A 71,030-nucleotide genomic window follows, 5' to 3' on the forward strand; every position below is an offset into this window, starting at 1 on the left:
AATCGCAGGACCCTGAGCAGAGTCAGCACTTCTGTTTAACTTTGCCCTTGCCCTCTTTGTTAATTCAGCTTGAACTCATTCTGTTCCTGGAATTTCATTTCTTCTTTCATAATAAAAAGTAAAAACAACTTGGGAAGAGTAAACCCTTGTGACTGCTCTGTGACTGTTCCTACACTTTAAGAAAAGTCATGAAATCTTAGGGCTCACCAACACTGAAAGTTCCTAAAAGAATGAAAGTTTTAATGTTCAAGATTCACTAGTGTGATGAATTTTCCAGTGGCGTCTGTACCTAAGTGGTGTCTGTACCTAAAATTGGTTAATCTGACATTTTGGGCATTGTTAGCAGTTGGCATACGTTTTTTAGGATGGCAAGTGTTTGTGTTCAGGGCTGGGGTTGTGGCTCAGCACCATATAAAAATAAATAAAACAAAGGTATTTTAAAAAAAAGAGTTTGTGTTCAGGACTGGTCCTCAGTTTGCTCTGGGTGATGACACTTTGGGGACTTTTTTAGTTATTAAGATGTAATAAACAAATAAAACCAAACCCTATCCATTTTCTTGGAGAAATCCCAAGGCAGTAAATAATGAACCACAGACAGTTTGGATTGGGATGTGATGCCCTATGTTTGAAGGTCAACTGGGACATCTCTAGGGCAGACTTCATGCTTTGAATACAAACCTTGCTGCTCTGTCATTGAGGCTTATTTTAAAACGGACTCCACCCCGTCCCCTTCCTCTTCTCCCTCTACCCCGGGGAAGCAAGAATGACCTTCTTCGGATCCTAGGCTGCATTATCTGTCCTTTAGTTCACAGACCAGAGGAATGGAGGACCCCAGACTTGGAGGCTGATACCTGTGGATCTAGAAACAGATGAAGTCTGACTCCTGTCATGGCATAGCTGGAGTGCAGCCTTGAGTCCCCTGTTCAAAAGCCCCCCTGTTTCCCCTGGCAGAATTAGCTTCTGGGGCAGGAGTCCATTGTGTATTCTCCTTTATTAATAAGGCAGTAAAACTTCCCTCTCTTTCTCAAAACCTTGTCTTGTTATTGGGCCGGCATTTGGGAGAAGGACCCTGCTTTTGCGGTCAGCAGGATGGCTGTCTTAGATGTTTGGGTCGCTACAACAAAACACCATGGCCTGTGTCTTAACAAAGTTTCCCACAGCTGGAAGTCTGAGAGGTCAGGGTACCTGCAAGAGCGGGTTCTTGGCATGTGCCTTCTGGATTAATGATGAAGCAGCATATTCTCCTGCCCCTTCTCTCCTTTTTGTTTTTTTAATATTTATTTATTTATTTAGGTTTTTGGCGGACACAACATCTCTGTTGGTATGTGGTGTTGAGGATCGAACCCAGGCCGCACGCATGCCAGGCGAGCGCGCTACCGCTTGAGCCACATCCCCAGCCCCTTTTTGTTTGTTTTTGTGGTGCTGGAAATTGTACCCAGGGCCTTGTGTGTGCTAGGCAAGCTGGTTCTCTTCTTATTAATCCTGTTCACCGAGCCTCTACCCTCCTGACCTCAGCATCTCGCAAAGGCTCCATCTTCTAATATGGTCACATTGGGACTTAGGATTTCAACATATGAATTTCGGGAGAACACAAACATTCAGACCATACCAAGACATTTGCAGTGAGAAGGACAGGAAGTATGTTCATCATGATATGAGGCTTGATAATGTCTGTCCCCTGCACCAATCCAGGTGGAGCTAAATTTCCCAGAATCCCCCTTTCTGGTGTGTTTCCAGTTTGTGTGAACTATGACAGAGCCAGGAATTGAACCCAGGGCCTGGTGTGCAATAGGCAAGTGCTGTATCACTGAGCCACCTCTCAGCCCTGGAGAGGTGTTCCTGGGAGAGGTGGAAGGGAGCTAGAAGCCACTCTGGCTGTGTGGTTCCTGATCTGCTGACTCACCCAGAAGTTAGCTGGGCCAGCAATTGCTTTACTTGCCCCTGGTGCTTCCTTCCGCTTCTCTGACTCCTGGGCCAGGTGTGGGAGTTTGGCTCCGTGAGGGAGAGCTTTGGAATTTTGCAGGACACTCTCATTGTCAAGATCAGAGGCCATAGGGATAGACACAGATGGATCTGTTTCTGGAAATTTCCAGGGCTTGCTCATGAGGTTCCAGCTGGCTCACGATCTTTCCTGATTTTTCACCTACCTGGGAACTTTGACCTTCAACACTGGATACAGAGGCTTAGGGAGACTGTCTAACCAGCCTCTAAGTTATGTAAACGGATTCCCTGTAGTAAACAGTCTGTGTGTGTATGCATACACCTATACACACACACATGTGGACAGATCTCCTAGGGGTTCAGTTTCCCAGGTCCCTGGGCTTCCTGAATGAGAGTCTCTGTGGTCAGGTTCAGCACCCTGGGGTTTAACAAACCCTACAGGGATTCTGATGCATGCTCAAGCCTAATCCAGTAATTGCCTCATTTTTAAGGAAATAGGCTAAAGAGAAGCTACATGTCTTTGGCGGTAATGAAAAGAATGGAAATAGGAGGCATCTACTCATGAAGACAAATACTAAACAGCCCCTGTTTTGAGAAACCTCAGGCTATTATATAACTTGTGAAAACCAGACTTTCATCAACCAGATTCAGTGGCTCAGTTATAGGTGACAGTTTCTCCTCTGGTCACACCCTACTCAGCCGGGATCTCCTTCTCAAGCAGTCCTGACCTTTTAAAAAAGTACATGCATAAATTTAATACTAGGTTAGCAAACTGCAGCAAGGCAGAGCCTGGTGAATATAAACTCCCTTCTATTAATAACAGTGTTATTAAATAAGAAGTTAGTAATGATGCTTAGGGAGCTAAATTTAGCAAATACAGAAAAATGATATGTAACTAGTCATATCTATTCTTTCCACATAAATGGAGCTTTAAAGATGCTGAAAGATCACTGGGCACTATGATACTCTCCTGTAATCCCAGGGGTTAGTGGGGCTGAGGCAGAAGGATTGCAAGTTCAAGGCCAGCCTCAGCAATTTAGCAAGGAACTCAGTGAAACCCTGTCTCAAAAATAAAAAGGGCTGGGGATATGGCTCTGTGATAAACTGTCCCTGGTTTAATCCCCAGTACCAAAACAACAATAACAACAGCAACAACAAAAGATGTTTAAAAACAGTCATAGAAATAGTTTGGTTTTAGTAGAAAACTGTGCTTGCCTAGAACAACACCTGCTGTGCTGTTCTCTTCCAAGGATTGTACAACTTTGCAGCTTGCACTTAATCAACAGAGAAGCAATTCCGCCCTTCCAGGAGGTACACAGGATATGATAAGGGTCATGATTCCAGCTTTCTGTGAAAAGTACCCTATGGAAATGTGATTAAGTATCACACACCTTACCCCTGGTCTCTGCTGTTATTAACCTGCTTGCCACCCTTCTCAGGACAAGAGTCCCCAGGGAAAGGTCTCAGCCTGGATCCACAGCTCTTCCTCTTAAGCATAGCTAAGTTAATATGGCTTCACCACCTAGGACCACAAGATTTTGGGTGAAATTCTTGTGGCATCGGGAAGTTGCTCCTCATTTTTTTTGCACTGTTAATTTACTTTTCTTCTTTCTCTTTTCTTTTTCTTTCTTTTTAAAAAATCTTTTATTGGTTTTATTATTTTTTAAATACACGATAGCTGTGGAATGCATTACAATTCTTATTACACATATAGAGCACAATTTTTCGTATCTCTGTATATAAAGTATGTTCATGCCAATTTATGCCTTTTTACATGTTCTTTTTTTGTGCATTACAATTCTTAATACACATATATACCACAATTTTTCATATCTTTGTTTGTATATGAATTATGTTGACACCCAAGTATGTGCCAGGGATTGAACACAGGGACACAGGGGCACATTTCCAGCTCTTTTTTATCTATCTATCTATCTACCTACCTATTTATTTATTTTTAAAGACAGGGTTCCGCTAACTTGGTTAGGGCCTCGCTAAATCGCTGAGGCTGGCTTTAAACTTGCAATCCTCCTGCCTCAGCCTCCGGAGCAGCTGGGATTACAGGAGTGCACCACTGCGCCAGGCTCCTGTTAATTTTTTCAAATAGCCTAATTTTGAGTTACAACTGAGAAGTTACAGGTCTCAGGAGCTGGGCACTACCTAAACGTCCCTGGCTGTCAGTCTCCCTCCTCCGGGCCTCCCGACCTCCTCCCTCCCACCTGCTCTGGGGACACACTTCCCAACTCCCGGGCCTCCCCGCCTCCCGCCCTGGGGACACCTCGTCGCCCCCCCCACGCCCCGTGTCGCTGCCCGCGCCCCTCCCCCTGCCTGCACCACGCTCTTCCCCCGACTCCCCCCACCCGCTCGGGTGCCCCCGGCCTCCTGCCTGTCCCCTCCCTCGGCTCGGGCTGTCCCTGGAGCCCACGAATCCGGGTCGAGTCTCGGCCCCGCCGGGAGGCCGGCGCCCTCCGTCACCGCGTCGGCCTCCCGCGGGGCCGAGGCTCCTCCCCGTCCCGGCGCTGGCTCTCCCGGCCTCGGCTCCCTGGGCTCCGGCTCCTGCTGCGGTCTCCCGGGTGCAGGGCCGTTCTCAGGCCGCGCCGCCAGGTAGGTGCCGTCGCTGGGGACAGAATCCCCGGGGACAGAATCCGCTGGACTCGCGGTGGGTTTGCATTGTGGCAGAGGGCTTCGCGTAGCGCAGGTGGGGACCTTATCAAAGTGCATTTCATAAGCGGGTTCTCCTTAAAGTGGCACGTTGTCCCTCCAAAGAAGCAGCGCCCTAAACCCGCCGTCACCGGCGACACATTTCCCATAGGTGGCTGGCCCTGCACCTAAACGCAGGGAAATCACACTGTTTACCAACTCGTGTTGGTTATTGCCATTGAAGACAGCGTCAGTAGTTGCTCCTCTGTGCCGCTGAATGCTGTTTTTGCAGCTATTTCCCTGAGGTTGGACATTTTGGTCGTATGGTTTTTATGAATATAAAACTGGAGAAACAGCGTATTTGCATGGACTCACTATCCATGTTTCCTTAACGTGCGCACAAAGGAGGAGGCGCGGTCACATTAAGAGGAAGACATCCTGGATACTGGATAGGTCTGGACAGAAAAGATAGTACAGTGCACACCCTGGGTGAGACCCAGGCCGTGCCAACATTGGGTACTGCCCTCTATGTCCACTTGCTGATGGAAACGGCCACCTGTTGTTTTCAGAGCCCATGCAAAATAAGGTGGTCAGAAATGAGCCCTGCACATAACTGAGGAAGCCTGTCTAGGCCTGGGAACAGCGAGAGAAAAGGCAGGTCTGAGGCCCGTGTGTTCTCAGCCCCTGTAGCTTTCTAATCCATGCTATGGAAATCACATACCCTAAGCAAAATACAAGAGCGATTACTGAAAAAGTCAATACCTGGAGGAGTTGACTTTCATACAGTCACCTAAGGATAAGTATTGGCCCTGCCCTGCCCTGCCCCTGAAAGATTGGAAATCAGTTGCCCTGCAAGTTCCTACAATGTTCAACTAGTAAGACACCAGCCCTTCCCTGTTGGACTCTGCCTTTCTGTATTATCTTCCCATGTCCTTGTGAATCCTGCTTCCCTATTGCAGCACACTTGGCTTCTGTTTCTCAATTTCTAAAACGCCCAGCACTTTATTTCTTGAGTTCTTTGCTTGTTACAGTCTCATTTTTGTTGGTAAAAATATCCGTTTTCTAGCCAGGCCCCGTGGCACATGCCTGTAATCCCAGTGGCTCAGGGGGCTGACACAGGAGGATTGTGAGTTCAAAGCCAGCCTCAGAAAAAGCAAGGTGCTAAGCAACTCGGTGAAACCTTGTCTCTAAATAAAATACAAAATAGGGTTGGGAATATGGCTCAGTGGTCAAGAGCCTCTGAATTCAATCCCCAGTAACGACCACCCCACCCAAAAAAATCGTTCGTTCTCTATTTCTGTTGTTCATTATGTGAGGAAGTTTGACTTCTGAGTGACTTAAATCCTTGGGGTACCATGGCAGGAAAAGCACATGCTGACCATTCTTTACTACCCGTTTCTGATTTCCACTGGTGTTTGGTTACACTGTTGAAAGATAATTTTCAGCAAAAGATAAAATCTATGACTCTTCCATACAGCTATAAAAGGCAGCACAGGTGAAGACTGTATTTTATTCATTATTCACTAAAGAGGGAAACAGGTAGATGTCTTAACTTGTTCAAGAAAGAAGTCAAGAAGTGCAAATGTATGTGGATCAGGGATGCCCCAGGGAGGTACAGGAGGAGGGGGGAGGAGGAGGAGGAGGAGGAGGAGGAGGAGGAGGAGGAGGAGGAGGAGGAGGAGGAGGAGGGGGGAGAACCTGGAGCCCAGGCGATTGCAGATCACACCCTCAACAGAGATCCCCGTGGATTTTGACTTGTACTTTTGAGGAGGGAACTGTGTGAGGCAGAGATGAAGGGGCCACAGGAACCACTCTGTGGGTGAGTGGGCCTGTGATCATTCATATCTATGCGGCATCTTGCATGAATGTTTATGGGAAAATCATGTGTTTTCTGCAGCCAGCCATGGGGACCTTGCCAAAGAATGTGCAATAAGGTGTCCTCTGTAGGGGCATGTCCTAGCCATCCCTGGTGCTACCAAGAGTGCCCTGACTCCTGTAGGCTTTGCCAGTGGAGACCACAGAGCTGATATCAGGGTGGTTAGGGTGTGGCCCTAAACACACCTGCATGCAGTAGAGACGTCTTCCTTGTCGTACATGAGGACTGTCATACTGAGGGTCCCACTGTGCATGTCAGGGCTACAGTCCTGGCCCTGTACTGGCCATATTGCTCCTATGGAGACCCTGTAACATCTAGGAGAAACTGCTTCAGTGGAAAAGTATCACCAGTATACCCTCCTGGGCTGTCTGATTCTAGACCTGCTCATTGTACTCAGATCATTTCACAACTCTTTCTAGGTCATGTGTAACTGATAGACTGATAGATTTTGTAAAATCTGTCTTGACTTGTAGAGAATTGATTGACTTCCTCCTCTGGAAGACTGTTTTGTCTCTATTTGCATATAAATTTGTAATCTTGATTTTTTTTTTTTTTGCATTAGAGATTGAACCCAGTAGTGCTCAACCACTGAGCCACATCCCCAGTCCTCTTTTTTTTTTTTGTATTTTATTTAGAGACAGAGTTTCTCTGAGTTGCTGAGGGCCTCATTAAGTAGCTGAGGCTGGCTTTGAACTCATGATCCTTCTGCCTCAGCCTCCCAAGCTACTGGGATTACAGGTATCCACTATCGCACCCAGCTTGACCATCTGTATGAGAGTGACGGTTTCACATTTTTTCTGGAAATTATCTTTTCAGAAATTAATCATGGGGGGGAGGCAAAAATCCTGGAAGGCATATACAGAAAAATGTACTTATCATACAATTATCGGAGAGTCAAAGGCATGTTCCCTGGGACTTGCTGGGACTCCAGGCAGCCCAGTCCACAGCAACTCTGCTACAGGACTTGGCCCCAACACATGGGCTCGGGCTAGCAGCTGTGAAAGGTCTGGGCCAGAGTCCAGCCTGCCACAGTTGGCACACCTAGCCCTCTCCCGGTTGCTGCCCCTTCTGAGAAATAGTCAACTTGAAGTACCCATCTAGAAGGCCACTCTTTGGCTATAAAAATTTCTTCTGGAACGTGGACAACAACTGAAGATCAGCAAACGATTCATATCAGAGGCTGCTTTAGAACAGCCGGTGTTTCCCGTCGTCCCAGGTCCTCACAGGATAGCTCAGGTGAGAACTCAGCCCATGTGCACCGGGCTGCTGCTCAACTGTTGAGACATCTCTTCCTAATAATAGTTCCATAGGAGCTTGTGAAAAACAAAACCGAGAAAACAAGAGGCAATTTTTCCTTGGTTGAATAACTGCTTATTAATTTATTTTCTTGTAAAATCTAGTTACCACAGCCGGAGGTGCACACCTCGAATCCCAGCAGCTTGAGAGGCTGAGGTAGGAGGATCGCAAGTTCAAAGGCAGCCTCAGCAACTCAGGAAGGCCCAGAATGACTTTGTGAAATCTCATTTCAAAGTAAAAAAATAAAATGGACTGGGAATGTGGCTCAGTGGTTAAGTGCCCCTTTAATTCCTGGTACCAAAAAAAAAAAAAAAAAAGTATCCCATTTGTAATTATGAAACACTGAGAATGTTCAGGAAAATGAATGCAGGGAATAATAAAACAGCCACCCATTTTCATTTCACCCAGATTTAAAAGATACCATCTTGTCTTGTGGACTTCAAGTCAAAGCTTTTTAAGGAGATACAATGTAGCAAGTATAATTCCTGCCTAGCAACCACTTGGTTTCTTTCCTGTGCATGACATTTTTATTACAGTATATTTATTAATAATATATACATTGTTTTGTCATTAACATTTACTTAGCATCAAAATACCTGTTATCTTCTTACATAGCCTTGTTTTTGAGACACCATATTGGTAAATATAAATGCAGTTCATTCATTCTGACATGTGATTTATTTTCTGGGCAGCTGTAACAAATTTCCTCAAAACAGAGGATAGAAGTGCATTCTCTCAGTTCTGGAGGCTGGAAGTCCATGCCAGCAGGGCCATGCTGTCTCTGACACCCATGGGGGAGAGCACTTCCTTGCCTCTGTCAGTTTCAACGCAGCAGTCCTTGGTATTTCTTGAGTGGTAGACACCTCTCTCCACTCTATCGCTGTCTTAAAGTGGCCTTCTCTCCAGTGTGATTCTGTGTCCAGATTACCCCTTTCTTTTTCCTTTTATTTTGGTATTGGGGACTGAGCCCAGGGTGCTTAACCACTGAACCACATCCCCAGCCCTTTTTTAATTTTTTATTTTGAGGCCGTGTCTCATTAAGTTGCTTAGGACCTTGCTAAGTTGCTGAGGCTGGCCTCCATCCTCCTGTCTTAGCCTCCCACATGGCTGGGATTAAAAGCATGTACCACCATGCCTTGCTAAAAATACCTCGTGTATTTTATCTGTATTCTAAGTCTCCTTTTTTAAAAAAAAATAGTTTTAGTTGTTGCTGGACCTTTATTTTTACTATTGATGTGCAGTGCTGAGAATTGAATTCAGTGCCTCACACAGACTAGACAAGTGCCCTACCACTGAGCTACAACCCCAGCCCTAAGTCTCCTGTTTTTTAAAAGTAATATTTTATCCTAGTCTATGTTGTTTTTCCAATTTGTTTAGGAAGTCTTTTATCTTGTTGTAACTGTTATTGTCTTATTCACCTCATTGTCTTAGTTATCAAGATGAAAATTTACAAGGTTTTTTTTTTTTTTTTTTTTTTTTTTGGTGGAAGATCCCAAGTTTGGGGGGGATGCTCCTGGCCTCACTGTCAGCACTCGGGCATCACCACCCCGCCCCCACCCCACTGTGAGGCAGATCCCAGAGAGCTGCCCGTTCATCACGATGATGTATCTACAACAGACAAGGATCCTGCAGCGTAGCTCCCACCAGCCTCCTCCCTGCCACGGCTGGCGATAGTTCCCAGGGTCCTTCTGTAGTCATCAGTATTCAATTTTCTACAATATCTTACTTAAAAGAAATAATCCTTTCCTTTATGGCATATGTTATTTTGGGCTCCTTTAAGAAATTGGGCCTCACTTCATGGTTGAGCAAAGAGGAGTTCTCCTACATCTCCTCCCAACAGTTCAGTTCTTTCCTGCTTAGGTTTCTGACCTCCAACAGGTTTGCTGGCTGCGGTTGGCTGGGATCCTTTGTGATTTGTTTTCCCAGCTGTGCGCCGTGGCCTTGGCCAGTCCACCCTCCCACTGTGGATCCGCAGTGCTTCCTGGAAGGACTCTCAGAACCCGCAGAGTCTGGCCCCACGGCGGCCCTGGCTGGGGAACGTGCTCTCTCTGGGCCTTGGGTCCCTGCCTCTCCCTTCTCAAGGGCCAGTCCCACTCTCACCCTGAGCGGCTGACTCTGCTTCTTAGTTCTAAGAGCAAACATTTTCTTAAAGTGGGAACATTCCTGTATATAACCACGGTCACCGCACCTTAATCACACCTTATAAAACTGATACCAAGATGGGCACCATGGCTCAGGAGGCCAAAGCAGGAAGATTGAGAGCTCAAGGCCAGCCTCAGCAATTTAGCAAGGCCCTGAGCAACTCAGTGAGACCCTGTCTCTAAGTAAAATACAAATAAGGGCTGGGGATGTGGCTCAGTGGTTAAGTGCCCCGGGGTTCAATCCCTAGTACAAAACAAACAAATAAAAATAAAATGGGTACTAATGCATAGTATAAAGTGATGAGAGCTGTCATCCATATTCACTTTCCTGCTTGTCTTTGTGTGTCTCTTATAGCTGTTCTTAATTCTGAACCACGACCTAGGTGAATTTGTTTTTCTTTTGTGTCTCTTAATCTAGAACTGTCTCACTGCCTTTTTTTCTTTTTACATTTTGAGTTTTGGTGTTAGGCATATAAAACAGGTGAGAAATATTCCCATATTTGCTATGCTACCAATTAGTCAATTTTGTGTTTTCAAATTTATTAGCCTAAAGTTGTTCATAGTAATTTTTTTCTGAGACAAATCCATTTTATTTTTTTTTAGTAGTTGATAGAACTTTATTTATTTGTGTGTGGTGCTTACAATCAAACCCAGGGCCTCACACAGGCTAGGCCAGCGCTCTACCACTGAGCTACAACCCCAGCCCCCACAGGAGAAAAATCTTATGTATCCATTTACTTACGTAAATAAATGGAACCCAGGGCCATGCCTTGCTGGGCCTGTGCTCTGCCCCTGAGCTGGGTGTCCCAGCTCAACGGAGCATCTTCAGATACTTTTCCTTTTGGACCTGGTTTCTGGTTGCCATGTGTTTTTCATTGTTTCCTTTTGATTAACTCGTGGGGCTGGAGCTGTGCCTAGTTCATGACTCTTCAAGGAAGCCAATTTTAATATTTTTGGATTTTCCCCAATGCATGTCTTCATGTCCTTGTTTTCTCTGTGGTCTGAATAATGCTGGTGCCCCCCCCCCCCTCGTTCATGTGTGGACCCCTTCATGTGTGGACCCCTTGTCCTCAGGTGATGATGATATTGGGAGGGGAGGCCTCTGGGAGGTGCAGAGGTCATGAGGGTGGAGGGCTCATGACGGGGATTAGCGCCCTCATAAAAGAGGTCCCAGGGAGCTGCCTCCTCCCTCCATGGTGTGAGGACACAGGAGAAGGCACCCACTGTGAGACAAAAAGTGCCCCCCACCAGACTCTGAGCCTGCCTTCATCTTGTTCTTGGCTTCTCAGCCTCCAGAACTAGGAGAACCACGCCTCAGTTTATGAGTTACGTAGTTGTATTTTGTTACAAGATGAATACACTAAGACAGGGTTTATTCAATTATTTTCCTTAACTCATTTTTTTGGGGGGGCAGGGGATTGGGGATTGAACCGAAGGGCACTTACCCACTGAGCCATATCCCTAGCCTTTTTATTTTTTTGAGACAGGGTCTTGCTATGTTGTTTAGGGCCTTGCTAAGTTGCTGAGACTGGCTTTAAACTCATGATCCTCCTGCCTCAGGCTCCCTAGCCACTGGGATTACAGGCATGCACCACTTCTTAACTTCTTGATGCTTAGTTTATTTTCATTTTTTTCCTCTTGTCTAATATATGTAATCTACATTGTAAAGACTTCTCTAAGTATTGATTTTTATCATTTTTTGCTATGTAGTATTTTCTTTGTAATTCAGTTCTAGGCTTTTTGACTTTCTATTATGATTTCCTTATACATGTAGAACATTTTTTTTATGTAAAATCATTGTTGAAACTTGCATTTTGGCCAGGCCCCATGGTACACCCTATAATCCCAGTGGCTCGGGAGGCTGAGGCAGGAGGATTATGAGTTCAAAGCCAGCCTCAGCAACTTAGTGAGGTCCTAAGCAACTCAGTGAGATCCTGTCTGTAAATAAAATACAAAAAAAGGTCTGGGGATGTGGCTCGGTGGTTAGTATGCAGGTAGTTTGCTAAGTGTTCACATTTGCTTGGAGAGGCTTTGCTGGCTAATTGTTAGTGACGGGCCTACCTATATCTTTGGGTTAAGTGTTCCTAGCTCCCTCTTTCTGATGGAACACTAAATTTTAAAAAATCCAGCATGAGAATCTGTCTTGATGAGTGAGTTAACATGTTTACATTTATTTGGATTCTTTCAGCTACATAATTCCATACTGTGGTGGTGAGCAAGTTTTCTGTTTTGTTCTTTAAGCTTTGTGGGTCTGCTCTCCTTTCAAACCCCCTCTCACTGGGCTGTTCTATCTGGTCTTTGTTTCTTTGGATGGCTTCTGTGGGTAGTATTTACGGAGCTCCCCTCCTGGACAGAGCAATGCTCTTCCGCCTGGACCGTGGCCGTCTTACGGTGAAGTGGGTCTGGTGTGCTTCTGCCAGGTTCTCCAGCGGCTTCCTGGCCCAGGGCCACTGTCACCTTCGTTTCTCAGGCTGCTAAGTATGCCTGCTTTGCAAGTCCCGTCTAGTGTGGGGGTGCTTGTCCCCTTCCACTCAGAGCTGAAGGTGAGATGAGCGTCTAGTCTGCCTTTCTGATCCTGGTTGATAGAGCTTTTCTTGTTTTGTTTTGAGACCTCCCGCCCTGTGAACTTCCAGGGCTTGACCTTGCAGAGGTGTGTCCTGGCTACAAATTCCCATCTGGGGTGGTCCTGGGCCTCACTGGACACCAATCCTAAGTCCCTGATTGTCTGGCTCTGTGCCTGTGATCACTGTGCTGCTTTACCATCTGCTGTGTGACTTTCAGTTTCCTCTCCAGCCCTGGCCCCTGGGGACCCCTTTTCCTGTGAGCTCTGCCATTTTTATCGTTATTAGTGTTTATATTCAATCTGGCATTTCTACTGTCTGCAATAGGGATGGCTCCTCCTGGGCCCTCATCTTCTATGTTGCCAGAGCCAGAATTACCATCAATTTCTTCCTTTTTTTTTTCAACCACTGAGCCACATCCCCAGCCCTTGTTTTTGTATTTTATTTAGAGACAGAGTCTCACTGAATTGCTGAGCGCCTCGCTGTTGTTGAGGCTGGCTTTGAACCCGTGATCCTCCTGTCTTAGCCTCCTGAGCTACTGGGAATTCAGGGGTGTGCCGCTACACCCAGCAGCATCAATTTCTTTTACAGTAAATACCACAGATGGATTTAAAATAATGTTTTCCAGTAATTTTTTTTTTTTTTTTGGTACCAGGTATTGAACCCAGGGGCCCTTTACCACTGAGTCACATCCCTAGCCCTTTTTATTATTTTATTTAGAGACAGAGTCTTGCTAAATTGCTTTAGAGCCTTACTAAGCTGTTGAGGCTGGTATTGAATTTGCAATCCTCCTGCCTCAGCCTCCCCATCCTCTGGGATTACAGGGTGCACCACCATGCCTGGTTGTTTCCAATACTCTTGATTATTGTTTACTATTTGTGATCTTTAGATCTGAACCATCCAGCCTACACCGTGTTTTCTCTGTAGCTGACTTTGAGGTCTCCGATGGCTAACGAAGCTCATCCCTGCCCCTGTGACATTGGTCACAGACTAGAGTATGGAGGCATGGGGCAGGAAGTCCAAGTCGAACACATCAAGGCTTATGTCACCAGATCCCCAGTCGATGCAGGCAAAGCCGTGATTGTCATTCAAGACATATTCGGGTGGCAGCTGCCCAACACCAGGTACATGGCTGACCTGATTGCAAGAAACGGATACACGTGAGTACAAAATCCTGTTCCTTTGCTTAATTTATGTAAATTTCTGTGGTCCATTTTGTTCTTCAGAAAGAGAAACAAAAGCGAAATCCTTCTCCTCACTCTCTCTGCTTCCTCTCCTCCCGGTGGTGGAGGGGAGGGGAGCTGCCAAGGGGTCCTGAACGGCTGCCTCGTGGAAGACACCCCAGTCCCTGGGCCTCGGTCCTCCTGGGGGTTCCTGGCCCTATAGACTCTGGGACAGGGTCCTCTCACCACACACAGGACAGGACACCTTTGCACACAAACCCAGCTCTGAAATGGACCCATTTTTTGGCCCCTGAAGCATGTCAGCCTTGGGTCAGATTTCATGTGGACAGGCTCATCCTGATCCAAGCGTGTCCCCTCCTGGCTGTATCCGAATTAGACTGGGTTCCAGAAAGAGCACAGCGAGACTTGGCTCATCACTCTGCGTTTACGCCATGGCCACCCTTGGTAGAAGCTTCAGGAAAGTATGCAGATGAGTAGAACCATCCTTCTCCTCCCGCTTCAGAGAGCGGAAAGCCCAGTGGCCCTGAGCTGGGGACACCATGAGATGGCTTTGTTTTCTCTAAAGGAGAGGCTGCCTGCCGAGCTGACGGGAACCTACCTTGTTTTCCTCAGTAGAGAAACTGACTAAAAGGAACCACAGCTGCTGTGGCATGAAAAGATGTCACCATTCATGTCCCCAGACTCCCTGGAGGATGAAGCAACCTCAATTTTTAGGGCAAGACCGACGATAAGCGGCCAGTCCTGATGCCTCTGGCTTAGGCAGAAGTGCCAAAGGCGTGACCGGGAGCGGGGCCCCCAGTCCTGCCAGCAGCCCTTTGAGGAGGACTGTCCCCTGGCCATTTGGCAGATCAGGACACCAGGGCATAGATGGAGGTTTGCAGTCATGGGCACCCTGATGCAAGAGCCAGCTGACGGGGCTGAGTGGGCTCGGGGCTCCTGGAGTCCCGCGGGTGTCCTTAGCTGGAGTCGGAGCAGCGAGGCTGTCGGTGACTTGCAAGGCACCTTCGCATTGACACCACTCACTCCACCCTCCAGGCTCTCCTCAGAGGCTGGGGCGCAGGGTGCCGTCCATTGGTCCATCAAGAGAGAGAGGCTGAGAGTGGCCCAGTGACTTGGGGGTCACACCATAGTGGGTGGGTCACACCTGAGTGGGACTTTCCTGAGCCAGGTTTTGGGGCTGCGCCTCCTCTGCGGGAGGGGCTGGGTTCCTCCACCACGGCCACCTCCCGACTTTGGGAAGGGCTCCGTCCCTCCTGGCTTGATGGGGGGGAACGACCTGGACTCTGGAACCTGGCTTGTTCTCCCTGTCTGGCCTCTTCTAGAACCCGCGGTGGACCTTACTCTCTGGGCAGGAAACTGTGTCCTGTTGGAGCCTGGGTGGAGGCCTGGGAAGTTGCTTGCTCATAGTGACTGGCCATGCGGTCCACGTGTCCCAGGCCAGTGGGGGAGTCCAGGGGGCTCCTGGCCCTGCAGAGAGGTGCAGCCCTGGGGGTGGGGACAGGAGGGGCCCCCCCCAGCTGCCAGCCACAGGCCCTCATGTCTAGTGCTGGAGTGTCCTAGGGGAGTGCCCAATGGCCCTGTCCTGCCCAGGGCGGGTGGCTCCCCGACGGGAGGCCAAGTGCCTGCAGTTGTGAAATCTGAGACACTGGGACTTGGCACCAGTTGCCTTTTTTGCTGCAATCAAAGTTGGCCTTTGTGGCCACCAGTTTGCCTTCTCTGTGACCAGAGCTGCCACCTGAGAAAGTGGCTAGAGAAACGTAAACAAATGCTGCGTCCAGGCCACTGTGAACCCAGGGCTGACTGACATCCACCTTTCACAGAACCATCGTCCCCGACTTCTTTGTGGGGCAAGAGCCGTGGAGCCCCACTGGTGACTGGGCCACCTTCCCCGAGTGGCTGAAAACAAAAAATGCCAGGAAGATCGATAGGTGAGTCACCGCAGGCACGGCGCACGGGGGCAGCTGGAGGGGAGAGGGGCCTGGCTTCGCCTCAGAGGCCTCGAGTCCTCCCTCCTCCCCGGAGGACCTCAGTGACTGGTCCAGAGGGTCCGTCCTACAGCATAAAGGCAGAAGGTTGGATCTGCTGCAGTGTGTGAGCTGGAGGTAAAGCCGACAAGAACTCCGGCCACCCCAGCAGGTGCAGGGGCTTCCTTCTCAGAGGGAGGATTGGAAGGGGTGGGCAGAAGCTTTGTGTCCCATCAGGTGTTCATTTACATCCATAACAAACCCATCCTGAATGCTTAAGCAGTCATGAGAGTTACTGTTTTATAGAACTGAGAAAAGGTAGGTATTGGCTTCATTCTCAGGTAGCTCTTGCCTCTGGGTGGCAAAGTGGCTGCAGCAGCTCTAACCTTCCATTGCTTCTCTCCCAACAACCCAGCAAGCCTCATTTTGTCTCTTTGGTTATGACTGGATCAGAAGGTCTTCCTCCAAGTAATAACTGTGGCCAGGAGATTGCTCTGCTGTGGAGATTGCTCACCTATTCTACTCCTGGAACCGAGGGCAGAGCCCTCTAATGTGTGTGGATGGAGGGGTACTTCATCCACAGCTGGATTCTTAAGCAGCAAAAAGCATCCAGTGTTCACCCAAGTAGAAGAATATTTATAGAAATGCTTTCCTTCTCATCTCCCCAAATGAAGGCATTCATTCCTAAAATGAAAGCATTCAAGAAAGTAAAAAACCTGAAGGGCCCAAACTGTTCTTGTTACATTTTTTTTCTTTTTTTTCTTTTTTTAAGAGAGAGTGAGAATTTTAATATTTATTTTTCAGTTATCGGCAGACACAACATCTTTGTTGGTATGTGGTGCTGAGGATCGAACCCGGGCGGCACGCATGCCAGGCGAGCGCGCTACCGCTTGAGCCACCTCCCCAGCCCTTCTTGTTACATTTTATTTTGCAGAATGACTTCATTACTGCTCTTGTCATGTTATGAAGATAACTGAATGCACACAGCAGGCTGTCACGCGTCCGTTTAAATGTGCTCAAATATACGTTGTGTTTAAAAGAATGCGGTGACAGAGCTGCTTTGTTCTTTTGTTTTAAAAAAAAATCATAAATATATAGCACTTCTTCCCATCAGATCCGATAGAACTTTCTGGGCTGGCCTGGTACCCGGAGCTGCACTTTGAAAATGAACCATTGCAAGACAGGGCCATCTTAAATAGCCCTGGTGGCTTTCCAAATTGAGCTCGGCTCTTTGGGCAGAGGAGGCAGGGGCGACGCAGAGCGGTGGGTCTTAGGAAAGGACGCCTGTGTCGGATCAGAGAGCCCGTGGGACCGGCGCAGTCAGACCAGCAGCTCCCTGAGTGGAGATGGGGGGACACAGCAGCTTCTCTCCCGAGGCCGTGTGTTTGGGGGACAGTGCACAGGCCTGGCTGGGCTGGGGGGCGCCGGGGGAGGTGCACGCTGGAGGGGGCTGAGGCTGGGGCTCTTGAGCGGGGACCCTGGGCAACTTCAGATGACAGTGGCCGAAGCTGCCCGCTCACCCCCGCCCGGCCCTGCCAGGCTCCCAGGGTAACCCGGACCTGAAAGCTTCTCTCCGTTCCAGAGAGTTCGACGCTGTCCTGCGGTACCTGAAGCACCAGTGCCAGGCCCGGAAGGTCGGCGTCGTGGGCTTCTGCTGGGGTGGCGTCGCCGTGCACCACGTGATGATGACGTACCCAGAACTCAGGGCGGGGGTGTCCGTCTACGGTGAGTCCGCCTCGGTGTCCGGGGACGGTGGGCGCACTCCTGTGCCCCGGTAGCCACAGGCCTCTCCCCGGGTGCAGCCCAGAACCCGTGGTGTGAGGCCAGGCCCGTGAAGACATGGGCTTTGAGATGGGCAGGCGGTGCCCGGTGCTGACCGCGGGCCTGAGGTGGGAGGAGCGCTTGAGTTCAGGGGTGAAAATGAGCAGGGGCTGGGCAGGGCAGGGGCTGGGCAGGGGCTGGGCAGGGCAGGGGCTGGGCAGGGCAGGGGCTGGGCAGGGCAGGGGCAGGGGCTGAGCTGGGGCAGGGGCTGGGGCAGGGCAGGGGCAGGGCAGGGGCAGGGCAGGGGCTGGGCAGGGGCTGGGCCAGGAGCTGGGCAGGGCTGGGCAGGGGCCAGGCAGAGGTAGGGGCGGGGCAGGGCCGGGCAGGGGCTGGGCTGGGGCAGGGACAGGGCAGGGGCTGGGCAGGGGCTGGGCAGGGGCAGGGGCAGGGCAGGGGCTGGGCAGGGCAGGGGCTGGGGCTGGGCCAGGAGCTGGGCAGGGCTGGGCAGGGGCCAGGCAGAGGTAGGGGCTGGGGCTGCGGCAGGGGCTCGGGCTCAGGGGTGCAGCTCTTGCCTGGCACGTGGGAGGCACTGGGTTCCATCCTCAGCACCACATGTAAAAATATAAAAACAAATTGTTGTGTCTACCCACTATATACCTATATCTATATCTATATCTCTATATCTATCTGTATGTAGATATAGATATATAAATATATATAGATTAGGTAACATGGCAAGACCTTGCTTTAAAAAAAAACCTTTAAAAATTTGAAAATAATTTTGGAGATTGTAGGTTTGTAATATGGTAACCACAGGTATCCTAGGGAGTGAGCCTCCTGCATTCCACTCTAAGATCTCATCTCAACTCCTGTCAGAATGGCAATCATCAAGAATACAGGCAACAATAAATGTTGGTGAGGGTGTGGAGAAAAGGTGCACTCATACATTGCTGGTGGGACTGCAATTGGTGCAACCACTATGGAAAGCAGTGTGGAGTTTCCTAAGAAAATTGGGAATGGAACTGCCATTTGACCCAGCAGCTTCTACATTTTAGTCAAAACAAACCAGAGTTAACATAGCAAGGAAATGAAAGCACTGTGTCTGTATGTAGACACTACATGCCAAGTATGTGCTACAGAAGCACTCAGAACGGACGGGGTGTGTGGTGCACGCTTGGGATCCCAGTGACTTGGGAGACTGATAGAAAGTTCAAGGCCAAGTGGGGTGCGGTGGTACACACCTGTAATCCCAGCGGCTGAGAAGGCTGAGGTAGGAAGATCACAAGTTCAAAGCCAGCCTCAGCAACTTCACAAGGCCCTGAGCAACTTAGTGAGACCCTGTCTCAAAAATCAAAAAATAAAAATGGCTGGGGATGTGGCTCAGAGTTCAATTCCCAGTACTAAAAGAAGAAAAAAAGAAAAAGAAAGGAGAGAGAGAAAAAAAGGAAAAAGAAAATTCAAGGCTAGCTTGAGCTACTTCCTGGGACCCTCAACAACTCAATGAGGCTGTGTTTCAAAATGAAATAAAAAAAGGATTGGATATGTAACTCAGTGGTAAAGCACCCCTGAGTTCAATTCCTAGTACCTGTCCCCCACTCCTACCCAAAAAAGCATTGAGACTAAAACATTTTGGAAAAAAAATATAAAGACACAAGGAAATTTGACTAGTAAGTCATCAAATTATACTAGTGTGTCACCAAGTTCTTTACATCAGTGTCATGAAGTAATACCTGTACCAATGATTCTTATTTGGCTTAATGGTTCCTCACTGTAATATTTTCACCTACATTTGGCATTTAAAAAAACTCTTTAAATATTAACTTGTACAAAAGAAAGCAGACTCAGTAAATGACCAGTTGGGCTAGAGCACCGGGGCACCTCTTGTTAGGCCCAAAGGTACCTTTGTGTGAATTAGCAGAAGGTGCTTGTGTGGACGCCTCACTGGCGCCACCTCCTGGCTGCTGCTGTGAGGTACGTGAGCTGCTGAGCCTGGTGGGGGCGAGTCCAGGGGACTTTCAGCTGCTGTCCAGCCACATAGCTTTGCTGTGCTGCTGTCAGGAAGTTGAAAAAGATTATTTTTTTCCCTTTTAAAATGATAACTTAGGTTGACTTCTTTCTCCACAGAAGCGGGCGTTCCTGGGGGTTGTCTAGAACCCCTGGGCTGGGCAGAGCATGCTTCTGACTGATCAATTCTCTAACCTTCTGAGTCAAGGAGGAAAACTAATTTTTCAGAGAATGACTTGCTAGGACCAGGCAGTCGCAGGCGGTGGGCTTGCCCATTCCAAACCACCCGGTGCATTGAAGTCAGAACCTGTGGAACTTGGGTGGGCAGAGGGAAACTTCCAGAACAGTGGTTTGGCAGCTCTCACTTCTGTGCAAGAATATCCCGGGAGGAATACTCGTTAGACCCTCTGTGTCTTCACGGAGCAGCCTGCAAGGCCTGATTCCACACCTTGATGGCTTCACTTCTAGTGAGTGAGCCAGAGGGCCAGGTCTGGCTGGACGAGTCCCCCTGTTACACTAATTGTGTAGGCCAGGCCACTACTGTGGAACTGCCAAAAAAATAAACAAAGCCCCCCAAATACATTTTTACTTTGAATAATCAAACCAAATTGAGGCAGTTTTCTGGGGCGTGACTGTGGAAATCATAGTGTCATGCCCCTGAACCCATCTTTCAGGCATCGTCAAGGATTCTGAAGATATTTACAGTTTGAAGAACCCCACGTTGTTCATTTTTGCTGAAAATGATGCTGTGATTCCCCTGGAGCAAGTAAGTTGGCACCTTTCCTCTTCTCACTTGTGTGTTTCAGAGCAGGTCTTGACATTTTGAGGGAGAAGTCTCAAAGCATTCATTAATTGCTGTTCCAGATGTTTTCCAACATAGACATTTTTAAAAGATGAGTTTTACCAGAGATGAAGAGTAGTGGGTGTGGGGATATAGCTCAGTTGGTAAAGAGCTTGCCTCACATGCACAAGGCCCTGGGTTCAATCCCTAACACCAAAAAAAAAAAAAAAAAAAAAAAAAAGTAGAATTATGCCAGATGTGGTGATGCTCACCTGAAATCCCAGTGGCTAAGGAGGGCTAAGGCAGGAGGATTGTGAGTTCAAAGCCAGCCTCAGCAACTTTGAGGAGCTAAGCAACTCAATGAGACCCTGTCTCTAAATAAAATACAAAAATGGACTGGGGGTGTGTCGAAGTGGTTGAGCACTACTGAGTTCAATCTCCAGTACACCCTCCCCAACACACACACACACACACATGAGTAGGATTAATTGTAACTTCCTTAAATATGCTTATTTAACATGACATCAAGTGTTCTCAGATGGCCTGGTCATTGGACAAAGAAATGGGTCCTGCCTCTGACCACTCCATGGTGACCCTTGAGTCACCATAAGGTATTTTACCTTAAAGATGGATGTGTTAGATCCAGTAAATTGATAAAGAAAAAGCAGAAGTATGATTCAAAAGCCATCATTTGCCAATTATTAGTAGTAACTGATATGTTAATGCAAGTGATTTTAGATGCAGATGGTCCCTGACTCATGGTGGTCTCCCTTAGGAATTTTCAACTCAAGATGGTGTGAAAATGACAACCTGTTCTTTGAATTGTGAAGGTGGATCTTTTTCCGGGCTAGCAATATGTGGCATGATCCTCTGTAAGGGTAGACAGGGATGGTTAGCCCTGCAGTTAAGAGGGGGAAAAGAGCAACACTGCATGGTGTGCCCTGTGTTGCTAAGACAGGCTGGGCATCAGGTCAGGTGTACTCAATGCATTTTTTTGAGGTGTGTGTGTGGGGGGTTGATGCTGGACATTGAACCCAGGCATTGCACAGCCAAGCAAATGCTTCACCACTGTACTCTACCCCTAGCCTCCCACATTTTCAATTCATGATGTGTTTATTTGGACATGATTCCATATAAGCCTGTAATTGCTGTTGTATCATATTTATATTGCTCCAAAATCTTTGCCAGCAGCAAAAATTGTGTTAATTATAAATTATAGTTAAAATTTAGAATAGCTGTGGAACCCTTTACAATTTAAAGAATTGATGTTAAAATCTCTTTTATGAACACTCACTGAAGATTTAGAGAATGAAAAATGTTGCTAACAAGTTAAAATCACGTCATCACAAAAATGTTTTGCATACCAGGTCTCTTTGCTGACGCAGAAGTTGAAAGAACACTGCAAGGTTGAATATCAAATTAAAACATTTTCTGGGCAAACCCATGGTTTTGTGCATCGAAAGAAAGAAGATTGTCTACCTGCTGACAAGCCTTACATTGATGAGGCGAGAAGGAATTTAATTGAGTGGCTGAACAAGTACATTTAGTAGTGAACAGGTACACTCTCAAAACAAGACTCATCCAAACGGTTGCCTTCCAATACTTACCATTTGATTTTTTTTACTTTAAATAATTTCAGGATTCCAACATTTATTTTATATAATCTAAAATACATTCAGTGGAAAATGTTAATATATGAAAATAATTTTAACATGTTTAAATAAAAAATAAAAATGAAATAAAAAAAAGAAATAAAAAAAGTTCTGTACCTGGAGAATCTGAATGATCAATACCCTAGCTATTAGAAAACACCTGGGCTCTCCAGGGAACCAGCTGAGAGCACAAGTGGGGCCTCTCTGGTCTTTAACTGAACACATCCTTTAAAATGACTAAGGTGTGAAGAAACTTAACTGTGAGCTGGGGCAGAGTAAGATACACTTGGACTTTTCTTAAGAGAACTGAATTTGTCACATTTATGTTGTAATGAGAAGTGTTATAATTAAAATGTTCCCATGGATCGAACTATATCAAGCTAATAAACTGACTTTGGCTGGCTTTAGACTCTTGATTCTCTGTGCCTAGTTTATTTCTAAACAGAATGATGGAGTAGAGTAACCATCCTGCAGTTTTCTAGGCAGTGGTTTCCTGACCCTGGGGCTGGGGCTTACTGTGATGTGGATCTTTTTCCGGGCTAGCAAACTGTGATGGTGGAGAGTGAAGTCCCTAGTGTGTACTTGCTCCTCCTCAGGACTGTTATGACTTGGGGCAAATGACATGTTGGGTTGTTTTTCTAATTTGGTCTTGGGTCTTTTTCATGGAAGTGGCAATAAACTCTACCCAGCTCCAGAGGTCTTGGTCACAGATGTTTTCAGTGTGCCCTTCACAGGACACTTTTTTTGGGGGGGTGGGGTGGGAACGGGGTCTTCCTGTGTTGTCCAGGCTGGCCTTGAACTCCTGGGCTCAAGTGATCATCTTGTCTCAGCCTGTAGTAGTAGGGACTACAGATAGGTTCCTGTGCCCTTGCTGGATGACCTCATGCATACCTGTCTGACCTGTGTTCTCAGGCTCTCACATGACAGTGTCCTGCTGCTTACTACTGAGATGGTGTTCCTCTAGGAAGGAGAGTGCTCATCCAGAGGGCAGTCAGGCTCAGTCAGTAGATGACAGAGGCAATGAACTGTTCAATAAAGCACTGGATAGCAGAAGCAGCATTACCAACAGATCCTGGAAACAGGGGTAGCATGCCTCGCAGAGCGGAAGGCAGTGGGGAGCCGTCCAGGACATGCATGCCCAGCCAACCAGTGCAGATCACAAGAGCTGGTGAGGAGCCTGTGGGCTGAAGCCTTCACGGGGTTCCAGTGTTACCCAAGCAGCTTCTCACAGGGAATTCTAACTGGTGGATTTAGAGCAAACAGGCTTGAGTTGTGTGGGGTCGAATTTTGACTGACAGCTTACTGGCACATGTGCACAGTTCACATGGGGTGTAGGAGTCAGTGAGGTGTCACATAGGTTTCTAGCTGTCCCATAGGGAGCTGATCACCAGGAGGTGATTGTGTGAGATATAAGTCCAGAATGACCACCCTGAGGAATCAGGGGATGAAGCACTAGAAATTGTCAAAAGCAACCCAGCCTGGCTTCTGGTCGATTATTGAATCTACACAGAGCAGATGTGGAGACAACATAAAATCCTAAGTTCACTACACTTGACTTTTCTGGGCCTGTTTTACATCTTACCAAATGGGGATGAGAAAACATTTTGCATTAGGTTGAGCATTAAAGTCAGAGCACAGGCTGTTTGCACTTAGTTACAGCCTTACACACAGGGTGCTTAGGACACCTTTCTCATTCATCCAGTCTCCCAGGACCTGATATGTGCTGGTTTGTTGATACCTGTCAAGGTACCTGGTGAGTATGTGGGCAGGTAGTTGAGTCTCCATGATTAGTATACGAAAATTTGATTGCTAGGCAGGTCTGATTTGATTTGCATCCCAGTGTGTACCCAGAATGTGTGGTGCAAATTTTAATAATGCTTTTAATATCCAACTGCAGTTCTACACACCAAACTTATGAATGCTAACACTTATTCCTAAATCCACAGATTATTTAGCCAAGTACTAAAAGTCCTTAATAGAGAGAACATGAACACCCAATAGCTAGTGTCTGGGCTCACAAACCTGAATGTTACTTAGGCCATTTAGGAATCCAGTTTAATTCTATGGATTTAATTCAGCATATTCTCTTCCACTGGTGGCATATAAGTAAACTCTTACCATATGGGAACCAAATGCAAGTAGGAACAAAATAGGGGATAAGATGGGAACTTTAAACAGATTGCCTTTCCTATTTGCAATGAGATGCAGCAGAACACCAACTCACCTGAGATGTGAACAGCAAAGACTGGGTTGAGAGCTGAGACAACCCAGGTGAAATTCTCAGATCAAGGCCTAGTCCTTATGAAGGGCTGTGGCTGTTTTTACAAAGCAGAATTAATACCAGTCTATATTATACCTGGCAATTTCAAGGCCCACTAGAGCCAGAGTCCTAATCTCAATTAATTTTGCTCCTTTTTAAGAAGAAAACAATTGGATCTGAACTGTCTTCTAAGCCTCTGCTGGTGGTACAACTGCCCACACTGGTTCTGATTTTGCATGCTGGAGTGTGACCAGGACCAAAATCAAGCAAAGGGGACAACAAGAGCATTAAATCCTTTACCACTGGTCTTATCAGTACCATGAAAAAGTACCCACTTGTGCTACTGTAACCCAGTTAACAGGACTTTAGATGCTGGAATACTCATCTGCGATGAGGAATCAGATCAAGCCCACACTCGTCTTAATGCTGTAATGTATCCCAAGAACAAATGCAATGTTTAAACTCGTTGAAATAGTTTCTACAGCTTCTTTGGGGGAAAAAATATACTCAAACCCCTTCAATTAAGGCAGCTTTTAATTAATGGTACACTAAATGTTTCTTGAAGAAAATTAAGATTATGTTTAAAGAGATCTCTTTAATGAATACAAAAGCTTGTGAGACAGTATCCCTACAATTACACAGCTCTGAACAAGTGAAACCATGGTTACCAAACAACTATTTTTATTATAGCATCTACAGTATCTGAAAAAGGGAAGTAATAATAAATAACTGTAGCTGCATCACAAGACACCCATTTATTTAATCACAGTAGTAAATCTCGCTACTACATTTTATTCTAAACTTTTAAAATTTTTATTCTTCAGATTCTCCAGGCTTACGGATGTCATCAATCTTCAAAATCATTCTAACCATCTGTGTTGCAAGAGATATCTGTTGCTTTTTGCCAATCAAGGTTTCTATGACATGTTGTTGTTGCATATCTGAAAAATAAAGTAAATCAATTACCCCAAAACAGCATACATAGCCAATCAATAAGCAGCTTAAATTTATGAAATCACAGTGAAACTTAAATACAGCTGGTGTGGTGCTGTACATTTGTAGTCTCAGCTAGTGGGAGGCTGAAATAGGAGGATCCCCTGACTTCAAAAGTTTGAGGCCTATCAAGCGGTAGCGCGCTCGCCTGGCATGCGTGCGGCCCGGGTTCGATCCTCAGCACCACATACCAACAAAGATGTTGTGTCTGCCGAGAACTAAAAAATAATAAATATTAAAAAATTCTCTCTCTCTCCTTTCTCTTTAAAAAAAAAAAAGTTTGAGGCCTAGTGGGCTGTATACAGCGAGACCTCATCTCAAAATCAAACTCAACCAAATGGAACAAAACAAGAACAAAAAAATCCAAATCAAACTGTGGTGCCCAAGTGGTCATTAATCTCAGTTAATTTTCAGATGAATTTCATTACTCCCAAGGACATTCTGGAATTTGAATCTGGTTAACAGTTGCAAGGGGACAGGATTCTCAGTAACTTACTAAAAAGAAATCATCAGCAACACTGCATCCTACAAAGCATCCACAACCCAACTTAGTACATCTTGAAGGTATCTGAAATGTTTCCTAGAAATGCTTAATATTAACACACACAGTCCTTCAAGTTAAAAACATTAAATACTTGTCTGTCAAGCAGTTATTGTTATTACTAAAATCCCTGGCATGTTGAGCCTGAAAAACAGAAATATACCTACACTTCTATGTAAAAACTGTCACATTATGTGGTTGGGACTGATTGCAAGAATCCAGTGATGGCCTGATCAGACAGAAATCATGAGACCAATGATGCAACAAGCTAAAGTTCTCCACCTGTTCAACAGCAAGAGAAGTTCCCGTGCACTGGTTTACAAAACATTCACTTGTCTAAGGGCATATAACCACACAGTAAGCTGTGAACTAAAGTCCATTTCAGAGCTGTTTTATGACATCCAGAACTCACTGATAAGACATTTGTGTTAAAAAGGAAGGCAATTTTTTTTAAAAGCAGAGATTAAGATATGCCATCCTTAGAAATTCCATATCGTATCTTATGGTTACTGTAATGAGTTTCACGTTGCTAGGGCTAACCAACTCTTACAGTTTAAAACATTCTAAAATCCAGGACTAACAGCCAAAGCATGTTTAAGTATTTAAAGAGATGATAAATCTCATAGCATATATAACATACTGAACAGTAACATTATTCTTCAACTTAAAGCTCCACACAAAGAATCATGACAGTTCCTCACCATTTGTACCCTTGTGCAAACAGTCAATTCCAAGAGCAGGGTTCTTCTCCTTTACTTGTTTAGCTCGGACTTCAGTCATGGTCTGGATGGGATTCATGCCACTGTTTTCAGAAAGGGCCATGGGGATGACCTCCAATGCATCTGCAAAAGCTCTCATGGCATACTGCTCCAAGGTTGGGCACTGGAAGGGCAAGAGGGTATAGTAAGCGCATTTGGGAAAAACAGGACCCAACCAACACCATCCAGCAGTAATCTGCAAACAATTATATTATTATATACTTTGAAAAGACTACTTTTAAAGAGTTGAATAAGTTGTCTTGATTTTTTTTTTCATTGACCAGAAGGTTTTGGAGATTATAAAACACATGTCCAAGAAATGTTTTTACAACGAAGCAGGTCTCACTGCTTTATTTTTAAGTTAGAAATACTGATTTGTAATGATCGAAAATGGCCAAGTAATGCTAGTGTTATGGTGATGTGAGTTGGAGCTTGTAAGTAAGTCATGTGAAAGAACTAAGGTTAAACACTCATGAACCCCACGATGCTTCTGTTCCACAGCCTTACTCTTACGTATACCACAAACCTCTAGTTTAAATCTTTTGTGTCTTTTACCTTATCTGCTTCTTGGCTAACTGCCAAAGCACAAGATATTTCAGCAGCACCTCCTCCATACACTACACGGTTATCACGGATGAGGTTCCGGATGACACACAAAGCATCATGGAGAGACCGTTTTGCTTCTTCAATGATCTAGGGAAAAGTTCTGTGTCAATTAATGGGATCAAGGTCTATTCATTTAGAGCCAAATATCTAGTTTTGCTTAAGAGTTTGCTGGGTACTGAAATATGTCTTAACAGTTCCTTATTAGAGCCATCCAGGCTAAAACACATGGTGAGGGTATGTTACCATATTCAGATACTCTTTTATGAGGTAAAACATATTGATTTGCATTTATCACAACGTGCTAAAAATTTATTCTTGAAGAACAGAGATTGTTAATGGTTATTTATATAGGTTTCTTGTTCCCACCAAAGGGACAGCAAAAAGGCCTTTGTACCTTGTTAACACTGTCGTTAGTAATTTTTCACCACTGTAACTGAGCATAATGATTAATGGTAATAGTATTACAGTTGGGGGAAAAAAAAAAAGCCAAACCATGTACCAAAATCAGGAAATCCAGGACAAACAACCTGACTCTTACCATCTTATTTCCTCCTCTAATGAAGATGGTTACGGCTCTGGAATTCTTACACTGCTCAATGACCAGCATTTTGTCTTTAGTCGTGCCAAATGAGATCTCCTGTACCAGACCAGCAAAGCCCAACTTCTCAACTGTGAGTTCTGAGAATCGAGGGACAATACGTCCTCCTGTTGCAATGGCAATCAGCTAATTGGGGTGCACCAGGGAGGCAAAGACAACACAGGTTAATGTTGGCAAACTGGACCAAAAAAGAGCTAAATGTAACCTAGAACCACCTTCTTCACTAGAATTGCTGCACCTCTCTGGACAAATAATTTCAAGTTCAATGTAAAGTGCCCTGCTAGAATGAACAGGTTCTGAAGACCTGGGATTCTTGGTCTGGTTCTGCTGCTATGTGGCTATAACAACCCAGGCAGGGTTCCTGTCTTTCTTCCGGGAATGTGTACTGGAGTGGAGGAAAGGGAGGACCACAGAGACAGTGCATATCTGTTGTCCACAACAGTGCTTGGGACAGCTGTTGGTATCAGGCTAACACAGAAAGGGATGAGCCCAGTCTTCCTGCCTCAGAAAGTCAATGAGAAGCAAGTGAAATAACCAGGGAAAAGCATTTTAATATGGCATGAAACACAAGAAATACACAGAACCATTATCCAATCAAAAAGGATTCTAGCACTTTCCTTTCCCCTAGCTCATTCTCTTCTAATTGGTGGATCCTTGGCATAATGTGGTTACTTAAAGCAACTCCTACCAAAACAGCCTCTAAATACATTGCAAGCTCAACCCCTACGTACAGGGAAAGCTCTTGGCATGGGATTTCCTACCTCAATTTCAGGTCCTCCTACCCAGCGCACCGCAGGCAGGTTATTCTGAAGAAGTAAATGATTTGCTTCATCATCAAAGCCCCACTGGCAAATGGCTAGGTTAGCACCAGTTTCTTTAATCTAGAAAAAGAAATACTAGTTATACTAGTAAAAAGTAGGTATTACAAAACCAAAAACAAGTAACACAGAAAACTAATTAGGAACTACATGAATATGTCACTACAAGTATCTATAGTAATCACCTCATTTTTCATACTGTGCTTTGAAACCACAATCTATAATTTATGCTGAATCCCACTGTTAAGAGTGAAGCAAAACAAGATTTGCCAAAAGACCAATATTAACCTCTCCCAAAGGTTAACAGCTCTACCCTGGCATAAATACCCATGAAGTGGTTTCATTTGTGTACCTGGACAAGACCCAAATGTTACAACACACACTCATCTATATTCTTTGCTTGTCTCATTTGAGCGGACAATCTGAGGATCAACAGAAAATTTAGGGGCCCAAAAAGGCAATTCTGCTCTAGAAAGCATGTAAATAAACACCTGAGTACCTTTTCTCAAGAAGGAAAGGACACAACAAACCATTCCTCCAGGGTCCCATTTTGACCAAAGCCTCTCAGACCACCCACCACTCCTTGGTTATCCATCTCTTTTCCCTTCCTCTGTGGAAGTTGGGTCATCAAGAGTAGACTACGTATGCAATGTTTCTGTCACATCTGCTGTGAACAGACTGTTTTAAAATGCCCGCATTCCTCTTTAAGAGGAGGCTATTTTTCCTTAAGATGTGCTCAAAATGGGAAGAGAGTCCCTTTTGCTTCTCACAGTAGTCTATGATGTTCCTCTTAGGTGACTAACATTTTAGTCTCTAGCCCTAACACCATTCTATTCATCTTAGCAGCCTGCAAATGACCAAATCATCTATCTTGGTTTTTGTCTTTCCAGCGCACCTCATCCAGCATTCCCCTGGCCACCCTGGAGTTTATCAATGTTGTCAGCAGAAACTGTTGACAGGTAACATGCACACTTCATTATCAGGGGCCAGGGGAAAACATTAAGATATTTACAAACTCATACTGACTTGACTGAGCAACTTTCATCTAAAAATTACATGAAATGTCCCAGGAGAGAAAATAGCACAATCAAAAGTACAGCTCTAGGTAATGGTGCTTACTCTTCAAAACACACTAACCATTTCATTTTATGTCTTTCTATATGACATTTGGCTTTTTTCTGTGTTTATTATTTTTATGAAGTAAAACTGAACAAATACTATGTTATACATTATTTGTAGCCACATAATGGAGTATCAAGGTAATTGATAATTACCTTGATTATATCAATATATCAAAGGATAATTCAGGTCAATTCCACATGTATTTTATTAACCATACTTAATTAATTCCATCCTTTGAGAGTTTAAATTTCATAACAGTTTATATAAGACTTACTTGTTGAATCATCTCTTCAAACTTCTCCTTTTCATATTTTTGAAGGGCTTTAAAATCTTCCACAGAGGTTACATCCAGCTTGTGCTTTGTCTTTGGTTTAGGTGGTTCAAATGGACATGTGAGAATTGCAATTTTAGCATTTTCCACTTTCTATGGGGAAAAATAAAAACATTTAAATTGGCAGATTTAAGAGTTAAAACATGGTGTGAAGCTTTAAAAGCAATGACTTACTTTTGGCATCTGGGGGTGACTGAAATCCTTGTCCACGATCACACCCTTAATAAGTTTGGTGTCCTCCAGCCTCCCACCCACTTTGCCTTCTACTTTGATGAGCTCAAAGTCAACATCTCTCCTATCCATATCTGCCACGGTGAGGACAGCATTCACAGCAATCTCAGCCATTTGTCGATGACAGCTGTTAACACTGAAGAAAACATAACAGAACTTTTTCACAATGATTTTAAAACTTATGTTGTTTAGAGTTTTCTAGAAAGGAATGCCATTATAACCTCATTTCCATCTGGGGCAGGTTCTCAGCCTGGGATTCATAGACTCCAAAGGGGACCATAAAGTTGCATGGGGGAAAATGTGCCTCTTTATTTTCACTAAAATTTACTATTTCCTTCCACTACGAATGCACATAAAAGACCACTGTAGTATGGCACTGAGACTTTTCAAAGAGTGCACTACTTTTAAAAAAATGTATGGCTACTTTAGAAGTTCAAAGTAGAATGGGAAAGATAAATCACCCAGGAAAAGTAATAAATCTTATCTCTGAGAGTCGGGCACCTACTGAGAAGTGAAAAGCCTAGATGGGGCAGTCTACTTTTATGAGAATTCCCTCTACAGCATCAGTTACAGATGGGGGATGTCATCTTTTTGAAAGCTGTGAAATACTTAAAGACTGGTCAATAAACTTAAGAGGCTAGAAAAAACCACAAGAGAAATTCAATACTTCAAATAGTGTCTGAAATCCAAGTCATAAGAGAACCATGAAACTGAAAATGTTAGTATCCTAAGTAGGTAACTTACAATATTCTGCTTTATATTTGGCTACCATCAGTCCATTTAAGCATTTGTAGTAAAAAACCATACACACTTGAACAAGTTCAACTTATAAAGCAACAATTAAGTAAGGTTTATATAGTTCAGGTCACACAACTGTCTTCCTTTCATGAGAAAATCATGATAGGCCATGGAGGGGGCCACCCAAGGCAGCCAGCACCTTGTCAAGAAGCTATTCTCAGCTGCCAGGATGTCTTCCCTGGAGAGAAGGCAGCAGACAGTGGCTGCATTTCCCCTGACCCCTCTGTGCTGAGACCACTTCCTTTTTGCTTAAACTACCACACATACAGAAAATTGAAACATTGTTTTCTCACATATTAAAGTATAGCCACCTCTTGCATTGTTATGAGTTAAATAAAAAGTGTAATAAAGGACCTTACACTAGATTTTTATGCTACATTATGGCAATCAACCACATTTCTGTTATTGTTCAAAAAACTGTGTTTGTGCTTACAATACTTAGCAGTAAGCCTGTCAAATAGAAGGCATTATGCAAACACCTGGTGAGTCAATTTCACGACTGATCCTCCTTACTAAATTAAAACTCTGGACTAGTACATTTGCTTGCTTGCTAAATGAAAACTAGAAACTCCCTTTCTCCAGTTTCCTAACAAAGAAATGATAGAAGTGTTATGTAAGACCCTTTTAGGTTGATTTCAAATCAGCCTATCCTGCTAAATTAAAGGACTATATATTTCACAAACATTGTCAAAATTTAGCAACTGAACTGGGAAATTTAGCTTCTAATTACAACACAAGATGCCTATGTCTATATCCACACTAAATAAAAGCAAAACTAAACAGAAAACTTTATCAAATCAGTAACAAACTGGCCATCATACTGTTGCCTTTAGAAACAGGGAAACATTCTACCAACATAACACGCACACTTTAGAGCCCAGAGTGGTTTTTGCAGTCTGAATCAGTGGTTCAGGGTTCTTTATGTCAACGAGGACACGATCACTGATCTTGTCCAGGTGCTCAATAGCAATGCGGGCAGCCTGCTCATAGCCGTCAGCAATCCTGATGGGGTGAATGCCTCGGTCTAGCAACTGCTCGGCTTCTTCCAGCAACGCACCAGCCAGGACTGCAAACAGGACAGTGACAGTCAGACTGCGAAAACGTTAAAACTTTTAGTATAGTAAAATTATCAAAGATAGTCCCAGAATTAAGGTGGATATGATCTTAGAAGCTGGGCTATTTTTGAAAGGGAGGCCTTGTTTTGGTCCTAGCAAAGTTATAGCATGCATGTCTCTCCTTACAGAGCAATGTTCAATCCTCAGTGATGTGAAGAATGCAAATAAAGAACAAAATGCAAGAACGTTTTTATTTTCATAAGGAGATAGAAAGATTTTAATCTCTTCAATCTTTTCCAACTCTTTAAAAAACTATAAATGTCTAAACTGTCAGGGGAAAAACAAATGCAAGAACAGTAAAGTGAACACCTGTTCACTTAACATTTTGATATGCATACACCCTCTTTTTCTGTCCAAGTCCTTGAAAATCAGTTGCAGAAATCATGATGCCACAATTCTATATTTTAGCATCTGGCCAAGAACCAAGACATTTTCCTATAAAACTCCAATGTAACCGTCAAGAAACTTAATCCTGCAGGCGTGGTGGTGGTGCACGCCTATATCCCAGAGGCTACAAGGGTGAGGCAGGAGGATAGAGGGGTCAAAGCCCGCTACAACAACTTAACGAGACCCTGTCTCTAAATAAAAATATTAAAAAAAAGGCTGGGGATGTGGCTCAGTGCTTAAGCACCCCTGGGTTCAATCCCCAGTACGAAACAACAAAAAATACACAAGCAAACAAAAATAACACAACAGAGAGCTGGGCGCCTGTAATCCCAGCAGCTTGGGAGTGAGGCAGGAGTTCAAAGCCAGCCTCAGCAATGGCCAGGTACTAAGCAACTAGGCAATACTACTCTCCAAAGAAACACAATAGGACTGGGGATGTGGTTCAGTGGTTGAGTGCCCCCTAGTTGAATCCAGGAAGCAAAGCAAAGCAAAACAACAAGCAACAACAAAACACGAATCCTGACACAATACCATTATTTTTATATGATCTATAATTAAATCCCCCGCTTGTCCTAAATATCCTTTACACCCCCCCCCAAAAGCCAGCCACAATAAAGAGCCACACACTACAGCTGGCTGTTCTTTCACATTCTTGAGTGTCCTCCTACCCTCTTTCTGTTCTTTTGTGACACTCGGTTTTTTTTAGTTGTCAATGGATCTCTCGTTTTATTTATTTATACGTGGTGCTGAGGACTGAATCTAGGGCCTCATGCATACGAGGCAAGCACTCTACCACTGAGCCACAACTCCAGCCCACAGTGACACTGAATTTTAAAAAGCATGGGACACTTGTGGCATGCTCAGCTTAGATTCCACTGTTTGCTCATGACTTGATCCAGAGCAAGTATTTTCAGTAGGCATGTTAGCCCTGTGATTGATTTCAAACCTCTTAGATGAGAAAGGATAAGCTATCTTTTCTTACCAACTACTCCTGTGGTTCCATCTCCAATTTCATCATCCTGGGATTTGGATAGTTCAACCATCAACTTGGCAATCTGATGATCAACATCCATCATACTTAAAATGGTGGCCCCATCATTAGTTACAGTCACATCGCCATCCTTATCTACCATCATCTTATCCAGTCCTAGAAAGAAAATAATGCTTAGAAGGCCTTTTTTTTTTTTTTTTTTTGGAGAAGGGGGAACCCAATACCAACTCAGAGTTCTTTTTATTTATACAATTTATTAGAAAACAAATAATTCAACATACATAAAATACTGTATGAAGACATTTTTAGACTGGCTAACCTAAAGCAACATCACACTGAAAAACAGATCTAAGTGGCTAAAACCAGAGAAATAGAAAAAAAATTATGGACCACCACTAAATATATGAATTTCGAAAGATAACAGATATAATTTGGAAAATGCTAAGAAGTGATAATAAGTGAAAAAAAAGTGTGATGTAAAACTGCACACACAATTAACAGAACCATGTTTAAGAAATCTGGAATACACTAAAACATTTGGGCTGTGTAAGGGTATGAGACACTGTACTACAGTTTTCTAAAGATATTACATTGACTTTCATTTAAAACTTTTGCTAAAGAATACAGATTTGTTAAGACTCTTACCATTTGGTCCAAGAGATGTTCTCATTGTATTTGCTACAGCCTTTGCAGCCATTATATGGGACTAAATAAAACAGAAAAGACACCCAGTTACAAACCATTTCAATAGTTAGAAGCAGAGGTGATGATTTCCAAAAACACCCGTCTCTGCCTGTCTGTCTTCTGGCAGCTTCTACATTTAAGAGGCTATTGACAGGTCTAATACCAAGTGTGTTAACAATTATGATTACTGGCTTTAGTAGGCAAAGAAAGTAGAAACAGAATTTGACTGCTTTCTGTTATCCCATTTAACCCTCGACATGTCAGTGAGTCAATTCTCTCACCAGCCAGGGCCTGGAGTCCAACTACAGACATGCAACATATTGAACTTTCATACTGTGGTCTGCTGTGAAAATATTCCTGTGGGTTCTACATATAACACATAACCCAAACAGAGGAGTTACCCTTGCCTGTCAAAGGTTTTAAGAAAGATAATTCAAAGAGAAAAAGTTCTGAATAGTGGTTAAGAACTTGGTAATAGTGATTCTGTGGAGGCACATAATTGGGTAGGCTGCTCTATTTTAACCTGTTTAAACTTTCTTCTTCCTTATCCTTCCAGTTCTGTTTCCAGAGAGAAAAATATAAACCTTAAGGCACCATGGTTCAGGTACATCATAGACTAAACAGGATTTTGGTGGCTGAACGAAGAACTTAGCATGCTTTGTTTTAGGTTATGCACCTTTAGAATACAATTCCTTCCTAAGCCAACTACCCTGCATTTTTAAGGCAAACTGTTATACAGCATCGTGTTATACAACCAAAGAATTTCAACAAAATACTAATTAACTTTAAGGCTTTCAATAACAAGGGAAAAAGAGTTTGTAACCTTTACCCATGAAAATGTTATGGCTAATGACATTTCCTTTATTCTTTCCCATTTTGGTTCTCTCTTAAGTCAACTAGATGTTATATGAATGAGATCAGAGGATTCAAGGTACACACCCTCAAACTGAAGAGCCTCAAAGTGTGCAGAATCAGAGCTTCTAAATTCTTAAAAGATTTAATGTTACTGGTTTAAATAAGCCTTAGGTTTTTGTTTCTACATTTTAGGAAAATAAATAACATGCCTGTTAACATTTGGACAGGTTTAATAATTTGCAGAGAAATCCTTGGAACTCAGAGGTGTTAGTTACAGCAAACAATCTTCCTAGCTGACTCCCACCCCTCTGCAAATAAAACTTATGCCAATGACATGAGAATGCTAAGATAACCAAAGCTTGTAAATACCCCTCCCTATCCCTACACTTAATTAGGCTCACATTTCCTCCAAAGGCTGTTTCCTTTCTTTTTTTGTTTTCTTGCTTTAACAACCTAACTCAGATTCAAAGCTCCCTACAGAATTTCAAAGTCTCATATCGCCTTCTAGCCCTTAGTTCATTCCATACCCAACTAAATTAATTTTCCCAAAACAGCTACTTAATACTTCCAAAACATTAAATAACTTGCAGTGCCTCAACATGCAAGTTAAAAGTTTCAGTTTGTTCTTCAAAGCCCTTCACAATCTGAAACTCAACTTCCTTCTGTGAAAATGATCTCTGCTTGTTCTATAAACACATTTTCAATCTCCAAGGTGTCCATGCATAGAAAGCCCTCCTCCCATCAAAATCCCTGCTACTCTTTAAAGCAGTTCAAATGCACATGTTCAGTAAAACCTTTTCGGTCAACCTGGCATGTTACAAAAGATATAAAATTCATTCAGTCTGTGAAAACACTGGAAGCCCTTAAAATACATTTTGAAAGGTATGTCTTTATAGAGAAATTTTAAAAAGATAACCATCATAGGGAAGAGGTTCTTAACTGGGAGCAGTTTTATCTCCCAGGATACACCTGACAATATCTGAATATGTTTTAGGCCATCAAAATTGGAGAGGGGGCTGGATATAGTGGTGCACAACTGTTATCATAGCTACTGAGACAAGAGGCACGAGTTTGCAAGTTCAAGGCTAGACTGGGCAACTTGGTGAGATCCTGTCTCAAAACAAAAAAACGAGGGCTTAGTGGTATAGTGCTTGCTAGCATGTGTGCAAGGCCCTGGGTTCAAACCTCAGTACTGCAGTAACAGAAACAAGCCCAGCTTCCCCCAACAAAATCTGGATAGGTAATGTTACTGCCATGTAGTGAGCTGAGATCAGGCAAACTGCTAGGTCTCCCTACACAGTGTAGGGCTCCACACCAAAGAATGACCTACACCCAAATGTCAACAATACCAAGGGTGAAAGTGGTGCTCTTTAGTAGCTATGTACATGGGCAATTTCTCTGGTCCTAAATTTCCAGTTCTGTAAAACAGTATCTATCCCATAGGGTGAAGACTACACAAAAAACTCCATATAGTTAGCACAAAATGGATGATACAAAATAATCTGTACCTTTAATTGTATTGTTAAATTTATGGTGAGCTGGATGTTACTTTATCTGCAATTTCCTTTAGGTGAAAAGTGGAACTGAATATGTAATATGAGTACCTTTAAATTTTTTTTTTTTTTTTAAGAAAGAAAATAAACTCTGAGTACCCAGCATGGATCAAGCACTGAGGCTTCATAACACTATTTCAATACCTGTCAAGTCCTCAGGCAGTATTTAGCCCGGCTGGGAAACCAGTCCAGAGAGGCTGTGTAACTTCAGTCCAACAGTCAGAACTGTATTATTTAAACGACAAGACACTATGTGAACCTGGTGCCATGCTTTACCCACATAAAACGCCTAAAGGGCCCCACCCCAAAATGTCCCTTCCTATACATTTTCTCTGCTACCATCTGTAGTCAATTCAGATGATCCTTTCTAACTTGGACTCTTGCTCTGATTTCCTTAAAACTTCTTTATTCTGCCTTATTCTGTTCAGTCTAGCTCAAAACGTTGCCTTCTACGGTGTATCATCCAATCCCTGATCAAATGCCATGCCGTTATCAAATGTTTGCAGGGCTCCCTTCTAATCACACACCATCCTGAATTATAGATATCTGTCCATTTTTCGCTCTTTCAAGTTTCCACGACGCCGCACACATAAAAGCACTCAAAAGTGAAATACTGCGACTAAACCTTTACGAGTGACAAAGAAAACCAGCTTGTTTCTTTCGGGCTGTTGCGGGTACACCAGCTGAGAGCTGGACACACAGCCTTAACCAGACGGGTGGCCCCGCCCAGCAGTCCAGCGAGCTCTGGGGGCTGCGGGCGCCGCGGGGCTGCAGAACCCGCCGAAAAGCGGTTCTGCTCCCCGCGCGGGCTGACCTGGGGCCGCCGCCCAGCTCCGGGGGCGCTGGCGGCCCGCCCCAGCCCCCACGAAGGCAACGGCGATGTCGGGCAGCCTTTCCCGAGCGCAGGAAGCGGGGTGCGCGGCCGGGGCCGAGAAGGGCTGCCTGAAGAAGAGGGTCTCCACTTTCCGGCCGGCACATGGCACCACCGCGCCTAAGCCTGCGCAGGCGCAGAGCCACAGCTCCGGCCGCCCTCCCTTATTCCACCGCATGCGTGTCCCGAGCCGTTACCTTGAGGGCCTCAAGTCCCATAAGCCGAGACTTGCGGTCCTGATCCTTGATGATGAGGAAGGGGCGCCCATATTCATCGAATGCGAGGGTCCCCACGGACGCCATGATTCAGCCACAGGAGTTACTTTCCCACTGCCGATGGAGACCGCTCCGGAACTGAGAACGCGCCTTCCTCTCGCGGGAGGGCTCAACAGCTCGCGCATGCGTAGAGCGACCGCTGGAGATTTATTTTTCAACCGAGACTAGTTTTACGCCAGACAGTAACTTCTGGAATCAGTGGCCTTTGGAAACTTCTATCATCCAGGAAAGTTGAGGGGGGGCAGTGCGAAGACACTGACGGGGACTTTTAGAAACACCAGCAAAGAGTAGGACAAATTTAGTCACTTCTTTGAAGATTTACGATATAGAGTTTCCTAGCGGTGGGTCCCAACGAGAAACTCATTTACTTAAATCATTTTCTGAGTCCCCCCCCCCCGACTGGGAGGACATGGTAGGATCCACTTCCTCTCCCTGCGTCCTGCAGGAAGTCTCGCGATGGAGGGAGGAGGTGAGGCCGGAGCGGCGTGGTGCTTCCTTTCTGGTGTGGGACTGGCGGCTCTGTGGAGCTCGAGGACTGCAAAAGTCGGGTGCCCTGTCCTGTCCCCGTGCTGGGGTCGTGGGCCCCAGTGTTCGGCCGGCGCTGTGTGCCGGGGGCTGTTGCGAGCGCCGTGGGGCACGTGCCTCAGCCCTCAGCGCGGTCACCCTGCCGCTTACGAGCCGCGTCTTTGCACTGCCCGTTTGGTGCCTTTGTACCTCAGTTTCCCTGTCTGCGAAAATGGCTGTAATGACAGTCATATCTACCTTTCATAGGGCTGCTGTAGGGGTACAAGGAGAAGTGTCTAGTCCTTTGCACGCGGTGTTTAAGTGTTTGCTAAATAAATACACATTTTGCACATATAATCTAGTGACCCGCACAAAGTTAGAAGCTAGTTAAGAGGCAAAGTTAAACAGCCTGTTGCTCAGGCTCCTGCTGCCTCAGAAATATATTTCTTGTTAATCTTACATAGATGGTACTTTATCCCTAAATCGCAACCTATAGGTAGATTTATTTGTTGTGGGTTTCCAGTTTTCTTCACCCCATCTAATATAGGACAAGGGTTTGCTCCTGTTAATTACTACCAATTTTTATTAGGTCTTGAACGTTGAAATAAATGCATATATTATAACATTTGGAATGGTTGGTGGTCCATTAACCTCTTTTAATGCTTGGCCCACCTTTTGTCTAGACTTAGAGTGATACATCAAGGGCATTTTAGATTTTGTAGTAGGGTCTCATTTCTGCCGAGTTGGTGCTTCCTTGTTCACACTGGTGAAGCCTGCAATTCATTTTGCTCATTAGATAGTTGTGAAGAATGGAAAATGTCTAATAGCATCCTTTGTGTAATTTATTTCCTGTTGAAACACAGGCGTGTTTGGAGGATTTTTCCTAATCCATGGCTGCTACGCAGCAGAAAGGACACAAATGACATTGGACCAATACAAGAAAAGCCTCTAAAGGAACATAAGCCTTAGTTATACTAGTGTGCATATGTGGTTACACAATGAGCAGCCCTAAGTCTTGTGACCTTCAAATACAAACCCTATTTTAAACATGTGGCTGGTCACAATTCCAAACAAGCAGGATCTTCCTGGCCTTTTTCCTTGAACTTTTTGTACATCTTGGTCCCTGTCTCTGTCTTTAGTTAATTGGAATCTGTCCTTGAAAATTGTGTTTTTCAACCAGTATCAGAAGTCACTGAGTAGACAGGTCCCGGAGACAGAACAGAAGTTAACCTTGTGCAGTCTTCTATTTTTAAGAAAGTTCTCTTAAGTCCTCACCACAGCTCTTCTTTAATACAATGGCTTGATGTTTCAAAACAGCATATCTGACAGAAGTCTCTGGAATTTACATTTTAGTAAATAGTCCTGTGAATCTGAACATGGTCCATTAAAAAGGATTAAAAATCCATTAAAACCCAAATATTGTAGTGGCTTTGCTCAAAAAACTTCAATCTAGTCCACATGTAATAAAATAAACATATCCTTGTATTCAAACACCTGCCTTCCTATTAATCTTCCACTCTGCTCAGCCACGACTTCCCCACCTTCCACACGCTTTGGTTCCAAGGTATGTTTCATTTGCCCACCAGTTCAAATTCTGTTTCTCTGCCAATACCTTACTGGTCTCATAATTGGGATCAGTCTTCCCTCCTGCTACCCTGTATTTCCACAGCATTTCCTGCATGTTACAGTGTTTTTCACCACCTCACCTGTCTACCTCAACACTAATACTCACAGGCCACTGGGAGGTCCCGAAGACCAGGAGCTCTTTATTGTATCTTTTGCTGGTTGCATGGAAAGGTTTATGTTTATACAAGTTAAGTAGAATTTTGATTGACTGACTTGTGTGTGTTTACTACAGATGGGTAAACAAAATGTGGTATAGTCATGTGGTTGAATATTAGCCATAAAAAGGAATGACGTACTGATACAAGAGCCAGCATGGGTGAATCTTGAGGACATTATGCTAAGTGAAAGTAGTCACTGAAGACACTGTATGATTTGATTCCACTCCACTAAGTTCATAATAGGGGACTCTAGAGACAGAAATGGATTAATGGTAGCTTAGGGCAGGATGGAAGGTGGGTGGTGGGGGTGGATGGTAGCTGCAGGATAAGAGACTTCTTATAATAAGAAAATATTAAAAAATTGGTGGTGGTTGCACATTATCAATGAATATACAAAATAGAATATGGAATTGTAATCTTAAGTGGGCAAATTCTATGTATATGTCAGTAAAGCTATTAAGAAATTGAGCTCCCTTCCCCAAGTTATAGTCTTGAGAATAAAAATAGCAGTTTAACAGTCATTACTCAGTCTCTCAGGCCTGTGCTAAGTCTTCGTCTGTATTATTTATTTAGCTGTTCCACTAACCCTATGGGGATGGTATTATTGATAAGTCTTTTCTTTCTCAATTTTGAATTGGGGTAAAAGAATAACAATTATTTCTCAATTTTACTGGCAAGCAAACCATGCTGTAGTAGCAGTTTACCTTATGTTACCCTACTTAAGTTCTGAGACTCTAGATTGTGTGACTCAAATCCTCTGAGCCACTGCACTATGCAGTTGGAGTGCCCACAGCATGACTCTATAAAGGGCAGGACAAACATACCTTGACCTCTCTAGATAAACAAATGTACAAGTATAGCGGGTAAGTTCTTCCATTCAATGCCACAATTTATCTGAAATCATTTAAAGAATTTGCTTTCTATCAAACACTGTCACCTTCTCAAGCTTAATTTTATTTTACTTCTATCACTAGAGCTAGTAGGAGACTTTTGTTTTTTTCCCTTGAGTTAGTTTTTCACTATGAAACCAGTTTTGAAACTCCCTCCCCCTCAGGGGGCCTCGGAAGTCAAGAAGAATAAAGCCATGCTGAGCTGGGAATCCTGGTGGTTGGCCAACTTCCCTGCAGTGTAACCCACTGCTGTGTATGCCAACATTTGGGGTCAGAATACATCGTCCCAGTTCATGGTGACATGGTGTTGTGATGCAGCGGATAGAATAATGGTTCCTCCAACAATGTCCACACTGTAATCACTTTAACCTGTGCAGATGTGATAAAGGATCTCTAGATGGAGATTATCCTGGGTTATCTAGGTGGGCCCAGTGTTTTCACTGGGATCCCTGTAAAGAAAGAGGGAGACAGGAAAGTGAGATAAGAAGATTCCAAGATGGAAACAGATTGGAGTGATGTGGGGTCAAGAGCCAAGGAATATGGGCAGCCTCTGGAAGCTGGAAAACCCGAGGGAACCTATCCTACCCTTCAGGCTCCAGGAGGAACACAGCCCTGCTGTCCCCTTATAGACATCTGAGCTCCAGCACTGCATGGAAATGAATGTGTGCTGTTTCAAGCCACTAAGTGTGTGGTGATTTCTTAGGGTAGTTATCAAACTAAGCAGTGGGCCTTTTGATTGGCTTACTGATAATGAAGCTAAGAACAGTCACATCTGTAAATGGCAAGAATCTGATGTTCCCCCTCTTGCCTTTTCCTGTTTCCTCTGGATTTTTGTGTTTTAGGCCATAGCCATGAGCAACGTGGGGAGCTACTTGAGGGCAGAGATGGTCTGGTTCGCCGTGGGCTTTGGTGTCTCCAGCAGGGTGGTGATTGGTGATGCAGTAGGTTGCTGTCTGTGTGCCCAGCCCTGTCCCGTGTGCTTTACCTGCCTCCATTCATTTTATCCTTGCCGTCACCTAGGGCCCCCATCCTACAGTTGAGGAAACAGAGGTTCAGCAATGAGAAAGGAGGGATTCAGGGTCGAAGTAAATTGACAGCTGGTGTCACAGGGTCAGTGGGCTCCAGAGGAGACACACTCCTCCCTCCTGTGCTGTGCTCCTCATTTACCATTTTTAAAACCATATCACTTTTACATCCTTTTAAGAGCATTAAAGGACAAAACTTGAGGATGTTTAAAGTGACACTCATCTCTGTGATCAGTGATTGGAGGGTGTTTGTTTTACTCTGATAATATTGAAATGACTCTTATTTTGTTCTTTTTGGATCTGCTTTTTAAAAAATTTATTACTATACTTAAGAGTTTGGTAAAATCTGATATTTGTCTCTTCTGTTACTTCAAAATTGCATTTGTGAAATGTATTATAGATGCCTGGCCAATTGTCCTTCTTGAATTAGGTAGTATTTAGACATTTTCATGTGTATTTGTTTATGAGGCTTTCTTTGTTCAGAACATAAACAGCATGTACTAATGGATATTGAAATGGATATTGAATTAATAAATTACTATACAAAGTTCGAATACACTGTTTTCTCAGGTGACTCCTAGACATCAGTAAACCAATATGTTGAGAAGAAAAGATTTTAGTCCTCCATTTCTATTGGATAATTTTCTCCAAATCACTTAAATTTTGTCAATGAAATCTAGAACTCATTGTGGAATCTTAACCTTGTAATTTAGATTATGTTCAGTCAAATTGTCCTTTCTTAAAAAGCATTACTTTATTTGTCAATAAGAATTACAGGCCAGGCACAGTGGCACACACCTGTAATCTCAGTGACTCTGGAGGCTGAAGCAGGAGGATCCCTAGTTCAAGGCAAGTTAGCAAGACCCTGTCTCAAGATAAAGAATAAAAAGAGTTAGGGATGTAGCTTAGTAAACCTTGGTTCAATTCCTGATACTTAAAAAAAAAAAATAAATCAGAAAACAGTATAGTCCTGGATTTCAGATTTGTTTTTTTGCTTTCTCTCTGTAGGTACACTTCCAGAAGCACTGAAAGAAGAAAGGCAGTTGGGACACATTCTGCCCACAAGTTCAGAAGCCAGCAGTGTGAAGAGAAGCCCGTGGGGGTTCCTCCTTACTGGAATTGTAGGTGGAGCACTGGTGGCTGTGTATGCTGTGGCTACACCGTTTATCACACCAGCCCTGCGGAAAATTTGTTTACCTTTTGTGCCTGCAACTTCAAAGCAGATTGAAAATGTCGTGAAGATGTTGAGATGCAGAAGAGGACCCCTGGTAGACATTGGTAGTGGTGATGGACGCATTGTGAGTTATGCCACAGTATTTTAAGTTTGGAACGAGGATAGTTAAAATTTCTCTTTATGTTTCTTGTGAGGCCTATGCAAAGACTTGCCAGATCTGTCAGGTTGAGAGAGTAGTTGTTTCATTTTTTGTTTGTTTGACTAAACCATTAGACCACTAGCATGTGTTTGAAATTTTTCTCAGATTTATTTTTTTCTTAAAGGAGGAAGAACTCTGTAACCATGCCAGGTAGAAAAGAACAATTTATCAAATTGTTAGAATTCTTTGGCCAGTAAAGGTGGCATAATTAGACGAAACATGTTTGATCATGGAATTTCACAATTCATACTTATTTGCTGCTCAGATGTTTGCTTATGTGTTTCTCAGCATTTATTCATATTTAAATCTGAGTTCCTATGGGGTAACATGGAGTTAAAATAAGGAGGAGTCAATGAGAACCTCACTTAGCTAAAGATCAGGTTTTATCAACTTCAGCTCAACTTGACCCCAGTGGAACTTGTAAGTAAAGACAGGGCCACTGACTGGCAAATGAGACTTCAGTGTGTAAGGTGGCACTGTCCTTAGGCTTCATCCTGATGATGCACTGGAGAGAAAGACTGAGCCAGAGAGGTGTGCTAGAAGCAGGTAGTGTGGAGACCAGCAGGGCTACACACATCTCACCAGCCCAGTAGACCCAAATCCTGTTGTTCTGTGATCATGACCTGGGAGTATTGGGAAGGCTTTAAGAAATCACTCTTGTTTTTTATTTTTTAAATTAAAAAAATTAGAAATTGTGATAAAATATGTTTACCGTCTTAAGCATTGAAAAACGTATACCCAGTGGCACAAGAGCATTCTCCTTGTTCAGCCATTACCATGCCCCTCTGCAGCACTCTTCGTCTCACAGAACTGAACCTCTGCGTATTAAACACTAGTTCCCTATTCACTTCCTTCAACTTCTGGCAACCAGTAGTGTTTAAGAAATTGGGAGATGTGTGTTAATTAGGAGGAAATGTTTGTGTCCATATTGAATCCTTCACATACGTGAAGGGCACCTTTCTGGTTTCTAAGAAAGTGGTTGTCTTGTGGCACTGTAGTTACTTGGGAAGTTCCCTTATGAGACAGCTCGGTAAGGGTGCTCCCTTGAAGAGTGGGGTCAAGGCATATTGGGTAGAGAGATCCCAGGACCTCCACCATACTTACCGCCTTTGGGAGACCAGTAGGATTCCATAGTTGACTTTTTATTTAAACTCACTCATTTCCCCTGTTTTTATTATTTGTTTTTTACTTTTTGGTACCAGGGATTGAACTTAGGGATGCTTAACCACTGAGCCACATCCCCAGTCCTTTTTAAAATTTTTTATTTTGAGACAGAGTCTTGTTAAGTTGCTTAGGGCCTCACTAAATTTCTGAGGCTGGCATTGAACTTGCAATCTTCTTGCCTCAGCCTCCCAAGATTACAGGTGTGTGTCACAGCACCTGTTTTTTTCCCCTGGTTTTAATTAAATTGTATGATCGTTAAATACTAAGAAAATGTGTAACTGATTGCAGATTCTTCACCAGCAGGTCATTTTATTGTTATTACTTGTTCATGAAACTATCCTCCCAGGCTTGTTCACTTAACGCTGCTGTGTAGCCCGCTGATGGAATGAAAGAGGTGGTAGGTTCTCAGCAGCTGCTTGTTAGGGTTGGTTAGACCAGACTTAATTACACAGTTTTCTGAAGCAAACCTCAGTGTCTGTTCTGATATTAAAATATTTGATGAAAGCCAGAAAACTTGAGTTCACTGGGTTGGCCATCACCAAATCCACAGGTTTCATAACTCTGGAGACACATTTTTACATAGTGTTTTTATTAAGGAGAAAGCTTTTTGATGGAGTGTTTTAGAATTTTAAGTCTTAAGTAGAAAGTATTTATATAATTTGACCACATGTCATAGCTTTTTCTTCTTTTTAGTAAATCTCGGCCTCTTTCCAGGTGATAGCAGCTGCGAAGGAAGGATTTTCAGCTGTTGGTTATGAACTGAATCCATGGCTGGTTTGGTACTCCAGATACCGTGCTTGGCAAGAAGGTGTGCATGGCTCTGCCAGATTTTATATTTCAGATTTATGGAAGGTATGTAAAGTGGTGGAGGATAGTTCTAGAAAAATCCAACCAAAAACTTTTGTATTGTAATTACCGTGACTAACAACTGGAAAACGTCTTAAAAGAAAAAAATAGTTAAAATCCAATGAATATTTTGGCATAATTAGATGTATTTTAAACAAATTTTACAAGTAGAACAGAAACTTTTAAGTTTATAATATGATAGGTCATGTGAATTTCAAGAATTTATTGACTAAATTAAAATGTTCTCTTTTGTTTGTTATGGAATAATGAGATTTTTTTCATCTTGTGGAAATCCTATAAATTGTCTTGATAAATGTCTGTCTCATGCACGTGTGTGTGTGTGTGCGCACGCGTGTGTGTGTGTGTGTGTGTGTGTGTGTGTGTACATGTGTACTTAGGCCATGAGGAGAACAGAGACTCCACTAACCATACTGTCAGGGTTACTTCTTGTCCTCATAAAGTGTGAGGCACTTCCAAATTTGTTTTTACTCTAGAAAGAGCCCTGTAATTTTCCTGTAAGAGTGTTCCATAAAATGCCTTAAATAAGAGTTTCCCATTGTAATATCTTCATCAGTAGCTTATAAAAATCCACTAGAGTTTTGCTGGCATTGTTTTTCACGCCATATATAACTAAACATTCCCTCCATAGAGTAAATAAGGTTTTTATTGAGCAATAGAATTTTGACTGGCAAAGCACTCCCTCACATCCCCCAGTTTTCAGCTGTTGAGAAGCCATCGTACTGAACTTTCTCCATAGTATTTTAGAGAGGTGGAGGGGTTAGAAATCTGACGATGGCTCAGCATAAACTCTGTGGCTCTGAAATCCCTCGAGTTCTGCTGAGCTGGTTGGTGTCTGATAGAGTGGAGTGGGAATGTGTGGCCCAGGTGCCAGGCTTGACCGCCCTGGGAGTCCCTGGTCTTAGAGTCCCTGGGCGTGCCCTGCATGGAGTTCCTGAGGATGCCGTAGTTATGGGGGAGCATTTGGAGAACTCAGGAGTTGGACTGGCATGAATGGAAGTGGGAGCGTGGTGCTCACTGTGTGTACTTAGTGGGCCACTCTTCAGGAGCTTGTGAAAGCCCATGGCTTGGCAAATTGCTACTCCCTTCTATGCAACAAGCAAGCTTAATGTCTGACTTTTCAGAATTAATCTACCCGTTGTTTCCTGTTTCACTTAGGTCACCTTTTCGCAGTACTCAAACGTTGTTATTTTCGGTGTGCCTCAGATGGTGAGTATACCCCGCCATGGTCAGTGTAACCCCTCTCCCCTGTCTGTCTTGGGTGGAGGATGCTACAGGCCTTTCTAGAGTCAGCATGTGGCCACTCACCCATGTGCAGATTGGTGGCCTCCAGGGACTTCTAGGGCACATTGAATTTCAGTTCATCGGTTTAATAGAATAGTTCAGGGCCCTTACATTTAACCATAAAAGATTTAGTCATATTTTTAAACCTCTGTTTGAGATAAAAATCTCAGTGATCTACCAGGGTCTTAAAATTCCAGTCTGAAAACTTCCTTAAGAGGTCCCAGTGTGGAATGCAGTTCACGATTTTCATGGCTGCTCACTTTAGACCAAGCCGAAGTCAGTTGAGGAAGTTAATGGGATGTTCTCTTTGAGTTGATCATTCCTCCCATTTTGCAGGAAGATAATTTTCAGGGTGGATGAGCATTGACTAGTTTCAATTTACCTCAATTGACTGATTTGCTGAAGAACTGAGTATTGAACTTTGATTTTGTGCTTTCAAAAGTGAAAATACAATAGAATTCTCCTGAAAATGTCCTCTTCAGCCTTGGACAAGATGGTCAGGCTGGGATGCTTCTGCTGTAATTGCTGGTTTACAGACCAGAGAAAGAAATCCCTTTTTACTTTTCAAAGTCTATAATTGTAGCCATAATAATCTGGGTGGAATTGGATGTTTGCAGAAATGGCACTATATAACTGATACCACTTGTAATTAAAAAAAGGGAAATTTGCTTTTTTGTCATTTTATTCAGATTTATGTAAAATAAAATGTTTTAGTGCTTGAGAAATTTATTCTTACGATTAGAACCTTCAGTGTAACATCATGCTCTTTAATTTTTAAAGACAATTTAAAAATGTTTTTGTCACGTATCCTTGAAAGGACTGCATTTTGTATGTTTGTGATTTTCATTAGACCCAAAATTGACACTGAACTTGGGATTCTGCACTTCTATTCTGAAAGTGAAGCCAGGTAGCAGGACAGATTCCTGACTATTTAAAAAAACTATTTGGGGTCATATTTGATGAAGAGTTTTGATTGTGTTTCACTCCTTATTATGATGTTTGGGCTTTCCTTCTTTAATGGAATAATTAGCATTTTGGAGATATGTAACTTTAAGTTGAATTCCACACTTTGTAAAAATAGAAAGTTAATATTTGCTGGGCATTCCATGCTGTCCAGAGAGGTGGGATGATGCATTGAGCTGTGGGTTACAAGGCCATGCAGCCTTGTCCCAGCGGAGGGCAGCAGTGGCCTTTGGTAAGGCCACTGTCATGTGTGACCTGTGCAGCCTCTCCTGGGGTTTCCTATCATGTTTGATTATAAACAGTGTTTGGAGCTCTTCACTCAAAGGCAGTAAGAGCCTTATTACTTCAAAAGTGCTTTTGTAATTATTGCCGCATCTTCAGTACATAGGAAATGTTAACCAGGAGCCTGTGGCGTTCCACTCTTCTTGAAACCTTCCCTGTGGTAAGAGGATTCAGCTCGCCTGCATTTCCCATGTTAGTGTGTTGATTGGGGTGCAGCGTGTGCTGGTGGCTTCTATTGGCCCAGAAGGTTGATTTTCACATGTGGGACCCTCACCTTTTCAGCCTGCACCAACCCTGTCTAAGTGGAGGAGTTGGGGGAAGGGGAATGTCTGACTGGGAAGTTGGAGGCCAGGTTGGCTCTTGGGGTTGGGCCTGACTAGGAGTCCTTCTGTTAAAAGGCATTCCCATTTTCTGAGCACTGGTATTATTCCAGTCACGGTCAGATGATGGCTCAGCCAAACCAGCACACCATGAAACATTTCCTGTGGCAGCTGATGCACAGGTATTAACAGGAGAGCGAGGACAATCCTTGGAGAGGTACAGAGGGAGGAAACCTGGTTGTATAGATCCTTGACCCTGCTCCTGATGCGCGACTGATTATGCTTAACATCAGACCGTTGTGGCACTTCCCCACAAGTGTGTTTCTCACGTGATAGGATGAGGATTCTCATTCCGATCTGCTGACTCAGTCTAGGTTTGCAGAGATCACATGAAACACCAGCGTATGCACCAAGCGTGTCTTTTCAAAATCCAGAACAGATCAGCCACATCCTTCTGTAAAACCCGAATTCTTGCTGCTTTTCAGGATAAGGCCTGGATGCTGTGCGTGTCCCTTAGGCTGGCCTGGAGTGGCCCCTGCTCACCTCCAGCCTGGCTTGCACCATGCTTCCCATAGCTTTCTGTTCAGCCCCTGTCCTTTCAGCCTCTGGACTTCACTGGGCTTCTCTTGCCAGATCCTGGGGCCATCCCTCCCCACTTATATGTTTTCCACACTGGCCCCAGTGAGCACCTCCTGGCCACTCATGGGCCAGTTGTCCTTTCCTCTGTAAAGCTGTCCTGATCACCTGAGGTGAGCTGTAGCACTCTGTCTTCCATTCTGTAGCACTTGTTCCCCTGTCCTCAGAGGAGGCATCTTGCACCTCCTTGTCTGTTGGCTCTACATGTTTGTGTGTATACACTGTATAGTGACCTCAGGGGTGTGGCTCAGCTGTCCTCGATACATGCCTCCAGCTCATCATCTCTTGGCAGAGCAATTGTCAATAAATACTTGTTGAGTGAATGAATATGGTATAAACATACCCATTATCTATACTTTCCCCAGAAAGCTACTAACTGTGAACTTCAGAGAACCACTCATTTGTTTTGTTATGAATCGATGAATGAAAGTATCATTTTCTGATAAAGAAAAGTGGCTCATGACTGAATGCCTATCCTTCTACTCTCTGTTCATCAGTTATGGCCACTTTGCACCTAGCTCTGTTCTGATCCCTTGGAGTATCTAGTGAACAACAGAGAGCACCCCTGCCCTGAGGTTCTATGCTGGTGGGGAGCATAGGTATTAAATGAGACACATAAAATACATCGTTCATAAAGGGAATAAGTGCTGTGCAGTAACTGAAATTAAAGGAGGGGTGGTGTACACTTGTACACAGTGGAAGCTGGCCTCTAGGTCATGAGCTCTTGAAGGTCTCCATGGGTTCAGGTGTGGACCAGGGTGGGTTGGGTGGTGAGAAGTGGCTGGAAGCAGTGTGTGAGGCTTGAATGTGCAGAAGGTGCTGAAGCCAGGAAGGCTAAAGTGACCTGGAGGAGCCGACTGTGGCCTGAGCTCTGCACTCCAACATCTGAGGTCTGGGATACTAGGGCCACCAGCCAAGGACCCCCCAGGGAAGCCTGGTAGCAGAGGCGCTCCCCACCCTAGTGGGCAAGGGGAGTGTGTCTCCAGAGAGCAGGGATAGGTCCAGCACATCTGTGCTGCTGCTGGACATGGCTGATCTGTCTCATGCTTTTGAGCTAGTTCAACTTGTGTTTAAAGTTTTAAAGGTGTAATTAGAATAAGATGAGTTTGTGTCACTTTGAAACCTGTAATTGTATGAGTAATTGTGGATTCCATTCTACAGGCAGGACACATCACTGCTTCTCTTTGTGTTTGATATCAAGAGCCAGATTCATTGCATATTTATGTGTAATTTAGTCAGTTAATTTCTTATGATTGAAATAGCTCCTTTCATTTTTAGGTTTATCTTGACTTAGCATATGACAATCATTTGAAAATAAAAGAAACTATAAAAGAGAAATGAATAATAGTAATATGAATAAGTTTGCAATTATCCTTTTGATGAGCAAAATTACCATAAGAAACCTCTGATATTTTGGAAAAACACACATTGTCTCATTCTTTGCTTACTTAATTTTCCCTTCAAGAAATGAAACTTTTTAAAAAAACCAAACCAAACCAAACCCTTACTGGCTCTTAAGAACAGAAACCTCCCATCCCTAATGGAACTTATCCTTTATTATCTTGGAATTGGTTCTAATGACAAGTTAGGATTTGGCTTACTCCAGCCATAAGTCCTGTGCAGGAGTTATTCCAAGTCACTTTTATAAGATGTAGATCAGCAATAAAACCTTCAGGGAAGCACTATTGATTTGTTCTTCTTGCTATAGTTGGTTACTTTTAAAGGAAGCAGTTGTTGCTCAGATCTTGGTTTCCAAGTATCATTTTTCACTAAGAGGAACTGGGAATCTTTGAGAAATGGCTGATCTGGGGCTGGAAAAGAGAAGATACAAAAGCTTGGAACATTTTGTTGAGCCAGAATATAAGGAAGTACTCAGAATATTTAATGGGAGCTTGTCCAAGAGACAGAGAGAACAGCTGTGGGAGGCTTCCAGTGATCAAATTAGGACAATCTGAGCATTAGAATAAACAAGGACAGTAATGTATTATAACTCAATGAATGGGATGAGATCATAGGTGTTCATAGTTACTGATAATTGTAGACAGAGGGAGATGGGGAAGTCTGGAAAATTCTTAAAGTAGAAAGCTGATTCTACATTTAGAAAAAAATGACAGAATTAGCAAGTTGCTACTTTGCAACACTTGTGAAAATGGAACCTAGTGAGGTCAGAATCATCAACAAGTGCTACTTCGAGGGTAGGGGTTGTTTGATGAGCAACAGTTTGGATCATCTCACAGCGTCTCCCCCCTCAATATTACTCACTCGTCGTAAAAGGGAAAATAGTAACTATACTGTGGAGATCCCAGATTTCATCCTAATCCAGTGATTAACATTATCCTCAAGAGCATCCGGGGAGTCCTGATGAGTTCACATCCCTGTAGCTGGGGCATTGGGAACAAACTTGAACAGCCCGTGGTGAGGACCATTTGATTTATTGTCATGAAAGACAGAGATAGGAACGAGTCCAGATTAAAAGAGATCAAACAAACATTAGAGCTAAATACAAAATGTGTCTGGTCTGAAGTCTGCCTTGGGGGAAATGTGATATAGGACACTACTGGGACAATGACAAATTTGGAGTATTATTGGAACTATTGTGGGAATATGATGTTAAGGTTTCTGAATCCCGTGGCTGCTGTGAGTGTATAAGATGATAAACTTTCTTAGAAAATACACACTGAAGTGTTAAGGAGGAAAAGGGTGTGCTATATGCAGCTTCTTCTCAAATGATTTAGGAAGAATGTCATAGAGGAAGAGAGCAAACATGATGAAGCCCACGTGACAGAATGTTCAAACTGGTGCCCAGGGGAGGAATACAGGACTTCCTTGTTCTGTTCTTGCAAAATTTCCTTTTTTTTTTTTTTTTATTGGTTGTTCACAACATTACAAAGCTCTTGACATATCATATTTCATACATTAGATTGAAGTGGGTTATGAACTCCCAATTTTACCCCAAATGCAGATTGCAGAATCACGTCGGTTACACATCCACAATTTTACGTAATGCCCTATTAGTAATTGTTGTATTCTGCTACCTTTCCTATCCCCTACTATCCCCCCTCCCCTTCCCTCACATCTTCTCTCTCTACCCCATCTACTGTAATTCATTTCTCTCCTTGTTTATTTTCCCATTCCCCTCACAACCTCTTATATGTAATTTTGTATAGCAATGAGGGTCTCCCTTCATTTCCATGCAATTTCCCTTTTCTCTCCCTTTCCTTCCCATCTCATGTCTCTGTTTAATGTTAATCTTTTCTTCCTGCTCTTCCTCCCTGCTCTATTCATAGTTGCTCTCATTATATCAAAGAAGACATTTGGTATTTGTTTTTTAGGGATTGGCTAGCTTCACTAAACATAATCTGCTCTAGTGCCATCCATTTCCCTGCAAATTCCATGATTTTGTCATTTTTTAGTGCTGCCCAATATTCCATGGTGTATAAATGCCACATTTTTTTTATCCATTCCTCTATTGAAGGGCATCTGGGTTGGTTCCACAGTCTAGCTATTGTGAATTGTGCTGCTATGAACATCGATGTGGCAGTATCCTTGTAGCATGCTCTTTTAAGGTCTTCAGGGAATAGTCCGAGAAGGGCAATAGCAGGGTCAAATGGTGGTTCCATTCCCAGCTTTCCCAGGAATCTCCATACTGCTTTCCAAATTGGCCGCACCAATTTGCAGTCCCACCAACAATGTACAAGTGTACCCTTTTCTCCACATCTTGCAAAATTTCTTTCTTTCCTCCCTTCCTTTCCCTCCTTCCTTTATCCCTCCCTCCCTCCCTTCCTTCTACCGGGGATTGATCCCATGGACACTTAACCACTGAGCCACATCTCCAGCTCTTTTTAATATTTTGTTTAGAGATAAGGTCTTGCTAAGTTGGTCAAAGCCTTGCTAGCTTGCTGAGGCTGGCTTTGAACTTGAAATCCTCCTGTCCCAGCCCCCCAAGATGCTGGGATTATAGGTGTGTGCCACTATGCCCAGTGCAAATTTTCTGTAAATTTAAAATTATCTTAAAATAACAAGCTAAATGAAGAAAGTAGGAAAAAAAGTGTTTTTAGGACATGAGGTATTACTCTATTTTTAGGACCTACAGATAAATTTCTAAGCAGCTTTTTTTTTTTTTGCTGATATAGTTAAAATGTTGATACTTTTAGCAAATAATAAAACCCTTTTTTATTGGAGAAAAGTCTATATAGGTAAATAATTTGAAGCTGTTGCTGGTTTTAATTATTGCCACAACATAATTTTAGATAGAAACTGGAAATCTATGACATATGTCTGCCAAAAATGGATATTTTATAATTGATACTAGAAGATATTCTTTTAAGTGTGGTTAATGTGTCTTCTGTATTAATGGATTGTTTGATGATGTGTTTATACCTGAAGTGACCTTTTTTAACAGGTGTTTTCAGGGCTTCTTGAATAAAAAAGGGTGTTCTGGAATCACTTCTTTTGCCTACCTGCTTACTGAAATAATGGCTGTTATTCTTCACAGATGCCGCAGTTGGAGAAGAAACTTGAACTTGAACTTGAGGATGACGCAAGAGTCATTGCTTGCCGATTCCCTTTCCCACACTGGATCCCAGACCATGTTACCGGAGAGGGGATAGACACTGTGTGGGTTTATGATGTGAGCACTTTTAGAGGAAGAGAAAAGAGGCCCTGAAAACACAATGTGTTTGAGAATCGATGCCTCTCTGGTTGTTCAAGTAGGAGACTTCTGAGAGTGTTTTTTTAAAGCGTTGGTTGTCTTTGATTCTATAGAGACCTACAGCAGTATCTTTAGCAACAGAGCATATTGTTCTTTGGTGTGGAATGAGAAATTCGTATTGTTTTCCTTAGCTTTTACATAAAACAAATAGAAGTTAAGAAAAACAGGTAGACTTAAAATCCACTTTTAATGGAATATTCTAAAAAATATACTTACTGCCTTTTTGTGTACTTGGATGCATGAAAATATTAATAAGCAATGGTCATGTTTGTTGGTAGGAAAAATGTTAACAGCTTTTTACATTATAAACTATATGGTTTACTGCTTTAGATCAGGAGAAACAATTCTTAAAGAGTATTAACAAATGTTTGCAAGTTTCTTGTAGCTTAATTCATTCTTAAGATTTTTCTCTTTTTTGTACTTTATGGCAAAATTAATTTTCTAAAGTTTCAGAGAAGCTTTTAGATTTTATAACATTTTTTAGGAATAATTTGGCTATTGGATTATTAGGCTAGTGGATTGCTACATTTCATTGAATCTATAATGTGTACATGTGTGTGTGAATGGGTGTGTATATATGTATGTACACATTTTAACATTTCTGGAATTGACATATTTTCTAATTGAAAGTGTGCCATAGCTTTACTTGGCAGTATTGCACATTTGATGCAGTTATACATTAACTTCAACTGATAGCATTTTAGATTTGATCAACTATGACATTCAGAGAGGATTCATGATGCACTGTAGTAACTGGTAATGACTTAGTAGTAAAATAACTAATTGTGAGTACTGGTGTGGCCTGACCTGGGTGCAGAGCTCTGCTTTGTCAAGAGGCCATGGACAGTGACTTGCTGCCTCTGAGCCTTCACTTACTGGGCTCCTGTGGCATTGGGATAACAACACTCTGAACAGGGACTGGGGACCAATTTGTAAAGCTCACAGCACATAGTTTTGGTTTGCAAATGGTATTTATTATCTTAGGCACTAAGGAAAAGCTTATTCATGGAAGTTGCAGATAGTTTCTGCTAGTTGCTTCTTTATTTTGTGAGAGCAGCCATTTATTTAATATTTATCATTTATGAGAAAAGACTTGACTGATTTAGATAAAAGACAAGTTAAAGAAAACCTTTGAATCTGAGTAGACAACCTTCATATATCTGAAAAATGAATATTGAATGGTGGCTTGAATAATCTGTGCTTATCACAGAAAAGAATTAAACTCCCAGTCACACGTCATAACAAAAATGCTAAACTATCTTAATGGAGATTTGATAAAAAAGATGGTTGCATCTTTAACTCAACTGATAAAAATAGAAGCATTTGATAATTTTCATTTAAATGAGAGCTGTCTGGGGACACATTCATGTAGTCATTCGTTCATTCCACATGTTTGAACTGAGCATCTACTGTGATAATCCTGCAATTCCATGGAGATTAGATGGGCTGGACCTGGGCCTCATGGACTTCCTCTTCTATAAGTGGGGAACAGACAAGTAAGCAAGCAAGCAAATGTAGTGTGTGTAAAATTCTCTGAAATAAAGAAGCTGTGAAGGTATTGAGAGCTCTGTGTGTGTTTGGGATGAGGGGTAGGAGTGGTGGACATCTGTTGACTGCTGCATTCACCCCCTTCCCCAAACCCTGGGTCCTATGAGAAGGAATTCTCCCTGAGGTATGTAGCTTTGGTGGGAGGGTAGTTCTTGGTGTCTGGCTCTCATTTTCACCTTCCACTCTAGCCAGTCCTATAATTTTTCTGGGTATACTTGGAGAAGGACCCGTGAAGTCACGGTGGGCAAAGGCAGGATTTTGAACAGCTTTGGGAGTATTCAGCACTCCTCTGATGTACTCCTGGTGGATTTCTAGAAGTGCCTGACTCTTACAATTTGCAGTTTCTGGAGTCTCTCCTTTAGCTATCCACAAATGTTCCTGTAATCTCAGAGTAAAATGGACCATTTCATAGAAGTGTTATAATTCTGTAAGATCTTGCTTTTTTAAAATTAAAAAAAATTTAAATTGTGGCTTGTTAAGTAAATGGTACAATAACAATTTTTCTATAGAGGTTATTGTGCCTTCTCTAGATGATCTGAATTTTTGTCCGTTACTAGGATAAGGACACTGATTATATTTGCTCATGACACAAGACTGGGAATGAGAGCTGCTATGTTGGCTGTCAAAAGTAGGATTGATAAGTGTCTGTATGTGCTGAAACCAGGGGCCAGTGCTAACATGATAAAATTTAAAGTTATAGAAGAAATAATGTGGATAGCACAATGATACGAGTACTAGCCCAGCATGCATGAATATATGAGGCCCTGGGTTTGATCTCCAACAGTGCTAAATAAATAAATAAAATAGGAATACAGTGTGGGGGTGATTCTCCTCAACAGGCCCCTTGGTGAACAGACTGGTCATTTCCATTGACACATCTGAATAAATCTTTCTCCTGCAGCATGATGCCCAGGACATGACCTCTGTGTCCTCCAAGTGTGGCAGGTGGACCTCCTCAGACTCTGAGGTCCTGGCATTCAGAATTCCTCATATGTTCAGCTCCACCAAGTACAGATAAAACCAAGTAAAGAAATGAGACCCTCTTCCACATTCCCTGTTTTTCCACCATTGTTGGGAGATGATGTGCTCTGTGGCAAGTCATACCAGACAGAATAGAGGAAATGCAAGATTCCTGACATTTAAACCACATGTATGCCACAGTACCTTTCCTGATGGCCAGAGGTACAAAGACCTGGCTGTGAAGGAAGGAGCGTTCTGAGGGCTGGAAGTCCTCTCAGCTGTGCTCTGACATGTTCTTAGCCTCGCCCTGGCTGAGCACATTCCAGGAAAGGCCTCTGTCATTGCAGAGTACATGACTGGAGTCTACTTAAAGTACCTCTCCAAGGATCGTACCCTTCCTGGCTTTGCACGTGCCCTATAAGGCAGGAATAGCTGGAGCCTTTCGCTGCCATTCTGTAACCATGAGGGGGAATGTGGAGATGAAAGGCAAGGCCAGTGAGGAAGATTTGGTCCTGGTGATGCTGCTGAACTGGTGAATTGACCCTGAGCCTTCTACCTCAAGGCATCATCTTAGGTGAAGCCATTGGTCCTGGCCTTCATGGGACCCTTTAGGGGAATGAAGGCAATAGATCACCTTGGGTCTGTGCTGCCTGGCTGTATTAGTCAGGGTTCTCTAGGGGAATAGAATCAACAGGAAGTCTAATTATAAAAAGGGGATTTATTAGGTTGGCTAGAAGCTGGACAGTCCACAATGGCCATCTGCAGGCTGGAGAGCTGGCAGAACCAGTAGCTGCGCAGTCCAAGAGGCTGAAGCCCCAGAACAAGAGGGATCAACGGTTATACCCTAGTCTGAGACTGAAGGCTTCTGGAAACTCTCTGGAGAATCATTGGCAGAGTCTGCTTTGGAAGAGTGAAGAAGCAAGAGTCTGATATCCTCAGATGATTGATTGCAGCAGCAATCAGGAGCCCATTCAAGAAGAACTGAGCTTGCATCTGCTGCTGGTTCCTTGTTCTTCCAGATGGACAGAATGCCTTTATTTTATTAATTTTTATGTGGTGCTGAGGATTGAACCGAATGCCTCACTCATGCCAGGCAAGCACTTTGCCACTGAGCTACAGCCCCAGCCCACGTTATTCTTTTATTCCATCCAAGCCATTATCCTATTGGATGGTGTTGCCCACGCTTAGGGAGTCTCCACTTCAGTTGGTTATCCCACATGCCAATCATTCCTGGACACCCTCATTGACTAATTCAGAACTCCCTTAATCATTGGCATCTCTCAATTCAATCAAGTTGACAATTCAAATTAACTATTACACTGACAGTAGTGTTGTCAAATGCAGGAACTGGTAACTGAGAAGAGCCATACCTGGCACTCTCCTGGCTCTCCCTGCTCTGCTAATGTTCCCTTGGCACCCAGGAGGGAGGGGGATTGAGGGAGCCAAGTTGCAAGGGGGGAGGCGGTCTCTGGTGGGTTGGCTGGAAAGGAAGGTAGACCTCCCCCAGAAGTGATGGTGGGAGTTCATTGAATGGGTTCCAGAAGTTCCCCTGCAATACCTTTGGATGACAGTTGGGGGTGCAGCTGGAACTGTGCCTGCATGGGGAGGTCACCTGGGTCATTGGGGCTCCTTCCTGGCTCACACAGAGGATACCTTTGTTGTGATCTGTCCCCACATGAACGATGGATTAGATGGATGAAGTAAAAACAATAGAAATAGAAAGTGCAACAGAAGAAGCTTCATCAGTAAGTGGAAATGAATTCTGGATGTGTGTACCCCCCCCTCCCCTGCACAGTTAAATAGGCTGCAAATGTCTGCTCTGGATGAGAGGATGTTTGAGGCACTTGCCGTGCAGAAGACAGGAAAGCGACGGATGTTACTGTGTGCCAGGGAGCCCTGTGTACTGTTTCCTCCCACCATCCTCAGGTAGGTGGTGCAGTCTTCAATGTGTTGTTTTTAAATCCAAGGGGCATTATTGCCAACCCGCTCAGTCACAGCCTGACACAGGAGCACAAGACCTTTATGGTGTTCAGTCGCTTACCTGGAATCTGTTCTGATTGGCTTTGGGGAGCAAACCAGGGTCACTGGGTAGATGCTAAGGGGACAAAAAGTTTAAGTTCAACAGGAAGTGCAGTCTTTTTTTAAAAAAATTTTTTTAGATGTTGATGGACCTTTATTTTATTTATTTATATGCGATGCTGAGAAGTGAACCCAGTGCCTCACACGTGCTAGGCAGGCTTTCTACCACTGAGCCACCACCCCAGCCCCAGAAGTGCAGTCATAAGGCGTTTAGAACTGGAGTGTGTTGCCTTCAGCTGGCAAGCTCCTGGGGAGCAGAGGCTGGACAGCCACTTGGTGGAGATGTTGCAGAAGGGATCTGCCTGCTAGTCGGCAGTCCCAGGATGACCTGCAGTGAGGACGGGTTTTCCAGCCCTAGCGGTGCTGCCTGAGTCTGTGTAGAACTCCGAGGTCTGTGTAGCACTGAAGCAGCCTTTGGTGATGGAGGTGATTCACATGTTGCTGACAAACTTGGCATCCCCACAAACATAAGGAGGCTATGGCAGTGTTTTACTGTCGTATTGCAAAACAAAGAAGTCAAAATACTGGGGGGCTGACAAAGGAAGATAAATTGTACCAGAACCCCAGCTGTGAAGTGTGATTCCTCAGTGGAAAGTTGGAATCTAGAAAACTCCAGACACTTTAGCTACAATGGACATAGTTGTGTTTACTCAGTCCTGATTGAGACCAGGAGACTGTTCTAGAAGCCCCTGGTAGGCATATGTCACTAATGGCACCTCATGCTCTTTTGAGTGGCACTGCCCTCCATAACCCTGTCAAGGGAAAACATTATGAGGACCAAAGTGCCTTCCCCATTCATCCTCAATTCATCTGACTAGGGTTGGGCTTCTGAGCCTAAGGCAGGCTGTAAGCTGGCCAAAAAAGTAACTGTCAGGAAGAGATAAGATGAGCTATGTGGATTTCATACTGAGAATTTAAACTAGGGAACAGTTTGGGAACAGAGAAGTAGAAACTAAGGACACAAGGCTGAGGCGAGAGGTGTGGTAGCCACAAGACATTGAGAGAACAACAGGCTTCTCTTAGTTCAGCGAGCCAGCCTCTGTCCTGAGAGGCTCCCCTGGCCAGCGGCTCCCCATCTCCACTCTCCATCTCCACAGATGGACCAGGGAACCTGGGTACCCCAGAGCAGAGCCGCAGAGCTATTGCTGAGCCTAGCCTGTCCTAGCCTGTTCCCTTGTCTAATCAGGCCGATGAACCTATTCCTCAAAAAACTCCATTTACAAAACAGGTAATTTTACAACTAGTAAAAATACCACTTGTCATATCAGGTATTAAACACAAGAAACTTGCTGGGTGTGGTGGTGCATACCTGTAATCCCAGTGGCTTGGAAGGCTGAGGCAGGAGGATCATGAGTTCAAAGCCAGCCTCAGCAACTTAGCAAGACCTTAAGTAACTTGGTAAGACCCTGTCTCTAAATAAAATACAAAAAAGGACAGGGGCCAGGCATGGTGGCTCATGCCTGTAATCCCAGTGTTTCAGGAGGCTGTTGCAAGTTCAAAAAACCAGTTTCAGCAATGGCAAGGTGATAAGCAACTCAGTGAGACCCTGTCTCTAAATGAAATACAACAAATAGGGCTGGGGATGTGGCTCAGTGGTCGAGTGCCCCTGAGTTAAATCCCCAGAAACCCCCTGCCCCCCCAAAATGACTTGGTATTTGGCTCAGTGGTTAAGTGCCTCTGGGTTTAATCCCTAGTATCAAAAACAAACAAATCCAAAACCAAAAACAAATATAAAAAACACCCAAAGATAGTGCAGACTAGATATTTCAATAGAAAAAGGGATATTTATATAAACATAAGGATAGCTGCATCTAAATGTCACAAAGTTTCTTAGCTCAGAGAGAAAACTCTGGTGATCTGGGAACTTTAGCCAGAACACCTTATACCTTCAGACTGAGGTACTTTGTAATAACGACACATTCTGATGATATTGGAATTGGCACACTTGGGACTCAATGAACTGATGCAAATTGAACATGAACAAAAAGATCATATAACTTTTATAGGTGAGGGAAATTAGATGTCTTATTTTTCTAATTTAATATTACAGTGTGAACATTATCCAGGAAGGATTGATAAAACAATGGCTCATTGATCATCAGCTTTAATTCAAGGAAGGAAAGGAGGAATCAAATTCATTTTCTTCTCTGTCATATTGCAGGGTGAAAAATTGGGTAGCAAAATTATGTTTTATAATGATTAATCCAAATGTCAGTAGTTTCACCAAACTCCACATATATCTCAAACTTGGTGGCTACCTTCAGGTGGTGAGGTCGGATAGAGTTTTCTGTAAACATCTTTGCAGTGGTTTTTTTTTTTTTTTTTTTTTTTTTTGTGTGTGTGTGTGTGGAATGTGGCAGTTAAAGGAGAGGCAGTGTGACAGAGTACATCAGACACTTTTTTTTTGTGGTGCTGGATGAGGACTGGGATCTGAGGTGAGAGTAAGACTTCCCCTTCACTGTATATTTTAAAATAATTTTTTTACATATATATATATATATATATATGTATATAAATAGTATGTATATAACTTTCCAGGTAATTTTAAAAGTTGCATATCAAAATACAAAATTAACTTTGATTCACTTATGAGATACAACTTTTTAAAGCCCATATGAAAGTGACAGCTATTTAGCAATGATGTGGGGCTGAACTCTGCTAAAGTCTCATGTGTTCAGTAGTACTCTGGAAATCAGAAAGCTGAGGCGCACAAGGAAAATTTGTTATATGGAGTTGAACTTACATAGTAATGGAGAATTGACATCCAACACTTGTATGGGTCTGTGTTGCTTCTTTGTGATTTTTTTTTTTAACTGGGAATTGAACCCAGGAGTGCCTTTATTACTGAGCCTTAGCCCTTTTTTTTAAGAGAGAGAGAGAGAGAATTTTTAATATTTTTATTTTTTAGTTCTCGGCGGACACAACATCTTTGTTGGTATGTGGTGCTGAGGATCGAACCCAGGCCGCACGCATGCCAGGCGAGTGCGCTACCGCTTGAGCCACAACCCCAGCCCTGTTTGTGATTTTTTTTAACCTTTAAGTCTTTCTCCTTCTTTTTCTTGTTATATCTTTGTTATGAAATGATAAGAGAAATACACAATTTGTGAGATTTAGGTCAGCAGCTCAAAGAACCAAAAAATTACAGACTTGACAGAAGGCGGGTAGGGAGAGACCCAGGGACTCCACGTGGAGGAGTACGGAGGGCAGCTTTGGCGGAACACCCTTCTTCCTGAGCGAAGCTTTCTCCTCAGTCCTCTCCCAACCTCTGGCCTGTTGTGGATCAGCTATGTTTCCAATTGTCCCCTTCCTTTCCTTCATTTTCCTTTCTGTCTTATCTGAAAATTTAATGCTAACTTTTAGAACTGTTTGTACCCAACACCCAATTTTGATAGCAAGATAAAAACCAAGACATGTTTTTCTTTGCATTTAATATCATCTAACCAAGGATTTTGTTATGATTTGGGTCTGGAATGTCCCCTGAGAACTCAAATGTGGAAATCTCGGTCCCAGTACGGCAGTGGTCAGCGGTATGGCTCTTGGGAAGTGATGGGATCACCAGGGCCTTGGCCTGGTTGGTGGATTCATCCTCTGAGTGAGTCACAGTGGAATGGACTGCTGGGAGATGGTGGAAACTAGGAGTGGGTTCTTGGGGGTGTACCCTTGGGGTCTGTATCGTCTCTCTGTCCCCTTCCTTTTCCTTTCTGCCACAAACTGAGCAGCTCTCCTCTGCCTCTCCCTGCACGGTGATGTCCTGCCTCACCTGAGGCCCGAAGCAATGGAGCTGGCTGACCTTGGACCAAAACCCCTGAAACTGCGACTCCCAAGATCTTCCCTCCTCTGAGTTTTCTCAGGTGTTTGTCCCAACAGTGGAAAGCTGACTCAACAGATGTGTCTGTTGGAAGAGCAGGGGATGCACACAAACAACACTGAATGGGAGTTTCGGGTTATTGATTGTGAATTGGCCACAACTCCTGTCTAAAATACTTCTCCTGTGGTTTTGGAGCTTCTGCAGAAATGTGCCCAGGGACTGCCAATTCACTCTTGATTCTTAAGGCAGCCCTGTTAGGTCTTCCTATACCTGGTTGAAACCTTTCTCTAGCATTTCCCATCCACTCTCCCTAATTTCCTCCTTGGGACCAACCCAGAACAAGTCTAATAGTTTCTCCATGGGATAGACTTGGAATATCTGAGGAACTTTGTCCTGTCCCAGGGAATCTTCCATTTCCACAGTTCTTCACATATCTCAGCCTCTTAACAGAAGCTAGTTAGCTGGCATCTTTCTCAAACAAGCTGGAAATGGACACTGTCCCCAGTTATGGCCCCCAATGCAGAGGACAGCAGTTCTACCTTGTCTTCATCTTGAATTCATCTTCAAATAAGATGGAGACTCACACTCTCCATTCATATGGAGTTTACTTAGGCTTCTGAAAAGCCATATTCACCATGTACTGTTTTCAGGTGAATCACACAAGTGAAGTTATTTTTTGACCCTAGTGATTTTCTGTTTTTGAAACAGATAAAGAACCTTCAATATATTCTTTCAAAAATTGTATCATGTTAGATATGCCCACTGCTATAGGCTTTTAAGGGCTGTTGGATACTAATTTAATCAATCATTTGGTTATCCCTGTGCATTTTATGTCACATACAACACTGTGACCGGGGTTCTCATCTATGTTGCTTGAGGGAAATGGCCACAAACTTTGACACAGGGCTGTGATCAGATCCCTGAGACCTCCTTTCATATCTGGGATGTTCGACTGACAACACATATAAGAGATTGTTCATTTACTTTATAATCTACTCATGATGCTTCTGACAGCTTGTGCTTCTGTCTTGAATGTAAGGACTGTGGGTGAGAATGTAACCACAACATCAGCCTCACAGGAGCATGTAGGGGACCAGGCCTGCACATCTCAGGGGGTCCATAGATACTTGTTGAGCCAGTGGTCAGGGGAAGAATATCAGGAGGGTTGGGCACATGTTTTGCTGTAGTCCAGCAACACTATTTGCCATTTATCCCAGACCTAGTGGTCTCATCTCTGTAGTTTAAATCATGAAACTAGTCACCCTGTTGCGATGTGTTCCTAGTAACTTGCCGCACTGTCTCTTTGCAGGCATGCAGAATCCCCACTACCTTTTGTCTGGTTTCCAGAATAGGTTTTCCTCACCTTTTCAACCTGACAACAATGTCAACATGCCTCTGGAGTCCTCTGGCACCTCTCTTGATCTACTCAATCTCTCTAACATCCCCAGTAAGGATTTATCCATCTCATTCATACAACCTCTCAGTTCTCTGGACATTATATTATCCTCACATGCTTGGAGATGGGATTAATTTAGAGCAGTTAAAGGATATGGTTATGTCTGTGGATTTAAAATCCCTAGTTGGACTGCACTTTGCTCTCTTCTGTTTTTTTATTTTGGTTCTTATAACTATAGAATTCTATCAATGTTAGCTTCTTCCTGGGTAAATGGACATAAATTTGAATTTTTTTCCAGTATTGGGGATTTGAACTCAGGAATTCTCTATCATTGAACTCTATCCTCAGATCTTTTTATTTTTTATTTTGAGATAGGGTCTTGCTAAGTTGCCCATGCTGGCCTTGAACTTGTGATCTTCCTACCTCAGCCTCCCAATAGCTGGGATTACAGGAGTGCCCCACCATACCTAGCTCACACTTTTGAAATTTTTAGTGAAAATGTTTTATCTTAGCATGATGACAAATTGGGAGGGAATTTCCTCCACTAAAAATTTTCATTTATCATCTGTCAAAGCAAATATGTATTTTGCGGAGCGGTAGTTTCCAAAATTAGAACTATGAACATAACACATTTCTGCTTTTGTTTACAATTCACTAATTCTTTTCTGTTTAATATTTTTTTTCATCCAGAGATTGACTGAGCTGACATCTCTCCCCCTTCCTTTAATATTCAGTGCCCTCCTCTTTCCCTTGCAGCTTGGTCCTTTACATCCTGCCATGGACCCTGTTCTCTCTCTGACTTTAGTAGATCTTAGGTCTTTTCCTTCCACTTTTTTTTTTCCCAAGGGGCTGGGATTGAACCCAGGGCTTTCCATGTGGTAGGAAACTACTTTACTACTGAGCTACACCACCAGGACATCCCCCCATTTAAATCTTTCTGAATACAACTTTTGATTGCAAAATTCATTCTCTAATGAAGCCTCTTTGTCATTTTGCTTTGTTCACATTTAAATAGGCGTCATCTTGTTTTTATAAATTGTTTTATTTTGCATCCTATCTGCTGATGCAGCATCACTTTTGTTTCCAGTAAATGAAAGGAAAACATTTCCACCCACTTAGTACTTAGGCAAAAAGAAGAGCAAAAGCTTGAATGCTCAGCAATTCTCTGAGATAAGTACGTGATAGATTTATATTTTATTCTGCTTCATGGTTTGGCTCACATGTAGGTATTTTGTATCTTCAGTCATTTGGTGATTATTTCTTCAGGTTGGTTTTTATTTGATGCCATTTAAGACATGAAATTTTGATCCTCTCTAAGGAGAGTTTCTATTAAAACAGATGGTCCTGATTTTTATTTCAGGCATAAAGAATTTGCTATTGAACACAATGGATTATGTTTAGACTAACATCAACAAACAAATATTTCAGATTATCCATATGACTATTGGTCAAATCCTGCAATCTTTTAGAAAACATGAAAATAATTCAGATTGATTATGATGAATTCTTTCTCAGAAGCAAATGAACTATTGCTGGAATTAAAACAATTTGTATGTGAAGGGAAATGAAGAAGGACAGTGATTTGCAATTTACAGACTATTTTTTTTCTCCACAGCAGGAGAAATGTTTCAAAGTGGGCTTGATAATATTTTTCTCTCAGTTTTCAGTCCTTGGTTCAGAAAAACCCATAGTCTGTCCTAAGAAATTAGAAATATCTTCTGACACAGGCTGATAATGGCAACACATGTAAGTACTGTGGAGAAATGTTTTTTTAGTGCATTTTAATCATATAAAGGGTTTCATTGTACATATTTATACTTGAAAATAACATACTTTGATTATATCCACCCCCAAGAAATGTTTTAACCTAGTATTTTAAGGTGTTAATGGTGGAATATGAAAGCCATACATATACTTAAACAGTTGAGGTGTAATTTGCACTGTGAAAATTTTAGTTCGCAGTGTTTTTTAAATATATATATATTTTTAGTTGTAGATGAACACAATACCTTTATTTATTTTTATGTGGTGCTGAGGATTGAACCCAGTGCCTCACAAGTGCTAGGAAAGCTCTCTACCACTGGCCACAATCCCAGTCCAGTGCTGTGAGTTTTGACAATTCATTTAGTCACGACTATCAACACAATCAAGATATAGAATAATTCCATTGTTCACAAAATTCCCTTGTACCCTTTTGAAGTCAGTTCTTCCCTAGCTTCTACATCCTGGGAACCATTGGGCTGTTTCCTGTTCATATAGTTTTTCCTTTGCCAGAATGTCATTATTCTAGTGGATTTTGTATCACTGTGACCAAAATACCTGACCAAAAGAAGTTAGAGGAGGAGAAGTGTATTCGGATTCATGGTTTCAGAGATCTCAGTCCACAGATGGCCAACTCCATTGCTCTGGGCCATAGATAAGGCAGAACACCATGGCAGAAGGGCATGGTGGAGTAGCACTGCTCCATTCATGGCATCCAGGAAGCAGAGAGAAAGGAAGAGGAAGGGGACAGAGGGCAGATGAATCCTTTCAGGGAACAACTTGAGTGCCTACCTTCTCTAGCCATGCACCACCTGCCTGAATTAACATCCAGTCAGCCCATTTGAACTAGGATGGACAGACTAGGTTATGGCTGTCACAATCCACTCATTCATCTCTGAACATTCCTGTATTAATGTAGTACCTTTTTGGGGACATCTCATATATAAACTATAACAAACATCTCATATATAAACTATGACACACTATAATATTATGCTTCTGGCCCCCTAAAACTCATGTCCATCTCCTAGAGTGCAGTAGTCTTACATTTCCAGCATTGGCCAAAAGTCCAAGTCCAAAGTTTTCTCTGAGACCCAAAGCAAACTTTTTGCTGTAAGCCCCTTTAAAAATCAAAAGTAAGTTCCTGCCAGAAGCCACCTGTGAAATGTGCATGACTCAAATCTTCATGGAAGCCATTTGGTAGGAGAGTCTGGTATCTGGGAACTCCCAGCGGCACTCCTGCCTGTTTGAGACTGCCCAGTACACATAATATCCTACCTAGCTCTGCCAGGTTCAGCACTGCACTGGAGATGGGGTGACCTGCTGGAGCCACATAGCCACATAGCCTCTCAGAGATGGATGTGGCTTGCCAAAATTCCAATCAACCTGTTGACTATAAGATATCATGAAGCAAGACTCTACCCACTGAAACCTTATCCCTGACTTTGAATTCTTTCTCAGAAGCAAATGAACTATTGCTGGATTTAAAACAATTTGTATGTGAAGGGAAATGAAGAAGGACTCTCCCTTAAATAAGGGACTGGAGCCATTTTCTAGTTCTATCTTTGGCTTTACCTTCAAAGCTTCACATATTGCCCTCTCAGGGGCAGCCCACAGGAAAGATGACCCTACTATACTTTACCTGACCTCCTAGGCCTTCCTTTGAAATTTTGGTGGAAGCTATTATGACCCCTTAATTCAAGCATCCTGCATTCCTGAGAACCAGCACTTGGCATGGATGATACCAAGATCTTTGCCAGCTCATACAATACCTAGGGCCCCTGGGATCAGGGCTGCAGAGTCTCTGAGTGCCTTGGGTAGTTGAGTTAAGTGAAACAATTTCTTATGCCCCCCTGTGCAAGCAGTGCACCCACCCCCCTCCGTGATCTTTTCTCAAAGGAATTTTCCCGTCTATACCCTTGAGCCTGTGAGTGTGGTTTTGCAAATTTCTGAGGTAAACTATCAAAAGTCAATTTGTTTTTCCATTTGTATTGTCTCTGTGCAATGTACTTAACATCTTTTATATGACTATAATCTCTTTAACAAGCACACCTTCCTTGGCCCAGTTTTACACTTTTCTTGACAAAATGCAAATTTTTAGAATCCTTTAGCTCTGCTTTCTGCTCCTGTTATCACAGTAAACTGGCTTAAACCTGTTAGCAACATCCATGCCAATGACTGAAGGCTCTGCTGCCATGCAGTTTCCTTGGCCAGATTAATTACTCTATCACTTTTTAATTCAGCCTTACACAAAGTCTCAGGACATGGGCAAAAAAGTAGACAACATTCTAAAGCTTTTCCTGCCTACATATCTGAACTTTTTCAAATATCTTTGGCAAACCAGTGCAAAGACTTTTGAAACACATGGTCAGTTTGGTCACAGCAACAACCCCACTTCTTGGTACCATTTTTTGTATTAGTCAGTTTTTGCATTTCTATGACCAAAGTACCTGACCAAAACAACGTAAGAGGATGAAAACTTTATTTGGAGCTCATGATTTCAGAGATCTTTGTCCATAAATGGCCAACTCCATTGTTATGGATCCAAGGTAAGGTAGTATATCATATAAACATTTGCATATAGCCGTGTGTGTGTGTGTGTGTGTGTGTATTCACTTGGTTGCTGAAGTTTGGTAAATACTTAGGAATAAGATTGCTGTCCTGTGTATAAACTTTCTAAGAAGTTCAAGAATGTGCTATCCATTTGGCATTGTTTGTGTACATTGAGGTTTATGTCTTTGCTTATGACTATAGAATGATTCCCATTCCCATAGTTTGTTGAAAAGATTATTTTTTTCTCCATTGAATTTCCATTGTAACCATGTTAAAAATCAATTGACAGTATCTATCTATCTATCTATTTCTGGACTCTATATTTTGTTTCATTGATTTATGTGTCCATATTTTATTCAATGCCATGAAGTATTGAATATTTCAGCTTTATGTAAGTCTCAAAATTGGATGGTTAGTTTCCAACTTTGTTCTTTTTAAAAATTATTTTGGTTTTTGCAGTTTCTTTGCCTTCCTATATAAATTTTAGAATCAACTTGTCAATTTCTACCAAAAAATTCTGCTGGGATTTTGAAAGGGTTTGCATTAAATCTGTAGATTAAATGGGGAGATATTGTATATAAACAGTATTGAGTCTTTCAATTCATGAATATGGTATATCCCACATTTATTTTGGTTTAAATTTTTAAGATCAGAGTTTTATGGTTTCAGCATATAAAACTTGCATATATTTTGTTGGATCTAATAGTTTATGAGTCCTTTATGACCTTTTTATTCTTTCTCTTGTCTAATTTCTCTGGTTAGAGCCTCCTGTACAATGTTAAGTAGAAGTAATGAGTGGACAGCTTTGTCTTAATCTCGTCCTTGGGGATAAGTTTTAGTCCTTCAGCATTAAGTGTAATGTTATCTATGCTTTTTATTTTTCCAGACATACTCTTTATCAGTATGAGGAAATTTTCCACTATTTCTAATGTGTTAAGTGTTGTTATCATGAAATAGTGTTAGATCTTATTAAATCATTTTTCTCTCTATATGGTCTTTTCCCCCTCCTATCAGATTGGCATATTATGTTGATAGATTTTCATGTATTGAATCAATCTTGTGCTCATAGGATAAATCCCATTTGATCACAATGAATTTTTTTTTTTTTTTGTACCAGGAATTGAACCCAGGGACGCTTAACCACTGATCACATCTCCAGTCCTTTATATATTTATTTAGAGACAGGATGTCACTAAGTTGCTTAGGGCCTCATTAACTTGCTGAGGCTGGCTTTGACTCACGATTCTCCTCAGCCTCCTGAACTGCTAGGGTTACAGGCATGTGCCACCATACCTGGCACAATGAATAACTTATTATGTTTATAGATTATGTTCCCTGATATTTTACTGAGGACTTTTTGTTCCTATCCTAATAAAGGATTTAAAAGTTTTATTTTTATTTATTTAATTATTTTTGGTACCAGGGATTGAACTCAGGGACGCTTAACCACTGAGTCACATCCCCAGCCCTTTTTAGTTTTTATTTTGAGACAGAGTCTCATTAATTGCTGAGACTGTCCTTGAACTTGTGATCCTCCTGCCTCAGCCTCCCAAGCTGCTGGGATTATAGGCATGCACCACCATGCCTTGCATAATAAGGATATTGATCTGTAGTTTTCTTGTAATGTCTTTGTCTAGTTTGGTATTAGGTAATACTGTACTCAGAATGAGTTGGAAAATGTTCTCTCCTTTTTGATTTTATTTGTTTTTTTGGTACCAGGGATTGAACTCATGGGCACTCAACCACCAAGTCACATCCCCAGCTGTATTTTGTATTTCATTTAGAGACAGGTTTTCACTGGGTTGCTTAGCACCTTGCTTTTGCTGAAGCTGGCTTTGAATTCGCAGTCCTCCTGTTTAAGCTCCCGAGCCACTAAGATTATAGGCTTGTGCCACCATGCCCTGCTCCTTTTTAATGTTTTGAAGTTTATTTTATAGAGTTTGTTAAGGATTGTTGTTAATTCTTTAAATATTTTGAGAATTTACCAGTGAAGTTGCTTGGATACCTGATGCTTCTGAACAAATTAAAATCTGTTTTTAGTTTTATATGTGTCAAAGACTAGTCTGTGCCTTATTTTGGTTATTACCTTAATTGTTTATTTTACATCTTTAGAAATAACTTACCTCCCCAAAGATCAAATCCATCAATAATTGACTAGTTCTAAAATTTATAGCTTTGTTAGACAAGGGAGTTATGTTTGATGGGCTCAGTTATTTTTAATCTGATTAAACCCATTACTGAACACCCCCATTAATTTAGTCGACATTACTGTGCATCCATTATATGTTAGATTTAGAAGAGAAATTTTGACATGGGGATAATGTTCTAATTTGCTGCTGCTGGAGAGATTTTAGTTGATAATATATATATATATATATATTCATATTCTATGTATTTATGGCCTGTCTATCTATAGTTATGTACTAGTAAAAGTTTCTAATCACTTCAAATAATCCTTCCTTTGAAATGAATTTTTAACTATGGCTTTAATTTGCCAAATTCTTTTTCTTGTAATTGGGCCTTTAGTTATTTATTCCTTTTTGGAAAGTGACTATTTCTGCTTGATAGTCTCACTGTTCAACAGTATCTAAGATAAAAGATTATTTAAAATTGTTCTTCCAGAGCATGTTATAGTTTACATTTTGTTCTTTTTAGTATTCATTCACATTAATTAATTTATTGTTTAATAAAGAGGATTTGACCTTAGTACTTTAATTAGTAGACATGTATTCTTGGGAGAATTACTACCAACATGGATTAGGGAACATGAACAAGAAAACAAGATACTAAGAAAATTTGGATGACAATTGTCTTTAGTTCACCTTGTGTCATCTATTCTTTCTTTTTTCATATCAGGGATTGAACCCAGGGGTGCTTTACCACTGAGCCACATCCCAGCCCTTGATTTTTACTTTTCCTTTTTGAGACAGGGTCTTGATAAGTTGCTCAGGGAGTTGCTAAATTGCTGAGGCTGGCTTCAAACTTGACATCCTTCTGCCTCAGCCTCCCAAGTCTCTGGGATCACAGGCGTACCACCATGCCTGTGTGTTGTCCCTTCTTTAAACAAAGTCAGATACAAAAAAGAGTATTAGGTGAACAAAAAGAAGCCCTTTCACTTATTTTTCAAAAGTCAACTGATGTGTACAAAGTTTAATCTTTACTATCTATTCCTCAGTTCCAGGAATTCAAAAGTGTTTCTCAGTCTGAAGGGTATTCTTAGAGGTGGAAAGAAAAGAAATTTTGCCATAGCAAAGCAAATGAAAGTCTTAAAATGAAGAATCCGTAGCCCGATGAATCATTAATCACTCTTCAAGGTCTAATTCTTCTTACTGAATTTTCTTCTTTTGGCCTGGTGACACATTCAGTGAAGGATCATGATTTTATACAATTAATTCCATGACTATAAGTACTGAAAAAAGGGAGGTTATTAAAACTCTGGAGACTTCTGAGTTCTAGTAAAACCATTAAGAAGGAACTAATGTGATAATAAAAGGAAAAGCAATTCAAAACTTATCAGCTTAATAAAGAATATTACCA

General features: G+C 42.8%; 3 protein-coding genes across 5 annotated transcripts; 2 read left to right on the top strand and 1 right to left on the bottom strand.

The window, feature by feature from the left end:
- Nucleotides 1-4,310: 4,310 nt before the first annotated feature.
- CMBL (carboxymethylenebutenolidase homolog) lies at nt 4,311-22,210 on the top strand. Of its 3 annotated transcripts, none has more exons than XM_081274465.1 (6): nt 4,322-4,545; nt 13,345-13,615; nt 15,460-15,567; nt 17,186-17,328; nt 20,043-20,134; nt 21,517-22,210. In XM_081274465.1, exons 2-6 carry the CDS (start codon nt 13,401-13,403, stop codon nt 21,694-21,696), a joined length of 738 nt encoding a protein of 245 aa, XP_081130591.1. In that variant the 5' UTR covers nt 4,322-4,545; nt 13,345-13,400; the 3' UTR covers nt 21,697-22,210. The 3 variants fall into 3 exon arrangements, with proteins under 3 accessions (XP_081130592.1, XP_081130591.1, XP_081130590.1); XM_081274464.1 differs by having other exon boundaries at nt 4,327-4,545; nt 13,383-13,615; XM_081274466.1 differs by lacking the exon at nt 15,460-15,567 and having other exon boundaries at nt 4,311-4,545; nt 13,383-13,615.
- A 2,426-nt stretch (nt 22,211-24,636) lies between these two features.
- On the bottom strand, nt 24,637-37,692 carry CCT5 (chaperonin containing TCP1 subunit 5). Its single transcript, XM_081301895.1, has 11 exons — nt 37,511-37,692; nt 33,996-34,056; nt 33,342-33,506; nt 31,725-31,923; nt 30,003-30,195; nt 29,772-29,921; nt 28,319-28,438; nt 27,498-27,683; nt 26,909-27,046; nt 26,297-26,477; nt 24,637-25,002 (listed from the first exon to the last, which is right to left on the bottom strand). Exons 1-11 carry the CDS (start codon nt 37,613-37,615, stop codon nt 24,875-24,877), a joined length of 1,626 nt encoding a protein of 541 aa, XP_081158021.1. The 5' UTR covers nt 37,616-37,692; the 3' UTR covers nt 24,637-24,874.
- A 343-nt stretch (nt 37,693-38,035) lies between these two features.
- Nucleotides 38,036-55,125, top strand: ATPSCKMT (ATP synthase c subunit lysine N-methyltransferase). The gene is made up of 5 exons (XM_081303233.1): nt 38,036-38,057; nt 42,800-43,089; nt 45,043-45,180; nt 46,351-46,401; nt 53,173-55,125. The coding sequence occupies exons 1-5, from the start codon at nt 38,045-38,047 to the stop codon at nt 53,341-53,343; spliced, it is 663 nt and encodes a 220-aa protein (XP_081159359.1). The 5' UTR covers nt 38,036-38,044; the 3' UTR covers nt 53,344-55,125.
- Nucleotides 55,126-71,030: the final 15,905 nt, after the last annotated feature.

The sequence above is a fragment of the Spermophilus citellus genome (assembly GCF_964194105.1).
Source record: "Spermophilus citellus genome assembly, chromosome: 1".
Classification (NCBI taxonomy): domain Eukaryota; kingdom Metazoa; phylum Chordata; class Mammalia; order Rodentia; family Sciuridae; genus Spermophilus; species Spermophilus citellus.

Bases quoted from the DNA above. Each gene is read 5' to 3' on its own strand.
- CMBL (XM_081274465.1), top strand. From the start codon at position 13,401: ATGGCTAACGAAGCTCATCCCTGCCCCTGTGACATTGGTCACAGACTA. The intron at 15,568-17,185 runs GTGAGTCACCGC...TCTCCGTTCCAG, and splicing joins AATGCCAGGAAGATCGATAG to AGAGTTCGACGCTGTCCTGC. The intron at 17,329-20,042 runs GTGAGTCCGCCT...CCCATCTTTCAG, and splicing joins GGCGGGGGTGTCCGTCTACG to GCATCGTCAAGGATTCTGAA.
- CCT5 (XM_081301895.1), bottom strand. From the start codon at position 37,615: ATGGCGTCCGTGGGGACCCTCGCATTCGATGAATATGGGCGCCCCTTC. The intron at 29,922-30,002 runs GTAAGTCATTGC...TTTTCCCCATAG, and splicing joins GTCACCCCCAGATGCCAAAA to AAAGTGGAAAATGCTAAAAT. The intron at 25,003-26,296 runs GTGAGGAACTGT...TTTATTTTTCAG, and splicing joins TTTGCACAAGGGTACAAATG to ATATGCAACAACAACATGTC.
- ATPSCKMT (XM_081303233.1), top strand. The intron at 43,090-45,042 runs GTGAGTTATGCC...GCCTCTTTCCAG, and splicing joins GTAGTGGTGATGGACGCATT to GTGATAGCAGCTGCGAAGGA. The intron at 45,181-46,350 runs GTATGTAAAGTG...TGTTTCACTTAG, and splicing joins ATATTTCAGATTTATGGAAG to GTCACCTTTTCGCAGTACTC.